Raw genomic sequence first — 72,089 nt, 5'->3', positions numbered from 1 at the left:
ATAAATAACTTAAAAAGTATTATTGTTGAATAGAAAATAATGAATACTTATATGATGATAATGATTCAAGAATATTTTTGTGCTGTGAATGTGGTCTGACTATAAATTAATTTACTCTGTGTGTGTGTCCAGCATAGAAATAAATGATACAGAGTCTTTGCTCCTCAGATTGCTATAACCTAGTAGAGGTAAGAGAGGCAGACTACACAATGGTATACACATAATAATTAGATAGGTCCTACAGGACACAGTCTTATGCTACTAGTCCATAATGAGTTCCATGAAGGCTTTTAAAGAGAATGCAGAGTCTGGAAGAATGAATAAAAATAAGATAACTCTGTCTGAATGAGTTCCAAACTTTAAGGATCACTGACATTACAATTTATCATGTTCAAAAATGTGAGTGCAAAGAGAAACATCAAAACATACCAATCATTTCAAAGGACTCATTATAAGAGTACCTAAAATGAGAGAAGTGATAAGCATACAAGATAAATTATATTGGAGAATTACATTTAATTTGGGGGCTACATTTTATGATGGTGAGTTATAAATTGCAATTATTCAAGAAAGTTGAAAATTTATGTAAAATTAATATATACCTAGTATCTACATAACTAATGGCACTAATCAATATTGGACTTATTTTATGTTACCTCAAAGGACAGAAGTACAACTAATGAGATACATTTTGTGTTGACTTCAAAATCCCTCTACTATTAAAAATGCCTGGAAGAAATAGATGTTGAAAGATGACAAAGATAATTTTCAATCTTCTGATGTGTGACAGCAAAATATGAATAATTTTTTCCGGGTAACTTTAGGAAATGTCTATAATGTCTGGGGATTAGGTGTCATGAAGGTCCTCCAGCATTCTGAGGTTGAAAGGTTCTAGGACAAATAGAATTCTGCTACTCACATTTCTTTACCTGGAAGCTTCAATCCTGGTTATATGTGAGCTACAGACCAAGTGCCCTCTGAGTGAAACAGCTGTTGATGTTGATGGTAGCAGTTCAAATAAGAACTCCTGAGCTCTTTCACCTAGGAGATCAGAATTTAGGTCTCAAGTTCTGAGAAGCTCTCATACATATTATCTATCAAATGCCACAGTTGTCCTCATAGCTTCCCAAGGCACTTACCAGAACGATGTTATGTTTATGTTAAATTTTGATATATAAGTGATGTTACAAAAATACACAAAAGGAAGTACACTCAAGATTTCTTCTCATGAGCGACGAACTGTTGGGATGTAAAAGCAATTAAATTTTCTTTTTACCTTTTTCCTGGCACTCTTTTTAGTTCCCTTGTGTATCATATTCTCTTGTTTTGGAAGAGTAATAATCATTAGAAATGAAAACCTACCAGATAAGGTTCTAGGAGGTCTTTATGACAACAACTTCCCATCTGAAAATAATCTTTGAAATATTTGAAGCCGTGATTTCAGTCCTATACTTTAGTCTTGAAAAAGAGTTAACTATTTGTAATTATTGTATAAAATTGCTTCTTATGTATATCTTTATTACTTTTTTAAATTTTTGAATTATCATACATTAAAAATTTAAGGGCATTTATTTGTTAGAATTCCATGTATTGAATAAGTTCAACCCTCCATTATATTTCTTTTCCTCCTCTCCCTCTTTTTCAACAGAGTTTGGTGGGTTTAATTATGCTGTCTTCATATGCATATGTATACCGTCTTTATTATTTTCAACACACTTCATATTACAACCTCATAGAAGGGGTTGGGAATGAAAATCCTGACCTAATTAACTTTGGAAATAGAAGAGATTTCAGGATTTACCATCAAAAGAACTGTACTGTGGTTGATAAAGTTATTGATAGAGTTGTTTCCCATAAGGCTATAGGCTGAAAATTCTGAATCCACTGCAATAGTATACTAGGAATGAAGAAATAAATAAATGAGCAGTAGATAATGGCAACCAGGTTTTCTGAAATGTAAGGTTATATAGTAGCAATGGAGGACATCAATATGAACCAATATGCACAAATTTATTTCACACTTACATAAATGCACATTTATATAAATTTATTATGCATGCATAATTAAAAATCTGTTATACATAAGATTTATAACCTGCACATGCATCTCCTAGTTCATTCTGCTGAAACATCTAGAAGCAATGACACTCCCAAGTGGCAGTGAGCAGACCCAGCTCCCATGGGTATGCTGGGGTTCTAACGCCATTCTCCAATAAAAGTAACAAGACTCCTTGTAGAAATAACTGATATTAAGTTTATGCAAGGAATGTACAAGATATGTGTATCACATTTTAGTGCCAGGAAAAAAGGAAATGTTAAAATACAATGGTGGGAGTACTTCAGATGGATCCAAATATTAAATATTAAATTGAGTGACAAGATAAATACACTAGAATGAGAACATGACCCAAAATACAAAATGAATATGATATATCACTCTTATTTCAATACATGATGAAAACAAGAGATAACAGAAAAATATACAATATAAAATAATTCCAAATTTACGCAGCTATTATCTCAAATAAGTGGACCACAATCACCCACCCCTGAAGTGGGTTGCAGATAATGACCTGTGACACAATGTGACGTGAACTGTACCTTAATTCTACGGTCGCCTTTCAAAAAAGCATAACCTCAACCTAATCATGATTAAATAGACCAACCAGATCTAGCTATAAAATATTAAGCACTATATGCTATAAAACAGTAAACACTGTCCTCAAAATTACCACAGCAGAAACGGGAAAAACTGAGACACTGTGTCAGTCTACAGGAGCCTAAAACACTGAGAACTAATATTAATCCTATATCCAACTCTGAAGGAACAAAAGGACAATGGGTAAAAAACTATGAAAATCTAAATAAAGTATGAGCTGTAGGTAATAATAATGTGCCACTAATGGTTCTTTACTTTGACGAGTGTGCCATTGTAATGTTACCAACAGGGAAAACAGGGTGCCACGTATATGAAAACTTCTGCAATAATCTTGCAAAAAATTTATAGCCATTAAAAACTATTCTGAAATTAAAAATGAATATCAAAAAATCCTTCCTGCTTTCTCAAAAAAAAGGAAAAGAAAAAAATCTTTGAAAATTTTCATGCAATTTCTTTGTCCTCCACATCTTTATATATCTATCCATATATACATATATTTATAATCTGACTTTTTACATGTCAGAATCTAGTTTATTTTCTCATATGAACCACTATTTCAGATCTTCCATCTCTTGAATTCAAGTTTTGCATCTGAACAGTGTGTGAAAACCATAACTACTTCCATGTACCTCAAGCCTGATAGGAAAATAATTAATCTATAGTGTCAGCTCAGGGGTTGAGGCTGGGATCAGTTCCCTGTTCACAGAGTGACTGTGAGACTTTTTATGCAGACATTACTTTATTAGAATCAGCTTGTAATTATAATGCAAGATATCTGTTTCCAAACATGTAAGAAGTACAAATGATTATATTTAATGAAACACAAATGAAAATAATTACTAACTTTGTTGTAGAAATCATGTTTTTAAGACTAGTTCATGGGTTATTTCATTTGTTGAAATACCCTGGCAGAATGAGTATGGGAAATCCTTAAGTAATTCTCTCACTTTACACTCCTCTACACACAAATCATATTATCATAACCATTAACACTCAATAAAATAATTGGCATTAAATCTAAGTTGAGATTTGTGTTGAAGGAAGTTGTAAGACATGTTTCATGACTTCATGGAAACCAGGTAGAAGACTGCAATAAAATAGTTCAGAAAAGAGGAAACAACGCAAGGCATTGTGCAAATGAGTCAGAATTCAAGTGGCTGTCCATACAGCATTCACTATATGCTTTAGAAGTTAAGAAAGGGTATGTGGATGAGGTTACTATCAACTAACAATAGAAATAGTACTTCCACATAAGTGGAGTGAGATGTTTATAAATACGACATGGAATGAGCAGTGTGTGTTAGGATAGTGGACTTGTTTTAAGAAGAATGAAGCATTTTTCCAGAAGATGAAGTTATTAGGTAGGGCTTTGAGTTGGATGAAATAATATTATCCTTTGAAAGCCATGTGGAGTAGTTTAGACATAAAGTTTATTAACTTGTTCTATTTTCTCAGCTTTATTTAGGTGTAAATGATAAACAAAAGACTGTAAGTAGTTTATGTATACAATTTGATAAGTCTAGGCCAGTGCATACAAGTTAATTTTACTACTCTCAAAGTAGTAAGTAGATAAATCACCTCCAGATGATTCCCCTTGGTTCTTCTATCTTTGTTTTGCTTTTTTTGTGCTGTCAGAACGCTCAACCTTAGAGCTACTCTCTTAAGTTTGTAAGTATGCCACACTATATTCTTCACTTTAGGAACACCATTGTATAGCAGGTATCTAGAAAGTATTCATTTGTGTAACTGCAGCATTACATTCATGGAACAAGTCCATATTTTCCACTGTCCTCATTCCCTGGGAGCCACCATTCTATTTTTTTGACTTTACAAGATAGATTAGATTATCTTTGACATGCCAAAAAAGTGGAATCATTAAAGTATTTGTCCTTTTGCGACTGAATTATTTCATTAAGCATAATGTCTTCTAAGTCCATCCATCTCATTGAAAATGGTAGCATTTTCCCATTTTTCAAACTGAACAAAATTTGATCATGCATACCACACTACACACTATACACACACACACACACACACACACACACACACACACACACACATACTCAGTTCCTTTATCACTGCTCTGTTGCTTGTTGTTTGATATATCATAAGGACTTACTGTGCTGAAATAAGTTCTTTATTAAGTAAGTTCTTTATTAAGGAAAAATGACTCTTAAGTTTTTATTAGTCATAAACAGTATAGACTTTAATTCTCTCAGTAAATATTTTCAAATTAGGAAAGGAGTATTTATACTGAGTGTGAATTAATCTCATTGTCTATCATTATATAGCAGTGAATTCCATTCTGTTTTTCGAAAGCTAACATCAGTTCCATTTCCCATCAACTAATTTCAACATTCAGAACAAATTCCAGCAGATCCATTCACAGATATCAGATTCTTTCTCTCTTGCTGTTGGGCCTCATGCTTCCTTACTATGAATTGAAATGGAGACTCTTTTATTGACTGCTATTCCTTGTTTCTGTTGGGAGGTCGCCAGTTGGAGTAGGCAAGAATGTGTATTTCACAGAAACTTTGGACCACAGACTGACCTCCTTCTATACATTAAGGAATTATGTTCATGTATAGGCTTATATATGAGAGTAAGGAAGAAAAGACAATCTTGACATGAAATAAATTGTACACACAGTCATGTGGTATATAATGAGGTTTTTGTCAGTGACACAATGTATACATGGCATTGGTTTCATAAGGTTATATTGCATAGTGATCTTCTACACATCTGTTCGTGTAAGTGCATTCAATAACATCCTTGTAATTACAAAATCAACTAACAAAACATTTCTCAGAATCCATCCATCATTAAGCCACAACCAACTGTGCTCTTGGGTTTTTTGGTTCTCCTTCTACCAAAAGTCTGTGCACACATGTAGGCTCTTCAGTTACTTATTTCTTTTCACTTATATAGAGATTTTATAATTATATAAATGTACTATTATATATTATCTAATTTTTGGGACTCTTTTTGAAGATGTGGTATGAATTGTGAATCTTGTTTCACAGACAAGGTATATAAAATGTATGTTAGGAATTTTTTTTCTAAAACTGGACTTTGAGTGAGAGTCTGTGGCAGGTTGCATTTTTAATTAACAAGTTAAATTTGAATTCAATAGCTATAGGTCTATTCCTATTTCCTATCTCTCATTGGGTAATTTTTGGTAATTTGTGACTTTCAAAACAATTATTCTTTTCTCATATATGTTATCACAAGATTCAGCCTGATTTGTGAGGGTGATAGTTGTAATGTCAGATTTGCTCTAGAAACATTTGCAGTATTATTTGGATGTGTCCTGTGTTGGACTAATTTGTTCAATTTGGGGACCTAGGCAGGTGACCCCATGGTTCGGTTATCAGACCTTTGATACAGTGCTTTGGATTGGATCCATGCAGCATAGGATAGAGACAAGCACAGAAGTTCATATAAAACTTTATGAGATTGCTTCTTTTCAAAATGTGTGTGCTCTCAAAGAACTTCATTTGTGTTTATCTTTTGTAACCAGAAGATAGAAAAAAAGAAAAAGAAGGAAAGGGAGAAATGAAAAAAGGAAGGAAAGAAGAAAGAAACCAATCAAAGAGAAATATTACATGACCTCATTTATATATAGAATCTAAAAAATATTGAATACATGAAACAGAAGAAAGGTAGTTATCAGGGGTTGAGAAATGGGGAGATGTAGATAAAAGGATACAAAATTGCCATTATACAAGATGAATGCATTTTCCCAAAACCTACTGTACAGAACAGGACTATGGTTAATACCCCAGTAATTTTCTAAAAGCAAGATTTCAGGTCTTTTCTTTTCACACACAGAAAAGTAACTGCAAAGAGACTGATGTATTAATTTGCTGACCGTAATAATCATCTCATCATGTGTATAAGAACATCATGGCTGAGATGGGGCCTTTGGAAATTTTTGCCTGGGTTGTCTCAACCAAAATCCTTCCCATATCTGCCTCTGAAGTAGCTGGAATTACAGGCTTCAGGAACCGTGCCTGGCAAAACTTAAGTTTTAAACAAATATAATTGATATATTAAGAGTGGAAATAAAATGAAATCACCTAAAATACTTTAAAACAGAGAAGGGAAAAGTAAAATGGAAAAAAGTCAAATAAAGAAATGTAATGCATGTAAAATAGTATACATCATTATATCACCATATCAATATATAACTATATCAATAACTAACATGAATTTATAAATAAATTATCTAAAACACAGAGCTTGTTATAATGCATAAAAAGGATACAATAAATGTGCACCAGAAACCTTCTTTAAAGACTTACATAATAAAAATATATTATGCTGACACTAATTACAGAAATCTGGAGAAGCAATGTTAATTTCAGACAAAGGCAACTTCTGAACAAAGAAAACCATAAGATACAGAAGTGAGCATTATCTAATGAGAGGAAGATACATAATTTTAAATGGACATGTATCTAACAAAGGAAGAGAATACATGGAGTTAGTTAATTACATGGGGATTTTCTTCTGGCCAGTGAGATACTCAGAAAGCAGATGGACTACTTTTAAAGAAGCAGTGGCCAAGTTGGAAGAGGAACATCAGATGCTAAGCAACTCTTAGTGAGACTGTGTTGGAGTTGGGCAAGATAGGAATAGATTACATGAAGTCTTCCTTCCTTCCTTCTTTCCTTCCTTCCTTCCTTTCTTCCTTCCTTTTTTTCTTTCTTTCTCATTCTCTCTTTCTTTTTTCTTTTTCTTTTACCCTGCATTAAGTACCCATGACCTACTCTAGTCTAGAAGCTGAAAGGTGACAAAAGGGGAGGTAAACAATATGTGCAATTGTAAATTATCTGCCTAATAAATGTAAATTATATTTTTGATGTGCAGATCATAGGTCTTTAGTTTCATGGGCCTTAAGAAACTATCTCTTTTGATAGTACATAGATAAGTGTTATTGAAATAGATGGTAGGGACCCAACTCTTTCCAGTACACTGGGTCAGAAATTACCCATTTTTAGAGCACTGTTAAAGTATTGTGAAAGCCTTTTTTGTAAACACTCCTTCCAAATTATTTTTCCTTTAACTGTGCTGAGATGCTGGGGGCTTGGGAGACTTCACTCACTAAGTAACAACTGCTAAATCCTTTTCCATGGTCCCAGATACCTTAAGCAGACTGCCAACCAGGAAGCCTGACTGCCTTCATGCCAACACCCAAAGCATAACCCTAATTTCAGAAGGTACTGCCCCATCAAGCAGCTTGTACCAGACTTCAGCCCAACAGAACACCTGTGATTGGTGCAAACACAGTCCTTCATTTGCATAACACACTGTGCCATAATTGGTACAAACATAAGGGGACTTCTGTGATTGATGCAGATACCCTTCCCCTTGTGGCTATATACACAGGCTGCTCAACTCATTTTGTGAATAGCTGAGAGTCATCTTCTTTCAAGTGATCTTGCCCACCTTTGCTGAGGAAATAATAACATAAAGAAAAAGAATAGAAGCAGCAATGGCAGGTGGAAGTGACTCTGATACTAGGACAGTAGTAAGTCCAGAAAACTTAGTGGTCCATGTAAAACTGACCACAGCAGTGGATGCAGGCAGCAGCTGGTAGTTGAGAATATCTGTGGGCAATGAGGGAAGTAAAACTGATGGCAGTTGGTCAGGAAAAGCTGGTGGAGAGACTTCTCCCACTGTAGGAACTGTAACAGTTAGGGCCCCAAGCCCTGTGTCATCACCCCCCTAGCTGTCTGAGTCATTGGGCCTGAACCCTTAGCTCTGAACTCTATGCTGCCCCTTGGGTACAAACCCTGAAGCCCAAATTCTGTGCTACCAACCTAGCAATGAAGGGCCCAGGTCTGAGTTCAGCTATCCACTGTCATTCAATCCACTGCCTGGAAATACCCACAAGGGCCTGGAATAAGTGGAGGAGCTTCTCTTTGCCTATTCACAATTTTTATCCAGGGAAAACAAAAGGAACCCAGCCAGCTAGTTTGTAACAGTATCTAGATGGCAAACTTGAATACAAGCTAACTTCATGAAAATACTGAGCAGTTACTTCTACACTTTAATGTGTATCCAAGTTACCTGGGAACTTTTTAAAATACTGAATCCAATATGCTAGTTCTTGTTGTTGCCCAAAACTCATCATTTCTCATGAGCATAAAAGTGATGTTATGAACTTATACCACAGGTCATTCTCAGCCATGGACAAACTGAGAACAAACATCTGGGGATTGGACTCTATGATGCAGTCAGTTTACACAACAGTTATAAGGAGCTCAGGACTAAACTATTCACTGACTTAGAGAATGATACTGAATTCCTGCTTAGACTTCTTGAGTATTTCAGCTGATAGTAATAAAGTTCTAGTTAAATGTCTCCATTTTAAAGATGGTGACATTAAGTTCCTAAGGGTTTAAATCATTTGCCTATCATCACGTAACTACTTACATGTATTTTCAGGATTCTTACAGTAGTTTTCTGACCAGTGTTCATTGCTTGCTTTATATAAGAGTAAATCAGCATGAAACCAAAGATATGGGGCCAGGACACAGAGTCAATGTGTGAACAGTATACATACACATCAGAAAAGTTGGGACAGAAAACAAGTGATAATAAAATCATTGCAGGTTCAATGAAGCAGCCAATGAAAGACCAGATACATCAAAGTAAGTACTGAAATACTCATTTTAGTAATGATACAGCATTGATTTTAGGGAATAATACATCACTTAGGGTCATTTCTAATAAAATAAGGTATGTTATTGGTATGAGAAGCAAACAAGGGAAATCCATTCTTCCACATGCAGTGACCAATACAAATTCAGGATCTAGAAAAGCTGTCATTAACCTTACTTTTTCTTTTATTACACTAGATCACAATGTGACTTAAGAGTCTTTATGGGTTTAAGCTAAGTGTAAGAATTCTATAATAGCCCTCTTACAAGGTCTTTAGTGATTAAGGAGAGACATCTGAAGTATAACTGAAACCAAGTTGCTTTGGCAGTGGAAAGAAATGCATGTAGTTGAGGTTGACAAATGCCAATCAGAATTAATCAGAAAAGGTCTCAACATGCCAGCAATCAGAGTGGGTGTTTTGAGCCTCTCTCCTTGTGATATTGCCTTTTCACTGTACTCTAACTCCTCCACCTACAAATGGAAGACCTAAAAGCTTACCAGTAGGATCTTGATAAGCATATAAAAACATAATGTGCACATAATACAGATTATTCTCTAATTCAGGCATTCTGCAGCATCAAATCTGCCATGCTTCATTGGGAATACCAGCTTTCTTGTCATCACTAGAAAAACTTGGAGGAACATTGCTGCATACAAAAGCTTTGAACTCTTCCAACAAAGGGGACAATTTTTGAGATTACCGTCACTTGTAGAAGTTATGCATTGGACTGTTGATCACTTTGAAAGGAACCTGGAATATAGAGGCAAGGTACTGTTGGAGTCTGTTACTTTTATGGCAAGAAACACACCTGGCAGTTAAAAAAAAATTACAGCAGAAGAGAAGGTGAAGGACAGGGCAATAGTCAAAGACAGTCTTTTCTTCTAGATGGTCTCCTCAGAAGAAAGATGGCAAGATCCACTGATGATTTCAGAAAGGTACTACCAGCTTCCACAAGTAGGTGTATGGTGGCACCTTTGAGGAGGAGAGAAAAGAATCATGGTTGAGAGACAGCATGTGAGATAGAGGCTTTTCTGTCAGTGTCCCATTTGCCCTACCTGATCATCTTTCCTGAACTCCACTTTATTTTTCCTTTCCATATTTTCTCTTCTTTCCCTGATTCTCCATTTATCGTCTCTACCCCCAGAAACACTGAGCAGCACTGAGATAATAAACACCCAAGGAGTAAGTGCTCCAAGTCCTGTTCTACTCTTAATCTGCTAAGTACTGACAGACAGAGAAAAAACAAGTGATACTTTGTGCCTGAAATTCATAGTCCCCATCCATGTCCCTTTCTCTCTCTACTCACCTTCCCCTCCTCCCCTCTCACCCCCTAGTTATACTTTTCATTCTCATGCTGACATGGAAAGGACTAGATGGGACACTAGAAAATGTCTGAACCAGGATAGAGTGTGGAGTGACTATGGGGAATCTCTCCTGCTCTCTCTCTGCCAAGCTGGGGTCACAGCACCTGAGAGACAGCTGGTTCCTAAGAGGGAAGGAAAGGGTTGTGGAATTACACTCTTACCTTCATGGTCATGAAGCCAGGCCACAGCCTTGCTTTCCAGAAGCTCCACTCACTCTTCAGCTCCTAAGCATTGGCACACAGCCAGAGCACAGCCAGGACTGTGGCCCAGCCTGAAGAATCCACACGCTGTGTAACAGACAGACTTCCCTGATGCCCAGGATGGGGCAAGAAGCTCTCAAGAGCACACAAAGAGCTTCACTGCCTCCTCCTTTGCCATCCTCCAAACTACAAGAAGCTGGCATCTCCTGGTCTCTCTATCTCCATGTACTACCTGCAATGCATAATGCCAGGTCCTGAACCTCAGAGCGACAATTCATTGAGTCTTAGTGTAAAAAGATCTTAAGTTTTAAAACCAGAGTAACTACCATGTCAAGACTGAAAACCACTAACCACCCCAGACAAGGATTGTCCAGCTATAGTTAAAAAAGAAAACATTTGCATAGTTTTTTTATATTTTATAAAGTATTTTCAATTTTTTCTTTATTTTAAACCCCAACCCTCAAACACTTGGCATGACGTATGATAGATAACCACATTTTTTTTAAAGACAAAAGTGTTTCATACAGAAGTTAAATGAATTGCCCAAAGGTAACCTTCTAGCAAATTATTGACATGGGAGTAAAAGCCACATATTCTGACTGTAGTCCTATTGCTCAAAAGAAAATCTCACTCTAGAACTAAAAACTGTTGCTCATGAGTTTTCACCCTGTGCTCCCTAAATTTTCAGGTTTTTGTATCAGCACATCAAGTGAAATTCCCTTTTTATATGCTGATTTTTTGGTGAGAATGTGGTGCTGGGATTAAAACCTGGGCCTCAGGTATGCTTGAAAGGCACTCTACCTCTAAACTACTCCCCAGCCCTGATGACTGTTTATGTTTTGAAAGAGCTATCATGTGTTCTCTCAATGATCTCATTTCAGGTCAAAATATCCAGTTTCTTCAATTTTTTTCTCTTTGGTGGGACTGTGATTTGAACTCAGGGCTTTGCACTTGTAAAGCAGGCACTGTAATACTTGAACCATAACTTTAGTCCATTTTGCTCTGGTTATTTTGGAGATGGAGTCTGGCCACCTACTACCCAGGTTGGCCTGAATGTAGTTTATCCTTGTCAGCATACATGAACCCACTTGAAACAATTAGGTGGCCCCCACTAACATTTCATCTATCCTGACTTCAGTTAACTTCTCTTAAATTCTGGAGTGAATCCTTTCATAGGAAAGAGAGCAATAATTGAGTTTTTATTGGGGTTTTGAAGACAAATTGTCATAGCACTGAACTGATCTCTGCTACTGACTGTCTCTGACACATTCTTGTACCTCTGCAATCTTCACTTTCTTCTTTTATAAACAGCAATGTGAATACGAACTCCCTTATTTAATTGAAGTCAGGAATTACTAAGATCATGAATGTTACATGCTTAGCACAGAGCCTGGCAGAGAAATGCCTTGCTAATTTTTACTTTTATAACTAAGATACCTGGCCAGGAATACAATTAAATCAGAAGAGATTTTTCAATCTTTATGTCATAATCTCCTTCTAGGTAGTCCATTAATTCCTTGTTCTTTCTGTACTAACATAATCAAACAATTTAACTTTTGCTTATTAGAAATTAATTTAGTCTATATCCTCCCTTCTCAGATGGGCCTTGATCCACTCAAATTGTTCTTATTAATTTTACTCCCTGATAAACATAAAAAATGTCTTTGATTTTCTTTGAATCTCACCTCAGCAGGGCATGCAGCCCGCATGTCTTTCAGCCTCATACCTAGGACCTTGGCCAGCTCTTCATTCAGACTCCAGGATCATTTGGCTTTTGGTGGTAAATCAGGTGCAGAAGATTATCCTTTCCGAGAGCTTTCAAGAAGGAGGGAGGGAGGGAGAAAGAGAGACAGAGAGAGAGAGAGAGAGAAAGTATATGAAAGGATGGAAAATCATGATGCTTTTAGCTCCTTTGCATATCTGACATGGCCTGCTGAATTAGAGATAAGTAAGGCTGCAGCGAGGATGATGTAGAGAGAAATTCTTTAGAAAGCCTCCAGATCAATCTTCAAAACCAACTTGTGAAAAGATGACCAGAGATCAAAACAGGATGGCAGTTGAGCAGTGATCCAAACAGAATGGCAGCAGTTTTGAAGGTCAAGGACCTGTGTGCCCTCAATGTTTGTAGGTATGGATGGCAAAAGGGTCCTTTGAAACTGCAGGTCACACCAGACTCCAGTGGAGTAGAAGGTTTCAGGGTCCTAGATTATAGACTAAGGAAACTGGGCTGGCCCTGGTAAATACAGGGACTGGACAAATCTCATCTTCAGCCTAAAGCATTTTAAATCATTTATCTCCTAGGTAGACAAAGCTACAAGACAGAAGAGCATTATAGATTAATTAGTTCTTTATTTTCCATAGATGAGGGAAACAAACTGAGGCCCATCTCACCTTTATGGCAAGTTGTTTATCTTGGTGGGAGAATGTGACTTTCCCATCTCACAAGTAGCCTTTTTTGGGAGACATGAATATTTTCCATAGGCCATGAGTTGCAGCTCGGAATCTGCATTGTCCTGTGTGTGTGACAGACAAATACTGGTGAGAAAGTGTCCTTGGAAAGATGGTCACTAGACCATAGTGGCACTGGTAATCATTGAGCTGTGGCGATTCTCACCATTTGGCTGAGATGTTATGGTGTCCTTAGGAGCTACATTCCCTCTGGATAGACACAGCCCAACCCGGTGGGAACACTGCAGAATCTTAAAAACACCAGGACACACATTGAGACTAAAGAAGTACTGCTCCCTAAATTAGGCAATGATAATAAAGTATGACCATTTAAGGCACAAACTCCTCTCTTCAGTTACCACCCACATTATTCCATTCTCTCATAAGTCCTTCTGCACATACCCTCACCCTCTCACCTCCCTTTCTATTCTGAAATCCCTGATACATACTAAAGAATCTCTCCTCTCCGTTTAGTTTCATTACAGGAGGTTCCATGCAATTAAATATTTATTTATTTATATATATGTACATATATATTTATTTCATGTCTATACACAGATAGTTTTCTCTCCGGAGAGTATTAAAAATTGATCAAACTTCAATCTATAAACAATACCTACTCTACATGATAAAAATCTCTCCTTCAAGTTTATAGTGATTTTTTAAATTCTTATTAACTTCACTTTTTTTCTTTTATTCATATGTGCATACAATGTTTGGGTCATTTCTCCCCCCTTCCCCCCATCTTGTCCCTTACCTTCCTTAGCCCTCCCTCTCCCTCCCTACACCCCTCGCTAACAGGCAGAAACTATTTTGCCCTTATCTCTAACTTTGTTGAAGAGAGAGTACAAGCAATAATAGGAAGGACCAAGGGTTTTTGCTAATTGAGATAAGGATAGCTGTACAGGGAATTGACCCGCATTGCTTTCCTGTACATGTGTATTGCCTTCTAATTTAATTCTTTTTGAACTAACCTTTCCTCTAGTTCCTGGTCCCCTTCTCCTATTGGCCTTTGTCACTTTAAAGTATCTGCATTAGTTTCTCTGCATTGAGGCAACAAATGCTATCTAGTTTTTGGGGTGTTTTACCTATCCTCATACCTCACTTGTGTGCTCTCACTTTATCATGTGATCAAAGTCCAAGCCCCGTGTTGTGTTCGCCCTTGATCTAATACTTACTCTACATGATAAAAATCTCTTCTTCAAGTTTACACTGATTTACACCCAAGGCTTTTCCCAAAATGTACAATGTGAGACAACATCATGAATTGAGGTGTAGAAGATGGGTCAGGGGAGGGTGAAGCGACACGGGGCAGCATGTATGGACACAAGCCCACATACACTCACACTTGTGTGCACTCATGCATGTGCATACATACACACGGGTAGTGAAGTCTGCAGCAGGGTGTCAGCCTACCCAGGGCCTCCCATAGGCTCTTGGCCAGTGCCCAGGCTCAGGCAGGCACAGCAGCCTTTGGGTGACACCATTGTGGAGCAGTGCAGAGGCAGCAAGGCCTCCTCTGCTCCTGGATCTGTGTAGAGCCTGCTAGGTTTGTGTAGAGCCTCTCCCATGCATCTTACTGAAAAACTCACCCTCTGGACATGCAACAATCTTGAGTCAGTTGCCCAGAAAAAAACTTGGTTCCAGAGGCCTGGAAAGTGTGAACTACAACCTAGGCTGTGACAGGCACTTTGCACCACCTGGACCCTACGAGGCCAGGGCAAGTTACACCTCTGGAAAAGCAGCACATGCACATGGAGGCAGAGGGGCCAACAGTGTCCACCCATCCAGAGAGTGAGTTCCACACAGTCAGCATCTCAAGTCCTTTGTTCAAAGAAATGGGAATTGATGGTCTCCTGCCCCAGTCCCCACAAGGAAGGTCAAAGCCCATGAGGGTACTAAAGGGAGGATCACACCATGGGAATGGATGAGGGTCTTAGAGGCCCTGGGTCCAAAGCTAGACCAAAGGCCACCTGTCTGGATGACAGCCTGAAGGGCTCTGGGAAAGCTGGGGCCTGCAGTTCCCTGTTAGTCCCCACATTCACCAGTCTTGTCTTCTGTCCTTCCTGCACTGCCACATGACAAGGGCCCAGGGCTCTCACTCTATCAGGGCATGGCCAGGCACACGTGATGCTGTATCAGGGAGTCTGAGTTGTCAACTGCAGTCTTTGCAGGGACCCGTTTTCTCCCTCTTCCCAACAGGGCTACATGACAGGAAGAGGGTCTTCCATGGAGGGGTCACAAGGTAGCTCACCCATGCCTGAGACTGCACACAGGTTTGAAAGCCTGTCATGGCTGAGTAGATGTGAGTGTTGTTGGCTGGGAGACTTAGGGCAAGAGGCCCTGACTTCCTGAAGGTCAGAGTCAACAGCAAACCTAGCTGCACTCCTTTCCTGCTGTGGCTCCTTCTTCCCTTCTTACTGCCCTCTGCAGCCTCCTGTCTTCATTTACCCAGTCTAACTGCACAAAACCCTGTACACCTTGGGCTTGGTTGACTGTGGGATCTGCTAGTCTTGGCTCCTTGTTGTGAGACAGAGCCACTCTGGGGCACTAGTGGAGTCTTGGACAAATCTAGGCTGGGCTTTGTTGCCCTACTTGACCTCGAGGATGGACGGGTTGGTTTGCATAATGGCCACAATGAACTTGTCAATGTAGTCCTGAAGGTGGAAGTTGATCTCTTCCTGCTTCTGAATTGCTTCCATGAGCTTGTCATGAGAGACAGAGCTGACCTCTGCAGCTAGAGACTTGGAGAAGACCTTGGAGAAGAGGCTCTTGGTGCCCTGGATACTGAAGGTGATGATCTGCCCATTCAGTTCATCATTCTGCTTCTTCAGGTTGTGGTAGTCCTGCTGCAGCTTGCTCTCCAGGGCACAGCTGTTGAACTCCTTCAAGCCCAAACTACCTGCGACTCTGCCTCTACTTCGCCTCCAGTCAGAGGAGATGCAAGTGCTCCAGCTGCTTGTGGAGGTCTTCAGTAGGCTACTGGGTTGCCTCCTTGTCCCTTTGGAACTGATGCTGTTTATGGCTCAGCCTGTCCCCTTATTTTCCTGCTCTTCATTGAGCCCCAGCATCAACTCTTCAATCTCATCCAGCAACTTCTGCTTTTCCTTCTCCAGGTGATTGATGTTGGCCTTCAGACATTGTGTGCAGGACTGTAGCTCTCTATTCTCCTTGTCCAGCTGCTGCAGTCTGGCCTGCAGGTTCTCAGTCTCAATGCTCTTCTCATGCTCCATCTTGCACAGGAGCTCCTTCTGCTTCCTGGCTTCTACCAGGACCATCTCCTGGGTGCTTAGCTCCTGCTCCTTCAGGGGATTGGCTCTGTGCACCATCTAGTGGTTCTCCTGCCTCAGCCTGCCATACTGCTCTCAGAGACCATGCTGTCCTTCTCCAGCTCTGACACCCACCTCTCCAGGAAGATGACCTTGTCATCAATTTCCTCCTCCTGGCCTTCCACAGGCTCCAGGGGAGGGTCCTCAAAAGCCTCCATGGTTAGGGCCCCTGAATTGTGCATGTACTTTACCATCTTCCTTCTGGAAAGCTGTTTGGCTGGACTGGGGGTGAGAAAAGAGTGGTCATTGCAGTCCAGCTCCCCACTACAGAAGGTCTCTGGGGTCAGTTCCACTTCACTGCTTTCACCATAATCCTCAAAATGCTCCTCACTGTTGATCACCATGATGACAATTTCACTGTGAGGAGATCTTCCAGAGAACATCAGCAGTGCACCATAGTCACTGCTCCTTCATGACATCCAGGCACTCAGAGAGCACAGATAAGCCACCTGCACTGTCAGCTTCCCCCTCAGACTGCAGGTCAGGGTGCACAAGGATGCTGGTGTCCTCCCCGGTGAAGGTTTCATACTCACTGTAGTTGCTCTTGGAGCCCATGTACGCACTGTCACCTCGATGGCCTCATAGGTGACTAACTCATCAAACTAATCAGCACAGGCAAGGGGTCCTCATCCTGGGCAGGTGCCACACTGTATAGCTGGCTGTCAGGATCTCCATTTCTGGTGACCATGATCCCTTGCTGGAAGTCTTCGCAACTAATCACACAGAGCCCACTGGGACACAAGTACTGAGTGAAGTCCTCACCTGGTCTGACCTTGGGCCACAACAAACTGGATGAAGTCCTATATGCGGACAAAGCTGTCCCCATCCGGGTCTAGAGCATCAAACATGGCTCGGCGACATGAGCCATCCTACTGGCCTGCCTTGCTGGGCAGCATCAGTGCTGGGCTCGGGTCCAAGGGTGGCCCTGCCTCCTTGGGCTCGCCCGTGGGTGCTCCCCAGGCACACTCTAGTTAGTGCCCTGGGAACAGGCCACGCACAAGGTCGCAAGCCTCGGGTACTTCGGGCCAGCAGCAAAGCTCCTCAGGCTCCTGGGGCCAGCTGCACCGTGAGTCTGACTCTTCCGGCCAGCAGGACAACGAATGAATTTCCTCAGGGTCCAGGGGCAGCTTCACCTTGCTTTGGGCTTTTCTGGCTGTTAGCGCGGCGCACTGGACTCCTCAGGCTGCAGGAGCCAGCTGCACCGCCGGTCGGGCTCCTCTGTCCAGCTCCACTGTGCTTCTGGCTTCTTGGCCTCTGGGGTCTTCCGGCCAGCGGCGCAGTGCATCGCGCTCCTGGGGCCCTGCGATCCCGCGTGGGCTTTGGGCACGGTTCTTTGAGGCCCGCGGGAGAAGACGGCCGGCCGAGCTCCACACCCCAGCGCCAGCCGAGCTAGGGGTGCAGCGGGCGGCAAGATCAGCAGACAATGGCGCTCAGGAAGAGGCGGCGGGCGTGTGCGGGGCGCAGGGGCTGCTCCTGCAGGATCTCAGGCCCGTTCCGCCCTCGCCCATCTTCGCGCCGCGCTTCAGCGACCCCCAGCCCGGCGGCGCAGCAGGCATGGGGCAGAGGATGAGGCAAGAGAACCGGTGTTGAGCCCATCCAATTAATTCTTAAAACGAATTTATCCTCCTCTGAAAACTGTTTTCCTCTGTCCCACTTGAATGGTTATTGACCAAGGTACTGCACTCCGAGGACACAGGTTTGAGGTGGACTTGTCAACCTCCTTGGTCCCAGATCATTATTCTTCCTACATGCACCTGGGTGACTTTTCACATGTCCTCTCTACTATGAGCTTTTGACGTCTTTGTCACTCCCGTGAAATTCTTAGGTATACCACAGACTTTCACTCCATTCCTAGGTCTGTAATCTTGAGAGACTCCAGGACCCTTGTAGACAGTTGATCCAACATCCTAAAGCAAACTTCTTACCTTCGGCTCTATTCTACTTCAACCCCACCCCAGATTGTGAGGATCTTGTTATAATGCAGAATTATTCCATTTAACCTGAAAAAAAACCTTTATATTCTGAGAGTCCTTTCACTTAAGCTTTAACCTTATGCTGACAAATTAGTCCTGATTCCTCCATTTTTTTCTGTACATCTCTTTCCTTCCATCTTCAATATATTCTCTATTCACACTATGTGTCAGATCTGACACTTTTGCACACTCTTAGCAAGATCTTAAGTCAATATCTGTAATTTGTGTTCATCACATTCATCTGACAAAAATCCCAAGACAAATTAAACCAACCCTCTGCTTGATCATTGTTATGGCAAAGCTGCTAAATTCTGCTGAAATGAATCACAGGCAGAAGTTCTCTTTAGTAGACTGCTCCTAGTAAAAAGTGAAGTTACCCGTACTGAACTGGACCTTCGGTACTCCTTGACAAATGATTTTGTTTCTCTCTGGACATTCCACTTTCCCAGAGTCCCCAGTGGCTCTTTCTAATCTTCACCTTTTCCTCAAATCCTCTCTTGTACCACTCCCAGTCTCAGGCCATTGCATTCATCAGTTGTGCCTGGTCATGAACCATCTAATCCTGATACAGATCAATAACTTTCAGATTTAAAATGTTTTAATATTCAATGTTCATATGCACTTTTTACATTTTAGTATTTCTTTGTTTTCTCCTCTCCCCATATTAAATCTCTCTGCCAATGGGACAAATTCTATTTCCTTGAGACAAAAATGTCTAGCACTAGCCAGAAATCCTAGATGTGGAAGGACAAGGAAAATAGTACAACTTAATAACATTACACATTTTCCTTTCTTTTTCCTGATTTTCTGTCTATATTTTTATTTGCATATATTAATTATAGAAAGGAGTTTCATTGTGATCTTTCCATATATGCATATAACACACTTTGATCAAATCCCTCCTCACATTTTACTTTTGATAATATGCTCAGTTAGTTAGGACACCTTATTTTACATGAGTATGAATAGGATAAAACTCACCATTTCCCTCTCCACTTGGCACTAGACACAAGGAACCACACATTGTTTTCATTGGAATATCCCTGATACCAACAGAAAAACTACCACATGCCAGTTAATGGGGCTCTTAAATGTTCAGGCTAGAAAAGAAAAAGTGAGAGGAAAGAAGTTAAGGCTTGAGTAGGTTAGAAAGAAACGAAGCCAGAGTCAAGAAAATTAATCTACCCCTAAAGATGACAGTTTGTTCTGGGGAAATCATAGGGCAGACAACAAGGAGGCAAATCCTAGTTCAGATTGATGTCTTTTACCACAGATTGTAGAGAATGCTTCAGGGACCTAAGAGTATAATGAAGGAAAGAGAACAGAACAACTATAAACATATGAATGACAATGACAGCTACTATTAACTGAATATTATGTATGAGTGGCTCTGTGTTATAATACATGTTATGCCTAATTATTAATACTGTATAGGGAGTTGACCACTAGTTTTCATATTTTATATACAATAAAGCAAATCTGAGAGATTTAAAAACAAAATTTGAGGAAAGGAAATATTTGGGACATCCCTAGTGAAGGGAATTAGATAAGAAATGGCACTGATTGGGAAAGAAGAGCTTAGAAATATAACCAGAGATGTCTTCGTTTGCATACTAATAAAATGGAAAATCAATTTGCTTCCTGTTCTAAGCTGTTACATCTGTCATGCATGCATTTTCTTACTCTTTTCATTTGTATTATTTCACAGAGGATGAGTTCTAGTACCAGAAGTGGACCTGAAGCAGAGACCTAGAGTCTCAATTGTCACAGCCAAAGCTGTTAATTTCTCAGTCTCTGTTCTTAAATACAAAAGCTACAATCTCTTTTAGCATCTCATTTCTGACTTCCAGTTGTTCCAGACAAATTGCTTTCTTCACATACTACACCAGATCCCTTTGCTGTAATGCCAAAAGTGGCCCCACTAAAATATATATCCCAAGCCAAGGGGACAAGGGAAGATATTCCTGTAAGTTAGGTTTCTGATTTCACAGTAGTGTCCTCACCCTGTCTCTTACTTGGTCTGAATTTTCCACCTTTGAACAAATTGACTCTCCCTCACCTTCAACTGCATCTTGTTCTTGCCTGTCATGAACTCTGAAGTGCCCCCTGATACCTTGGCAATGCCTTTTATTAAGCTGGTGGAGGCACCTTCTCCAACAGCAAGTGTAAAACATCTGCAATTATGAAAAGGAGTTTAGAGAATTGCTAATGACTAGAATTATCAAATTAACAAAGAACAGTGAATGAAACATGAAGGTAGTCTTTCTGACAAAGAGTTTCATGGTACCATTTATTGAACATAGTCTAGATTTTAAGAGACACAATAAATGTCTTAAATTGGTGATACAGCTTGATAAAAAGAAGTCTTATGCTTCCTTTTGTAGAAGAAGATCAGGAGCCCAGAATATGTTAGAAAATCTGCCCGTGATCATATTCTTACTAAGTGGCAGAGATGGCATTGGATCAGTGCTCAGTCTGACCACAAAATTCCTCCCCAAACTATCAATGAAAAGACAGAAATTATCACCAGTGTCATTGCCTGCTTGATACTATTCTTACACCGTCCTTATCCTGAAAGGCTGTTTTCAGGATGGAGAAATCTGTCTAGTGCTCTCCTAACTGGAAAGTCCTCATGCTGCTCAAGTATTTGTGCACCAACTAGCTTCTCAAGCACAAATTCTTTTTCTAAATAGAATTGTCTGTTCAGAGATAATTTGTCAGTAACATTCAAGCATTTTTAGAAGGTAAGACAGAAATAGTTTTCATTATAAATTCTTACACTGAAATCTTGGCTCAGGTATCATTGTCTTTTGATTTGGGGCAGTGCAACTCATCATCCCCATATCTAGTGACATCAGCATTATGATTAATGTACTGTACTTGTAAGGACAAAGACCAGAATTTAATTGCAGTGGCCTAAAAGGAGTCATTCTCCCAAAGAACAAAGTCTACCAGCATCTTGAGATAAAATTTTAAAGAATTTCCAACATGTCTTTCAACTATAGCCTATGCTATAAAATACTTGTACGTGTATTTTGAAACGATTTTTTAATGTATAAAACAAAAAATGAAAAAATTTTATTGATAGCTGATTATATGTCTAGAACTCACTAAAGCACTTCATGTGGATGATAAATAATAATTATAAGAATAACAGAATTTTATATCACACTTATGTTTGTCAAGTGCAATTCTTGGTGGTTTATGTAGCTTTATTCATATCTCTCACAATAAGCCTACAAGATAAATATTATGAGTGTAAGCATTTTCAAGTTAAGATACAAAGTCTTAGGGTGGTTAGTTGATTTTTTTCAATCATCTAGCAAGCAAAAAAATTAGAACTTATATCTATAACTTCTTAATATGTTATAACTTTAGTTTCTGTTTTAAAGTAAAACCTCCTATGTTAGTTTGGCTCACACAATGCTAAAGTGATATTTTTGTAGCCAGAGAGAACTAGAAAAGCTATATACAGGCCTTTAAGTATTTTTTTGAAAAGAGAAAAGACAACAAGACAATTGAAGCAATTCTCTATTAAGACAGTAAGAATGTATAAACTGAGACCTTGGGGGAAAGGGCAGCCAAGAGAAAATAGTTTGGCTTCTGGTGACCATTTCCTCTTTGAAGCAAGTGTTAAGCACAAAATAGATGACTGCATGGCTAAGTCATTTCACAGATGTGAGGGATGAAAGTAGTGGTCTCTGCTTTTGAAAGGCAGGTGTCTATGACAACCTGTCAGGTTTCTTGGCAGAATCTTGTATTACTACACTCAAGAAGTAGAGGTGAATTAGAAATGTACCAGCCATCACAATGATTGAATTTCATCAGATAATAATTGGATGATGACTATCAGCTTGTATTCAGTCACCATCAGAAGCAAAGAGTAAGACCTCTCTGGGGGAAGATATCATATAGAAAGTCAAAGAATTTCTATGTTTCATGTAAAATATCTAATAACTAACAGGAATATAAAATGCCACTTGTAGTTAAAAGCTTTGTGACAGGATCTTTAGACAGGTGACTGTATGTTATATAACTAGGCATATGTCCCTGGCCTCACTGGAAACAAAGAGGCTGACATTGATGTCTCAGGACCTAAGAAGGACATTGGTGTTCTTAATGTAAATTTTAAAGGCCCCACCCTAACATGGGATCCTCTCCAAAAATGGTGGCCATCCTCATGACGTACTGTTATGGCTGTCATAGCAGGCAATGCCTGCCTGCTGATTACTTGCTACAATCTATATTGTTGCTGTGGCTTGTACGTACATTGTCCTCCTCTCTTGCTGAGGGAACTTGCAGAAAATCATTTGTATAGATTGAATGAGATTACCTTAATTGGGTTGGATTGTAAGGTAAGTATTTATAAAGCTAATTGCCTGTACTACGAGGAAATTGTGTAAGATTCCTGTGAATAATCTAGGCTTAAAAAGGAAATAAACAATAATTAGGAAGTACACTTAAGTATAGATCAATGAAAAATTATGAATCCAAATTTAGGTTTAGGCTATAGATATGTTAAAAAGCACATTGGAAACAAAAGAGAAGTCTGAAAATTATCTACCTAAGCATGCATCTCAAGATGTTAGAAAAAAAAAGTGAATAAATCCAAGGACCTAAGGGGAAAAAAAGGATAAGGATAGCAGTAGATATTAACAAAAAAAAAATCATATAACAGTGAAATCCAAAAACATGACCTTTTTAAAGGTTAGTAAAATCAAAAAAGCTTTGAGATAAAGGAAAGAAATATATAAGCACAAATAATGGACGAAGATGTAATATCACTATAGATTCTACCACATTTCATGACTTTGCAAGTCAGTTTTAAATATAATTTAATGTAAGAAAATTTGAAAATTTAGGTTGCTTATCCAAACTCTTATTAAAAGTAGAATACATAAAAATAGGAGTGGTTAAAAAACTCCCCCAACACACACATAATTTTCTAGGTCCAGAGAGCCTACTTTCTACTTCTAGCAAGCAGTGAAGGAAGAAAATCTTTCAAAGAATAAGGTAAAGGGCAATTTTTCCAGCTCACTTAATGATGCCAGTATAAATCTGATATGATAGTATAAGAAAATTCATGACATTATTTTTTAGGAAAACATATTTATTAGCTAAAAAACATATTTATTAGCCAACCAAATCTAAAAATAAAGGACAAGTATTAATACATCACAACAAATTTAGATTTATTATGAAGATTCAAGGTTGTTCTGTTTTAACAATATCATTGTAATTCACACATTAAAGAATAAAGGGTAACAAGCTGGCATGCAATCCTAGCACTCAGGAGGTTGAGGTTAAAGATCATTAATTAGTTCAAGGCCAGCCTGGTTTATGTAAGGAGACTCTGCCTCAAAAAAAAAAAAGTTAAGCATAAAATCTTACACTCATCTCAAGATATTCATACAATGCATTTGATTGAAGCCAGCAACTGTTCATTTTATTCAAACAACAACAAAGAAAGAAAAATTTCAAAATTAAAATGAAAGGGGATTTCTTAATCTCATTAAGGATAACTACAGAACAACAATAAAATCACTACACTTAAGAATATAATAGTGAATATGTTCCCTTTGAAGTCCAAAATAAGAGAAGGATGCCAGTTATGACCATTTCTACTAAGGTGTGTATAAAAGAACCTCTCCAGGGCAATTCAAAAAGAAGAAAAATAAAACTAAGACCAAAACAAAAAAATTAAAACCAAGATTATTTGCAAACATGATTATCCATAGAAAATCTAAAAGAACCTAAATTATATCATTGGCATTAGAATCTATAATAAATGAAGTCATTGAATACAAAACCAATGTAGAAATAAAAACCTTTTGAAAGGTTCTGGCTAAGATAGTGGAGTAAGGGTATGTGCCTCATGCAGCTCTGGGGAAGTGACCAAGATCACCAGTACAAAAGTCAGTTTTTCATGTGGGTGATGGCAGGACAGTATCAAAGATTCAATAGTGAACAGATAGAAACTAAGCTTTAAAAAGAAAGGTACGTGTCTCCTTCCTCTTCAGAAAAAGAGCCTAGCACCTAACACAAAGTGGACAGCTTCAGAGGACAAGGCCTAGGCAAAAAGAAATACATGGGATTTTTCTTAAACAAACAAATCAGAGGGGTTTAAAAGAGAGAACCCTTCAGAAAATGGTCTGGAGGAAGTGTTAAGGCAGATGGAAGAAGTGAAGACAAAATACAGAATGTACCACTCAGAAATTACAACTAACATTGGACTCATAACAGAACAGATTTGCAGTCTAATCAGAAAGAGGTTCGGGAACCAGTATAACATATAGATATGGTAAAACTTCTCCTTTCTTTCCAGCATGTGGTCATGTGCCAAGATTTAGTACATGCAGACATTCTGTTCCATGCACTGCCTGGAAGCTACAGAATTACAGGAAACTATATTTCAAATGGACCTAACAGACAGACACCTGTGGAACATTCCACCCAACAGATGATGCACAGTACACATTCTTCTCAGGAGCCCATGAACTTTTTCCAAAATAGGTATTTAGGACATGAGGAAAATCTTAACAAGCATAAAAAAATTGAAATAATCCCTTTTATTTTTATCAGAACAGAATAAAATAAAAGCAGATATCAACTGGAGAAGAAATTAAAGAAAATGTAGAAACACATGAAAAGTGAACCATTAGGTCATTGAAGAAATAAGGGGGAAATTTAAAAAATTCCACTGGTGTAGTGGCTCAATTGGTACAGTGCCTGCCTAGCAAGTGTGAGGACCTGAATTCAATCCCCAGTACCCAGTACTGCAAATTCTTAGAAGCAAATGAAAATTAACCCAAAATTTATTTGTGGGATATAAGAAAGTGGTTCTAAACTACAAAGGCCTATAATAAAGCATTAGAGAGATGTCAAATAAATAATCCAACAATGTACCTCAAGGTCATAGAAAAACAAGGCCCATTCAAACCAAAATTCATAAAAGCATTAAATATAAAGATCAGAGCAGAAATGAACAAAATGTAAACTAAAAACAATACAAAAGATTAATGAAATAATTGGTTCTTTCAAACTATAAACAATATTGAAAAACCTTAGCCATATTAACCAAAAGAAAGAAGACATACATAAACAAAATCAGAGCTGAAGAAAGTCAACATTACAACAGATACTACTGAAATACATTGGACCACTAAGGAATATTTTGAAGACTTGAATTCCAATAATTTGGAACACATAGAAGAAATGGATAAATTTCTAGGCATATATAACCTAGAAAATTGAACAATGAACTTAAACAAATAAATAATAATTAATGAAATTGAAATACTAGTAAAAACTTCCCAGAATGAAATATCAAGACCTGACGGGTGACTGTTGAATTCTATAAGACTTTTAAAGAACTAATGCCAGCACTCCTCAAAATATTCCTCAAAACACAAAGGGAAGAAACACTTCCAATCCCATTCTATGGAGCTAGTATTATCTTGCTATCAAAAACTGTATAAGACCATAAGAATAAAAAGAAAACTATAGACCCAATTTCCTTGAAGAACAGAGATGAAAAATCCTAAATAAAAATACTTGAAAATAAAATTCAACAACACATTGATCTTACACCATGATCAAGTTGGTTTCCATCCAGGAATTCAAGGATGCTTCAATGTATGCAAATCAAAACACGTAATACAGTAGATACACAGAAGCAAAGACAAGAACCCCATAATCACCTCACAGATGCAGAAACAGTCTGGAGAAACTTAATCTCCTTTCACAATAAAAGCCTTAAAGAAACTAGAAATAAAACATTCATTTCTGAACACTTTATATGTGATAGATGACAGACATGTAGACCTATATATCAAATGGAGAAAAACTTAAAGCACTTCCTTTAAAAGCAGCAAGGAGAAAATTGTGTCTCCTATACCCCCTTTTATTCAACGTGGTGCTTCAGTTACTAGTCAGAGCAATAAGATAAGAGAAGGAAATAAAAAGGGATTCAAACAGGGAAGAAGCAAAATTATCCCTGTTTGCAGATGATATGATTCTATATTTAAAAGTCTCTAAAGACTCCATGAGAAAACTCTTAGAGTTTTAAACACTTAAAGCAAAGTGGCAGGATATTAAATCAACTCACAAAAATCAGTAGCTTTCCTTTACACTGAGAATGAACTCACTGAAAAATAAGTCAAGAAAGCAATTCCATTCACAATACCTTTAAAAAAATACCATAGCATAAATATAACAAAGGTGCTAAAGAACTTTATAATGAAAACTCTAATATGTTAAAAACAGAAATAGTAGAAGACATTAGATGATGGAAAGACCTCCCATGTTCATGCATTGGCAGAACCAATATTGTTTAAAAAACAGTATCAATGAAAATGGTGTACACATTCAATACAATTCTCACTAAAATTTTAATGACCTTCACACAAATTGGAAAAAACATCATGATATTTATTGGGAGACACAAATAATAGCTAATGCTATCCTGAAGAAGAAGAATGCTAATGGTATCACAAAATCTGACTTCAAACTTCACTAGAGAGCAATAGTAATATAAGCAGCTTAGTGCTGACACAAAATCAGACAAGGAGACCAATGGAATAGAATAGAAGACCCAGAAATTAGCCCAAATAGGTACAGCTGTCTAATTTTTGACAAAGACATAAAAAAAATACACATTGGAAAAAAAAGAGAGCTTCTTTACCAAATGGTGTCAAGATAACTGTATATCCACATAAAGAAGACTGAAACCAGATCCCTGTCTCTAATAATGTATACAAATGAACTCAAAATGGACCAAATATCTTAATGTAAGACCTTAAAGTCTGATAATACTAGAGGAAAACATTGGAGAAACACTTGGAAATACAGACAAAGATATTCTGAATAGGATTCTAATAGCTCAAAATGTAAGACTCAAAGAGTTGACAAATGGGTTGTACCAAATCAAAAAACTTCTGCACAGCAAAAGAAAGTAAATATATTTCATCCAACTTCTGCACAGCAGCTCCTGGAACTTTCTCAAAAATTGATTATATCTTAGGACACAAAGCATGCCTCAGCAAATATAAGAAAATAGAAATAATCCCATGTGTTCTACCTGATCACAATGCATTAAAAGTAGAACTGAACAACAAAAACAACAGCAGAAAACATGCAAACAATTGGAAGCTGAACAACACATTGCTCAATGATCAGTGGACCATTGATGAAATAAAAGAGGAAATTAAAAGTTTCCTGGAAGTTAATGAAGATGAAAATATGACCTACCCAAACCTATGGACACAGCAAAGGCACTCCTAAGAGGAAAGTTTATAGCCATGAGTACATATATTCAAAGGAAAGAAAGATCTCAAATCAGTGACCTAATGCTACATCTCAAACTCCTAGAAAAACAAGAACAAGCAAATCCCAAAACAAGCAAAAGGAGAGAAATAATAAAAATAAGGACCAAAATGAATGACGTAGAAACAAACAAACAAACAAAAAAACACACAAAGAATCAACAAAACAAAAACTTGGTTCTTTGAAAAAATAAACAAGATTGACAGACCCCCTTGTAAATCTTACTAAAATGAGGAGAGAAAAAAACAAAATTAGTTAAATCAGAAATGCAAAAGGGGAGATAACAACAAATGCCAGGGAAATCCACAAAATCATCAGAGACTACTTAGAGAACCTTAATTCCAATAAATTTGAAAATCTTGAAGAAATGGAAAAATTTCTAGATACTTAAGATCATCCAAAATTGAACCAAGAGGATATTAATCACCGGAAAAGATCTCTAACACAAAATGAAATTGAAGCAGCAGTAAAGAGTCTCCCAGAAAAGAAAAGTCCAGGACCTGACAGATTCTCAGCTGAATTCTATCAGACCTTTAATGAAGAACCAATACCAACTCTCCTTAAACTTTTCCATGTAACAGAAAGGGAAGGAACACTGTCTAAATCATTCTATGAAGCCAGTATTACACTCATCCCCAAACCAGACAAAGCCACCTCCAAAAAGGAGAACTAAAGGCCAATCTCCTTAATGAACATCAGTGCAAAAACCCTCAATAAAATAATGGCAAACCGAATCCAACAATGAATCAGAAAGATCATTCACTACTGCCAAGTTGGCTTCATCCCAGGGATGCAGCAGTGGCTCAACATATGCAAATCTATAAATGTAATACAGCGCATTAATAGAAGCAAAGACAAAAACCATTTGATCATCTCAATAGATGCAAAAAAAGCCTTCGACAAGATTCAACACCACTTCATGATAAAAGCTTTAAGAAAACTAGGAATAGAAGGAATGTACCTCAACATTGTAAAAGCTATATATGACAAACACATAGCCAGCATCATACTTAGTACAGAAAAACTGAAACCATTTCCCCTAAAATTGGGAATGAGACAAGGGTGCGTACAATCCCCACTCCTACTCAACATGGTCCTGGAGTTCCTAGCCAGAGCAATGAGACAAGAAGAAGAAATAAAGGAATACATATAGGAAAAGAAACTGTCAAAATATCTGTATTTGCAAAGTACATGATCCTGTATCTTAAAGACCCAAAAAAACCCAACACAAAAACTCCTAGATGCCATAAACAGCTTCAGCAATGTGGCAGGATACAAAATCAGTCTACAAAAATCATTACCTTTTCTATACACTAATAATGAACAAACTGAAAAAGAATATATAGATACAAGTCCATTTACAATAGCCTCAAAAAAATCAAATACCTAGGACTAAACTTAACAAAGGATGTGAATGATCTCTATAAGGAGAACTACAAACCCTTGAAGAAGGAGGAAGACTACAGAACGTGGAGAGATTTCCCATGCTCATGGATTGGTAGAATCAACATAATAGTAAAAATGGCTATACTACCAAAAGCAATCTACATATTTAATGCAATTCCCATCAAAACCAATCACATTCATCACAGAGATTGAAAAATCTACCTTAAAGTTCATTTGTAAATACAAGAGACTGTGAATAGCCAAGGCAATACTCAGCAAAAACAGCAATGCTAGAGGTATCACAATACCCGACTATGTTACAAAACAATAGCAATAAAAACAGCATGGTACTGGCACAAAAACAGACATGAAGACCAGTAGAACAGAATGGAGAACTCAGATATGAATCCACATAGCTATGCCCACCTTATTTTTGACAAGGGTGCCAAAAATATACAGTGGAGAAAAGATAGCCTCTTCAAGAAATGTTGCTGGTAAAAGTGGTTAGCTGCCTGCAAAATCTGAAACTAGATCCATGTCTATCACCCTGTACTGGTATCAACTCAAAATGGATCAAGGACCTTAATATCAGACCTGAAACTCTGAAGTTAGTACAGGAAAGAGCTAGGCATATTCTGGAAGTAATAGGTATAGGCAAGGATTGCCTCAATAGAACCCCAGCGGCTCAACAACTAAGAGAAGGGATGGACAAGTGGAACTACATAAAATTAAAAAGTTTCTTTACAACAAAACAAATGGTCTCTAATCTGAAGAGACCACCCACAGAGTGGTATAAAATACTTTCCAGCTACACATCAGACAAAGGACTGATAACCAGAATACACAGGGAGCTCAAAAAACTAAACTCCCTGAAAAGCAATGAACCAATAAAGAAATGGGCAACTGAACTAAACAGAAATTTTTCAAAAGAAAAAATTCAAATGGCCAAAAAACACATGAAAAAATGCTCACCATCTCTGGCCATAGAGGAAATGTAAATCAAAACCACACTAAGATTCCACCTCACCCCTGTTAGAATAGCTATCATCAGAAATATCACAACAACAGGTGCTGGCGAGGATTTGGGGAAAAAGGAACACTTGTACACTGCTGGTGGGAATGTATGCTAGTGCAACCACTCTGGAAAACAATATAGAGGCTTCTTAAATATCTAAACATAGATCTGCCAAATGATCCAGCAATCCCACTCCTAGGGATATACCCAAAGGAATGTGACTCAAGTTATTCCAGAGGCACCTGCACACCCATGTTTATTGCAACACTATTCACAATAACCAAGTTATGGAAGTAGCCAAGATGCCTTACTACTGATGAATGGAATAAGAAAATGTGGTATTTATATATAATGGAAACTTATTCAGCCATTTGCAGGTAAATACATGGAACTGGAGAACATCATCTTCAGTGAACTTAGCCAGATTCAGAAGGCCAAAAGCTGCATGCTTTTTTTCATATGTGGAGGAATATAGTTAGTCCTAATACAAATACAAATACAAAAGTTCTTACAAATACAGCAATACTATGAAGAACTAATATTGTAATAACTTTTTTAAGTGTCCCAATGTACCACCACCCAGCACAACTATAAAAAAAAAAAAGAAAAAAATCAGCCAGCTGATAAAACTAAAAATTTTCAATCATCTGTCTTCTGTAAGCAATGTAAACCCTGCTATCACATGCCAAGGTGACTGGGGTCCAGTCACCACACTTGAAATAATACTCTCTTCATACCTCTGTTTATTGCTGTTTAACTTAACTTCATCAGTTACAGGCAATGTATCACATACTTCTCCATCTGTGAATACATAAACCTGTTTAAGGAAAGAAAACTCTCATTGATCCTCTCTTGTTCCTTGTAAGGTACCAGAATTCACCTTTGAAGAGTCCAACTGTTTCATCACAGAAACTCTGATACATCTTGAAACAGGAGTCAGATCACTCACGTTCCACCCTCACTGGTACCATATTGTCATGGGTCTGTTCAGATCCCTGAGAATTTTTAGCCACTCCCCACACTTGCTTCATCTAAGGGTTTTGTAACATCTCACTGAAGAATTTTCATTGTCTGCCTCATGGAATTAAGGAAGGAGATATTTCTCCAATTCCACAGTGAAAATCAGAAGCACAGACTACGGAACAGAGATTTCACTCTCTCTGGACCTTCTCTTAGCTCTGTTGCAATTCTTATGGTACTGGGATTTGAACTCAAGGCCTGTTTTGGCTTGGTTATTCTTGTCATATTTATGTCTACATTAGCTCAGATAGCTATCCACCTATTTCCATTTCCTGAATAACTGGTACGACAGTTGCACACCACCATGCCCAGCTTTTATTGGTTGAGGTGGGGTCCACTAACTTTTTTACCTGGGATGTCCTTGAACCACAATCTACACCTGCTGAGTAGCTAGGATTATAGTTTGAATCACTGTGCCCAGCACTGTTGCAGTTCTTACCTGAAGGGTGTGGCCTGGGATGGAAGCTCCCCTATAAATGTTCCAGAGTGATTTCAAAATTTTGGTACCTCCTCAATCTGAAGACATAAATGTAACTCTCTCCACTCCCTTCTTCATTGTTTTCTGACTGTACTTCACATTCTCCACGAGAGAAAAAGCACCCCTGGTTACATGAGGGTAGCTCCATATTCCCCATTCTTATAATTATTCTCATTTAATCTAACTGACATGCTCAATTCCCAGGTCAATGCTGCACTAAACTCTTTAACAATGTGGTCCCATTTTAAAAATGAATCTTTTTGAACTTTTCATGGCCTTTTTAGAAACTTATAGAAAGAATGCCTCATAGGAAGATCGAAATGCACAGATGTTGAAATAACAGCCTACAGGCAAACTCTTCAGCAGCAGAGTTAGTGGTTCCTGAAAGTGAGATTGGATGAGACAGAGTGGGAGGACTCTCAGGGACACACAGACACCAAACCTAACTCTTGAACCTGTGGCCCATCACCCTGCTTTATGCCATGTTTATTTCCAAGGCTAGCTTTAGAGTGATCACACGTGTTGTTGCTTAGATGGAAACAGCCCTATGGCTCCAAATGGACCCTAATTTGCCCCTCAGATTCATATGCATGGAAGCATGTGGCTCATGAAAAGGAAAAAAGCTGGTTTTACCTTGGCAGCCTCTATTCGTACCTGAGCCATACCCTGGCAGCTCAGGATCTACTGCATACTATAAGAGCAGTCCATGAGGAAGACAAATTCTCCACAGTTCATTGATGTTTCCACTTCTGGAATATCTGGATAGAAACTCACCATTGAAGATGGAGCTCCCATCAAACTACCTACATGGAAAGGACAAAATCAATTGTAGTGAACTTGAGTAGTGAATAGGTCACTACTGAGCTGGGAAAACTCAAATAAAAAATTTTGTGTTTGATCCTCATTGACTATCTGCTCACAAAGAGCTGGAAGTGAGTTATAAACATAAGAGACAGAAGTAGAACAGACAGACATGAAAGAGAAGAAAGAGAGTAGGGGTTAGCAGCAATGAGTAATAATGACAGTAGTGTCTCTGGATGTTAATTTTCTGGAAGCCCAGCAAATGAGTGAGACACATCAGGTGAACATTTTCCAGCATTTGCCAAAACAAACACATAAGCTTATGTGCACAGTTAAACTTTCTTTTCAAGACAAGTCAATGAGAAATTTATCACATGGCTAACTTTTAAGTCTTTAATTCCACCTTTGAAAAAAAATGTTCACACACATAATTCTTTTTTTTTTGTGGCACTGGGGCTTGAACTCAGGGCCTCACACTTGCTAAGCATTACTCTTAGCACTTGAGCCACTGCAGAGACTTTCATGTAGCTCAGGCTGGCCTAGAACTCATTGTATACCCCAGACTGGCATCAAACCATGATCTGCCTGCCTCATCCTCTGAGTGCTGGCATTGTAAGTGTGATCTGCCATTCAGGGTTCGTGTAAATAAATCCTAAACTGACAAATCACAGGAGCATTTATAAGCATTTGTACACACATTGTAATTCCAACTTCTCCAAAGCAGTTACCCACAACCCCCAAAAAAGGGAGACCCTGGGATTCATGTTGAACCTCAAAACCCTTATTCAAATGATGGGGTGAGGGAGATAAGAAACCTGTTGTATGTGGACAATTTGTCATAATTGTGATGTTATTTTAAGGAGGAAGTGAAAATAGATGTGGGAATTGATGCACTGATACTGAAATTGTAATAAAATGAAAGTTGTAATTTTACAATTCAGAGAATATGATAGAGCACATTAAATTCAATTATCCTATTTTTACAAAGAAGTGATTTCACAATGATTGTTTTAAATTCTGTATAGCCCTGGGATTCAGTATGACTGCTGAATAAAGCTCAGGTTAATCACTTATCCATTGGATAGTCCCCAAATCAACCATCTACTTAAAAAAGTAACACTCCCACAGCAAATATGATAGCATAATAATGAAAAATAATGTTCATACAATTCAGTAATCTTGATGTACAGTGGAAAGGAAGCATTTTTTAATGTTGTAGGTAGATTTCTTTCATGTTGAAAGACAGCTGTTTATACGTGACTGGCACTGTACTAAGTAGTGAGAAAACCCACCATGAGAATGGCAAGTGAGATTACATGTAGGTGTGATGAATTAATTGGTAAAAGTTACTGAATGAAAAGAAATTAATTATCTAAACTTTGTCTTAGCCTAATCACAATTATTACCAGCATACATTTTGTGCTTTAAAAGTTTTCCTAATGCATAAATTATTTTGTAGTGTTGGTCTCCTTGTATAATTTAATTTTCTCTCAATTACCATTCTTTGGTGGCCTTTTCCCAAAATTATTTAAATCTGTAAAAATACACTATTTTTGTAGCTGCATAATAAATCATCAAGTAACTGATGTCACAGTGAATTTTGTCCCTTTAAGACATTTTAATTGTTTACTAATACTTGATATTATTGAGATATCAGGAGATATCCAGTCCACATTTTTACTTATATTTAGGCTTATGTCCTTATTAAGAATCAAAAAAATCAAATTAACAGAAACACACACTTATTTTGGCACATATACCCAAATGTCTCATCTAAAGATTGATAGCATAAATATTTTTTGGTTTTTTTTTTTTTGTGTGGAACAATCTATGAGAGTTCCACATTTACTCTGCTATTTAATCCATGAGGGGTCATCAATTTAGAACTCTTTGATTTCTTTTGAAGGTAAAAATGAAACATGATCATTCTCATTTGCATTTCTGTTAAGACTGATCATTGATACATTTGTGTAACAGGTTTTATTTTCCCTTATGAATTATTTGTTCATGTTCTTTTCCCCAATTATTTAATAATCAACTTAATGTCATTAAGTGTAACCATTTTTATATGCTGAAATATAGGCTATTTTAGTATTTCATTTCAGGATGTTTTATCTCTTACTAGGAGGGAAAGAAAAGTAACAATATTTGACAGAGAATTGCCTCCTAGGAAGTGACTACAAAGCAAGAAACAATACCTGACTTCATGTCAGGCATCTCCATCTCCACAGCTACACTGGGGCTGTGCACCTCACCATAGTAAATCAGGAGTTCCATATCCCAATCAAATTTGTGTCCTTCAGCCAAGGAAACCTGATTGGGGACCAGGAAAGGAGCTATATTACAACTGTCACTGTTTGATTACTGAGTCTGAGGTTAGAGCTGAAGCCTGCAGGCTTCTTCCACAATAAGCATAATCAGGAACAAAGAGGAGATAGAAGAGTGTACCTTAAACAGGGTGGGGAAGAAACATGGTACAACTCCCTCTGGGTTAGCAAGAAAAGTGAGAAGAAGCTGGGAAGGGTTGGATGAGTACCAGGTCAAGACCCAAGGAACAGGGGAACTGGAAATAACAATACCTCTTATTGATTACCTGAGCAGACGTCTTATCATTTCCGTGGTACACAGTAAGATGCAAGGGACAGTTGGATTGGACCTTCTCAATACCATGCTGGAAGTTGATCTTGGCATCCATGCTAAATGTGTAAGGCAAGTCCACCAAAGGAACTGTAGGTGAATTCATATTCAGGAAGCTGTCCCAAGATGGTTCTACAAGAATTTACCTTAGTTCTGTTCTACTTGTCAACATTTTTTAGCACATCCATAGACTAAAGAGGATTTCCAACATTATGCTACCATCAGTAAGCATTAAAGAGAGGCACTCACAAGAGAGACGGTATCTAGGATGCAAGATAGCTTGGAGCACATAACACAGTGCCTCATCCTCTTCCAGTGGCAGCTCCTGCACATACCTCAGTGTGAATGCCATCTTTGACCCAGGCTGAAGGTTCCCCACATTGCAATGGAGGATATCCACAGAGCAGTCATCCTCATCCAAGAAGTAGGCCTGATAGCCCTGGGAGAGGGAATATTCGTAGTTTCTGTAGACCTAACAAGAACAGAATGAGGTGTTAGAAAGAAGTATAACATTAAGAGAAGAGACAAGTAGTACAGAAAGAAAGAACTGATGAGGAAGAATAGTGATGGGTCTTTATCAAGTTCACAGCTCTAATTTGAATGACTAATTCATCCTCCTCATTCCAAATTATTCTAGACAAATAGCAGTTAGAAGGAGTGGAGGGAAGGTACTTATCATTAGTTCCTTCATCCTTTCCTGCAATTCTACCACAATGTTCTTTCCATCCATTAAGGCCTCAAAGCTATAGATAGCAGGGTCTTCATCTTTGGAGAAAACAAAGACCTCCAAAGGGACTTTCTCCTCATTTCTCATAGTTCTAAGTTGCAGACATGCTAGCCACAAACTCATGGATGGACAAGGTTACAGAGATGCTTTTCAGTGCCACAGGGGCTAGATCAGCAGAAGAACAAACTTTAATAATTGCCATCTCTATCCCAGGAATTATACTACGTACCAATGATGCCATGTGGTGATTCAGGGTCATGAGTCAGTTTTACCTGACTCCTCTTGGCCAGTGAGTAAGCCAGAGGAGTACTCCATGCTGACATAGGGTTTCTGTGGAAAAGACACAACATGAGCAGAGGGACATATTCATAGTCACCCACTCAAACATCAGTACGTCTCTCTGGCATCAGAAAACATTCTTACCCTTCTGAACCTCAGCATTCTCTTTCTAAAGTGAGAACAATAATACCTGCATAGCACATGCAAATTAATATGTGTAGAGTCTTAGATGAGGACCTCACCAATAGCATTCATTTAGTCAATGAAGACAGATATTGGTATTGTTCCTTCTGTTTTAATTATACCATAAGCCTTTGTTGTTAATCACTTTGATCATGATATTCACAGAATCACAAGTGAGAAGTTGTGTGATCTTCTCATTCCCTTGTGACTTTTCTTTTGGGGCTCAGAATTGAAATATAGCACTATTTGTTGTCTCTGTCCAAGATATTCCAATATTAATAATCTGATCTCTGTTTAAAATGGTCTATTCTAAACATATCTCACAGATTTTATCATAATATTGAACATACATTGTACAAAAGATGCATTTATATATAATGCATAATATAACCTATTTATAATTACAGATTATGATTTACCTGATGATTCTTTTATCTAGAAATTCTTCAGGCGAGTTTTATCCTAGTGATGGGACCTAATGCATTCGAAACAGCTCTGGACCATTGTGAAGTGTACCCTGCACAGCACAAGCTGAACATAATCACATTCATGTGCCTACTCATATGCCCAGGACTAGATGAGTCCTTGACAACCACAACCTTCCTTATGTAGCTATAGATATAGACCAACACATTTTATTTATGTGTTTATTCATATTTTGCTTAAGCAGAGAATAATTTCACTATTTTTATGTGAAATATTTAATGACACAAAGGACTAAACTATTGAAAAAGAAATATGCAATTCATTCTTTTAGTTAAATTATATTTATTGGACTTCCAAAATTGGCTTTGTATCAGTAAGCAAGACAGACAAAAACTATTACCCCCGAGAGCCCACATTGTAAGGGAAGGAAATATTCAATAAACAAACAACTGTGTTTAAAAAAGTTAAAATACTACCATGTGTTGCTTAATCACTGGACCTATTATGAAAAATGTTTTGTTAGGTAATTTCTTCATGGTGAGAACATCAGACAGTGTACTTATAGAGACCCAGGGAGTATATACCAGTCACTCCACCTGGGTTCTTGTTGCAATCAAGAGACACAGCAACACTACATGTGTAAGGTAGTGCTGGCACAACATGGAAGGAAGAAACTGCCAATAAGTTTCTTATTTTATAAGTAGAAGGAATATGCCCTAAAGTAGCAATATAAGTATACTATAGTAAGTACATGAACCAATAACAGTGGCTTGTTTTCACTATCAAGAATTATGTACCTTACATAATTGTGTATGGTATACTTACAAATAACTGGCAGTGTAGTAGGTTTATTTTATTTTTTTTCTTTTTTTTTTCATTTTTCTTTTATTATTCATATGTGCATACAAGGCTTGGTTCATTTCTCCCCTTTACCCCCTTATCTCCCCCTTTCCCCAGAAGTATGCATTTCTAAGAAGCTGTGCATCATCCTAATGACCCAACAGATGGCTAATCCATTGATGGGAGATGTGGTTATCAAAATATGGACCCTAACCAGCAGCATCAGCATTAGAAGGGAAACCAAAGCACATTATGTGCATGTATGGAAATATCACAGTGAAAGACATAAAATTGTATAACTAGTGTGATTGGATAATTGCTACTTAAAAATCTTTGAAAAGAGAAAAGAAAATGTTACAGTGAAGACAAATGACACAGTAAAAGAAATAAATGCAAATTATTGGATCCACCACAAGCCTCCTGAATCAGAAACTGTGAAAATAGGGCCCAACAGGCAACCTGAGCTACCTACAAGGCCTGCAGATGAATCTGATACATCTATAATTTGAGAACCATTGACCAAGAGAATTTATGTAAAGCATGGGCCAAACAAACAAACCCACAAATGAAATAGGATTTCATCCTTATCTGGTGCATTTGCAATTTAGAGGAAACATAAAAGCAAACAATATTACCTTCTAGTGATTCCAGGAACAATTTATAGACAGAACAGGGTGTAGGACTGAACTAGATACAACTGTAGGAAAGAGGGGTCTCTTTTTCAAAAAATTAGCATATATTAATTATTCAAAAGACTCCAACATAATATTTCCATACATGCACATAGTGTATTTTGACCAAGTTCACCCCTCTATTACTCCCTCTTATTCCTTTTAATTTTTTTTACATTTTAATGAGTTTCATTATTTTATTTTCATATATACATATAGAGTATTTTGATCATATTCATCCAACATCACACTCATTCACTGCTTCAACCTCCCAAACAATCCACCTCTTATGTTCTTGTCATTTTGTCAAAGGCCTAGATATCAGATATGAGAAAAAATATGTGATATTTCTCTCCCTTAGTATGGTTTATTTATCTTAGTATGATGATCTTCATTTCCATATATTTTCCTAAAAAAATGACATAATTTCATTCTTCTTTATGACTGAATAATCATTACACAGAGACACACACACACATACACACATATTCATTCATTGGTTGATGGGCAGCTAAGCTGATTCTATTGCTTGGCTATTATTAACTGTGCTGCTATAAACATGGATGCAGAGGTAGCTTTATTGCATTCTGAGTTACTTTCCTTAAGATATATGTCCAGTTGTGACATGGCAGAATCATTTGGTAGCTCTATTTTTAGTTTTTTGAGGAACTTTCACACTAATTCCTATTTTCAATTGTATTTTTCTACTTATTTGATATTGATTACCAACAGCTAACTACATCTCTTTTCATCTATTTCTCATATTTTTATAGTTTAAAAATCATGTATTATTTTCCAATCTTTTCTGTATCTTATCATTAACATCTTTTCTTAGAAATATGCTGAAATACCTTTATGACAGTTATGTATTATTCTCTCTGTTCAAGGAAACTAAGTGAAATTGTCCATAAACTTCTATGAACTTCTATACAGAGATGGCTAATCCAGAGCATGGAAGTCACCCAGTGTCCATGAACTCTCTTTAGTAGTCCAGCGCAGACACAAACTAGCTTCAAGTCCAGATGACGTTTGCTGGAAAATAGACAACAGGATTTTGAAAAAAAAAGTGAAGGGCATTGGTTTTCTTCCAACAAGAAATCTTAAATGACCCAAGACTCAAACAGTCCAATACAGTAAAAAGACTCTGTATACCCTTGAAGCCATGGCACTAATAAAACAACTCAATATCATTGATATATTGTGATAATGTTACCAGACCAAGGTCTTGAAGCTAATCTCAAGGAGATAAAAAAACAATGTCAGAGAGACCTGTACTGAAGATAAAGAAAGTCTTACTTGGTGGACAAAGAATAGAGAATAGGGATAATCCTGTGTAACAATTCAAGACAAAATATTTCTCAAATGATCAACACTAACCCCAAAGGTTAAGACAACAATGAAAGACACAATATGAAGACAAAGATGACAAGCAATTTCATCCTATTTTGTTACCCACTGGATACATGCAGGCCCAAGTTTTTGAAAGTGGCCTTCAAGTTCTTGAAAATCAACCTAAGAAAATATTCTTACAACCCACCAGGCAGAGGTATTAACAACAGCAAAGCTAGTGGGATACTAATAATGTATTGCCCATCTGTGTGACCTCTAAGACTAGTAATTTTTAACTCAACCAAAACCATGTGAAGCCAGAGGGTTTATTTAGGTTTTTTCTGGCAGCAATAATATTCTATACATAATTATCACATGACTGAAGATTCATAATTTAAAAGTATCTTAAGCAACTTAATATATGAAATTTTTGTTCAATTTCAGATATTTTTACACCAATTCCTTTTTTGCATTCTTTTCTTTTTATTACAGAACTTACCACTAATCATGACTTCATCATTTTCTTTCCACTCTGGGAAGTTAATTGTCTTTTTTTCACTCTATGCCCTACCTACCATTTTCATTTTTTCCTCCAGCAATAGACAATTATCACATACCAGCAATTATGAAGATGTACAATGCTTACTTTCTCTCTCCTGGCTTAGGAATTAGATTACATTTTGATGAATATCTGAGTTCCTATTATTAGGCATGGAATCTAGAGCCAAAAGCAGAATCACTGTCAGTGACTGCATTCTGAGATTAATAACATAGGACCTAATCTTAGGAGGAAAAGCAATCATATTATAGCATTTGAGAATTTGATTCCACTAATAAGTAAATAATAGATGGTGATGTCCAATAAATATATAATACAAAACTATATTAAATACATTATTTTATTTATACAGTGTTGAACAAGAATAGACATGGACTCTTCATGGAACTTATAGACAAAGCATATCCATAAATTAATTTATGACGTTTTATTCATTCTCTCCATCATTCATTCCTTCATTTATCTAGCATATATTTATATGCAATAGGGAGTATGCTAACTGCCACAGATTCAAGGTAAAACTGTAGATTTTACTCTCAGAGACTTTGTAGTTTAATAGACCCTCAACTCAATTCTATCAGAATTTCCTGTGTATATACAGATCCTATTGATTTATCAATTCCAATATTTGAGAAAGTAAAATTATCAATAAGTAGCTATTAATTATAAAGGAGGGTCAGAAAAATTGACCAAAATTTAAAATAACAAATTAGAGAAACTATAATTAGAAAGTTTCATATACTTTTCATTTCTAAAAATCATACCATAGAAGTCAAACTGAAAGTGGATGATTCACAAAATCCTTTAAATGCAAGCATTGCAACAGGTAGCTGACACAGTTCACCCCAGAGTGAGTTTTTGGTTCCTAGCTTATTCACTTACTTTTTCCCATCAAAATAAGTAAGTAGCAAAAAGCAGCTATTACAGGACATAGTGGTGCATGCCTGTTATACCAGCTTCCAGAAGTGAGGCAGGAGGATCAATGAGTGGGAGGCCAGCTTGGGTTACATATTGAGACTCTTCTCAAGACAAAGCAAATAGAAAAAAAATGCAGTATGTTGGTTGTTAGTCACAGAGAAGATGAACTATAAGTATTAGCCAATGAGCAAGTGAAACATTTAAGTATAGAAAAATGAAAATATTCTAGAGGTCTGTTGTACAATATTATACCTATATTTAACAATATAATATTTTGCATCCATGAACCTGTTAAAATTTAATATATTATATATATTTATAACTGTTTTTTCAATAATGATTTTACCAAGCAGAAAATACACAAAAAGTTGAAGAACTGAAAGACTTGAGTTTCATTATTCTAAGGGTTCAAATGTTATATCTGCTAACAATGCAAAAATATCATGTATTTATATCTTTACATATGATGTGAATTCATTAAACATACAGGCTACACAATATAAATAAACGCAAACCTCTAAACAGTGTAAGACCACAGATAGTAATGAAATTTGTCACTCTTAGCTTATTTTCAATCAAATAAGCATTGTGAAATAAGAAAATGTTCAAACTAAGGAATATATATAATCAGAATTATATTAACAGGCACCAAATCCTATTGCTCAGTGCACTGTATGACATTCCACTGTTTCAACATGTTTCTGGGTTCTTAAGCTGACCTTTAGTGGATATATAGTATATTTGGGGACCTCTTTGAGTAACTATAAATGCTCTGAAAAGGAAATGAGAATAAACTTCCAGACTGGATGATTATATGGACTTCATGTGATATATTGAGTTATGGATATTAATTAAATGATGCTCCTGTTTGGTATTGAAATTTTTGTTCTCTTAGCTTATTCACTTCTTTGCCATGTTAAGTTTCATTTTCCTTTGTATTCACATTTGTAAAAGGATTTACTTCAGATATGAAGTCATAGGTATGCTTTGCTACCACCTAAATATCACTGAAAGCATTCTCACTTGGTATTTTCAATATTACCTTCATGTTAAAACAAAAATTGGCAGTAACAAATGTATTAGTACTGAGTATGTAAAAAACCAGCCTCTGTATGCATATATTCACTACCTTTGTAAAGACTCAGACCACCCTTTGAATAAAATGATAAAATAGACATTATTGAATGAGTTCATTCTATTTGGAATACCCCAGAAAGAGGACTGGAAACTGTGTTCTTTGTCATCTTCTCACTATTCTACTTTGTCACACTGCTTGGAAATTTTCTTATCCATAAGGCAATAATTTCTTCCTCTACATTTCAAACACCATGTTGTTCTTCTTGGGTTGTCTATCCATTTTTAATCATGTTGTTCCCATCAGCAACCTGTTTTTAGAGGGTATTTTATTTCTCTGGCATGAACTAATCTCCTCTCATAAAGGATGAGGGACACAGCTCTTCTTTTGTCATTTTCTGATTTCCAGTGATGGATACTGCTATTCTGTGATGGCTTGTGATCATTTGCCATCTGTCACCCCACCGAGACACATGCTTATCATGAGACCTGGAGTTTGTGTGAGCTTGGTTATGATGGCTTTGGTATCTTCAGGTCTCCATTCTCACCTCATTAGTAAGTTAACTTACTTTGTCTCAGTCAGGTGGACTACTTCTGTGACATTCCTGTGATTTTTACTGCTGACATGTACTGAGAGTTCATTGGTCCAGAGAGTCTGCTCCATTAATGTTGCTCTCTGGCTCTAATGCTTTTTTTTTCCTTCAGTATTTGTGTTTCCTGCACTCACACTGTGACTGCCATCCATTCTGCATAGGTCAGGCGGAAAGCTATCTCCATATGTAATGCCCTCCTCACTGCAATCCTCTGTGCCTATGGAACTCTGGTCATCATCTATTTGTGACCCACACCCATCCCCTGCTTGGTGCTGTGGTAGATGTATTAAATATATTGTCTCACCCATGCTGGACTCATTAACTTATTACTAAAGGAACATGCAAGTGAAAAGGTCCCTGAAAAAGGTTTGACATAGTGTATTCCTTTCTGCTTGGGAATGGATTATTTAGCTTGCAATGAATTTTAAAAACTTTTTTATTTCTAAAAGTCAATCTCCTTATTCATTCTCTTTCATATATAAGTGCCTAATGTAAATAAACTTAATTTCTTTGAAAGCAATATATATTTTCCCTATAAGATTTTCTATGTTGGTATGCCTCTATATGTGTTGAAGTGTCATAATTAACTCTATTAATCTCTACATCTTAATCCTGAGTGAGGAATACAGGAGGTATAGCAAAGCGCTGGAGAGAGATTTCTTAACCCTTATTGAATAGTGAATCTACCCTGGTTGAAGATAGAAGGAGCTATGACCATTCACTAGCCACTACACTTTGTGGCAAATCTTTTATTCCATCCTTCTGTTCTACTTAGAATATAATTATTCTCCTTTTCTGCCTACAAGTATTTCAGTTTTACAATTTCACAAAAGAGAGTGTTAACTAACATTTATAAGCATGATCTGTGTTCATTGCTGTGATGAACTCTTCAGTTGTCATCTTATTTACCTTCACATCATCCTCATCCAAAAAAGTAGACTTTACATTTTCGGTGAAAGAGCCTTGAGGATTAGAGACCTCAGAAAACAGAAATGAAGTTGCAAATTAATCAACATATTATTCAAGTTTTTAAAAACTACCTTGTAAATTTATTAACTCTTTGGATTACCTCCTTTAAAGAGAAGAGTGAATAACACAAATGAGGTTCATATTCTTTTGGAACTTTCCATTGCCTTAAAAAAAGAAATGTGCTGAACAAAAATGTAAGTGCAGGTGTCTAATGACACCCTCCAGGAAACTGTAATAATTAATTTCTCTCTCTTCTCTCTGTCTCTCCCCACTTTTTTATATTTCTAAGCTCTAATTATACCAAGTGGTAAATTATACCCTTACACAAGAAGATCTCTGACTTGTAGGATTAATATCCAAAGAAAAACCAAGATTATTTTTTAACTCCTTGTGTATGTGAATTATTGCAGTTCTTGGGGTCAAGCAAGAAATTGCTGCAATGAAGGTGCAGCATACTTAGTCAATTTCTGCTTGAAATTGACTGAAAAAGAGAGGAATTCTGGCCATCTACTAGCACATTATAGGTTTATGGGTACCTAAGACAGAGGAGACTCCTTTCTTCTGCTGGTGAAGGAAAGGTAAGCAATGCTCAATAGCACCAGCCAGTATGCTCCCTGTTGGCCATGTGGTGTCCAAGTCTTTCCTTCACTTTTATCTTGGTGTTCACTTTCTCTGTCTCTTCACAATCATCAGGAAAAAGTATAATAAAAGAAGAGAGAGATAGAATAACAAATAAATATATAGATGATAGACAAATAAGTAGATACAGAAATAGATAGACATGGTAGATATTGGCATATTCTAAGGCAATAAAATCCATGAGTTGATGAATAATTTTAAAATATCACTGTGTTAGAAAACTTGAAAGAAGTAGGAAAAGATCACAGTTTTTCAAACTTTTACTCCTATTTCTCAGATTTTACTGTTACAAAATTAGGATTGCTGAACTTAGATCTGGTGGGGAATTGCAGATTTTGGAGCCTGAAGTGGAAGTTGCCTGTTGCTCATCTACTAAATTCAAGGTACTCCACTGATGAGGGCCTCATTAATGGAATTTTCTGTTCATTCAAAGATAAGACACCTGTCTAGGTGTTGAACCTCATACTCAAGGAGACATTGTGGGAAGACACTATCTCTTATATGTTTGACTTCCATAACCATAAATAGAGTATAAGGGAAAAAATGAAGTTAGGTGAATATAAGAAATTGAATGTAGCTTTATTTGTTATAAAGTAATTAAGTTTACATTTATCCTTTCAGAATCACAAAAGAACATTTGGAATTACTTCAATTTAATAGTGTGTATAAAGAAGAGAAAGTAGGAGACTAGCTAAGGAATGGTTCCAGATGAGAATGTTATTGAATGCCATCTCCAATTAGAAACTGCACTGCAGAGAGATATCCAACCCAGAGGAAAGCAGGCAAATCAAGAGAATTTTCTCAGGAAACACTATTCTATAAATATCTAGATCTTTATCTTCCTTTCCATCCCACTGATCTAAACACACATAATTTACATATATGTTAAACTCAGCCACAAAATAACTTTCCCAGGCACCCAAAAATGTGTTCTTCCATAAAAATAAGAAATCACACCATGGTGACTGAATTACTCTTTTTGGGCATCTCTGAGACACATCCCTGAGACATTTCTGGGCCTGGAGACAACCTTGTTCTACCAGTCCTTATCAACCTATTTAAGTAGGCTCTTAAAACACATGTTCATTCTTTCTGCTATCATCTCTTCCCCATGGGTCCATGCTCCCATGTATATTTTCCTGGAAATCTCTGTGTCTTTGACTTGAATTTCTCTTTGACAACCACTCCCAAGATGTTGTCATATTCTTCAGGGAAGAGTTGAGGTATTTCTTTTCAGAGCTGTGCTGCTTTTTTTCTACCACCATCTGAGATGCACCTAGTCTTTCCTATACACAGTTATGGCCTAACTTATGATTGCTGTTGCTATATACTTTCGTACTCTACAACCTGTGAGCACAGTCATCATCATCTTAAACTATATATAAGTGAGTGATTGATAATTTTGATTACAGGCTGTTTTTCAGATGTTGTTTATTAGAGTTCCTATTGTTGAATCTACAATGGTGATTTTTCATGTCATTAGTCATGATTAGAGTTCATGTTGAAATTATGTATATTCTTTGATTTAGACTTTGTGGGGTTTCCTCAAAATTTTTCCTATTTATTGGGAGATTAATTTATTTGGGATTAATTGTTAGTGTTGGTGTTGGATGTGCTATTGTGTTAAATTTTGATGGATATTTTTATAGTTTTAATAATGTTTTTGGTTTGTTTTAGGGGATAATAGTTGTTTTTGGTTATACTACTGCAATTGCCACAGTGGAGTATGCTGAAATGTGCAGTTCAAATGTGGTTATTTGAAGTATATTATTATTAGGTTTTCTAATAGAATTAGTGTGAATAGTAGTATTAATAAATAATAGTATTAATAAATAATGATGATGTAAAAATTATTGGTTTTTAAAACACAGGGAATGAGTAATTTATGAAAGAAGAGTTGATTTTTTTTTGAAAGAAGATTTTATTTTCACGTTTGTCTACAATTAGAATAAATGCATTTCCTGCAATAAGGACAGAGCCTTTGGATTTAAAATACCCACTATAAGATTGCATACATAAAACTCCATTTTTTTCATAGTGGATTAAATAATCAAATTAGAATTGTTATACAATCTAGAATAAATGATAATAAAATGTATCACATAAATAAAATAAATTCATATTTAATTTATATATATGTATAAAATAGTATCTTGTGTGTTATAATTCAATTAAGCTTCAATTTCACATAAAGTATAATGACTAAATAACAATAGTTAATTTAAACTGAAAATGAAAGAGAGTCAAAATACCTTAAAAAGAGATATCACTTTCACATTGGTCTACAATACATTAAACAGATTTTTTGGCATAAAGGCACATACTTTGGAGTTTAAACTATCCCCACTACAAGATTACATCCATAAAACTCCAATTATTATTTCTGCAACAGTGGATTAAATAAGCAAGTTAAAATAGTTATACTATCCAAATTAAATGAAAATAAAGTAGAATTGAAATAAAAAAATTCTTACATATTTTAGAAAGCATTTACAGAATCATGACTTTATTCATACTGATTTGCTTCATCATATGCAAAAAGATTTGTATTTAAATCATAAATTTATAAAATACCATCTTGACAATTATAACTCTATTAACCTTCAGTTTGAGGTGAAGTGTTTTTTTTTTTGAGGTAAAATGTAATGACTAAAAACAGTAGTAATTTAAACTAAAACTGAGACAGAAGTCAAAAATATTTTCAAAAGAGATCTTCCTTTTTCTCTGGTCTACAACTATACTAAATATAATTCTTGGCATGAAGGCAAAGCTGCTGGGGTTTAAAATATCCCCACTACAAGTTAAATACATAACACTGCAATTAATGTTTATGTAATAGAGGATTAAATAATCAAATTAAAATATTTATACTATATAGATTTAAATGAAAATAAAATATACCATCTAAATAAAATATAATGGAAATAATGTAATAGGATTCATAGTTAAATCATCTACACAATACTATTCTGAGAATTATAATTCTATTAATCTTCAATTAAAGGTAAAGAATAACGAGTAGGTAATCACAGGAATTTAAATTGAAAATGAGAGAGCAGTCCGAAGTACTTTGGAAGAAGATCCTAATGTTGCCAGGTTTCTTCTCTTGGTTTTAGAAGTTCAGTAACAGGATCATTTGAAGGTGGAATCAGTCTGCAGAATACTCACTTCCACTTTGACAATGTGGATACAGTGGGGGGACATCCAACTCTTGGGGGGAAGATGACTGGGGAAACCACTCAGTCAACAGACATTTCTCACTGGGTACAAGGGACCTCTGACTGGAGGAACAAAACCAGGGCCCACTGCTTTGCTTTCCACAGGCACAGATAAATCAGGCACATTTGAATTCTGTGCAGGAGGAGCTGGGTCAGTAAGTGGTTGTCCCGATGGAGGGATCATCACCCTTCCCTCCTGTTTGCATGGAGGACACAGGGACCCATTCTCAGGAGGTGCTCCGTGATGGCCAGTCAACCATCATAGCTCGAGTCCGCTCTTTCCTTGCTAGTGTGATGCTCCAGTGGATTATCGGGGCTTCTTAAGTCTTTTCCTCCTCCCTGGTGAAGCAAAGGTGGAGGTCTGAGTGGACCTTCCAACACAATAGGAGAGAGGAACGCTCTCCTTTCAGATGAAGGTTGAGGGACCATGTGGAAAATGCTCCCTGCCACATGCTGCATTTGAAATCTCAAATGCATTTGCATCTTTTTCTAAAAGTTTCCATTTCACCTCCATTTCCATTAACTTTTGTCTGTTGTTGGTGTTGACTTGCCTAAGATATTGAAGCTGTTCTTCAGCATCCTGGGCCTCCAAAACAATTAAAGTGAGCTTTCTCCTCATAGGAAATAATCTCCCTTTGGTGATAAAGTTTGGTTCTCTCCAATTTTTCTTCAAGCTCACTGGGTACCTTTTTATAGGTCTTCAGCTCTGCAGTTTTGTGGCTGATGATTTCTTTTACTTAGGGAAGTTTCTCCTCTGTGTCTCACTGGCAGTGATCCTCTACCATTAATTTCCTGTAGAATTTCATTCCTTCTTCAAACAGTTCAGGAATTATTTTAGCTTTCTGCCAAAGCTTCTCATTCTCAATTTCAGACAGTGCATGTTCAGACTGTAAAATGACTTGTTCGCTCTGGACATTTTTAGTATGTTCTGTCAGGTCTTTGCTTGCTCTCTCAACTTCACGCAGCTGAGTGTAAACTTGGTCTCTTTCTCGTTCCAAGGATTTTAAAGAAGAATTTAACTTCACAGCATTCATCAGGTGCTGCAGAGCTCCTTTGGTCTGAGTATCTAAGTGAGCAGGATTTTCTTGGACAAGGTTCATCACTGTTTCCAAGTTACCATCATGTGTTACGTGTTCTTCCAGAACAAAGGCCCAGACTTTCAGCTTTTGAATGCCTTCAGTTAGCCACCTGATGTGATCATCTTTGTCTTTTAGAATTCGTGCTGCAGGTGTCGCAGGCTCTTCAAGTGTTACTTTGTATTTATTAAGTTGACTCACTTGTTCCTTCCACACTTCAGCTTCTTGGAGCAGCTGTTTGCAGCTTTCCTAAGCTGAAAAATTTCACTCAAAGCCTGTGCTGTTGAGTTCTTAAGATTCGCTTCACTGACTTGAAGTGTTCTTAAGGTTGTTTTGGATGTAGCTACTTTGGGTTTGAGAGATTTTAGTTCATCTTCTAGGAACTGTATCATTTTTGACATTTCCACATTTAATTCAACTTGTGTATAATGCTTACATTTCTCTTCTATCAGCTCTGTTTCCAGCAGGAGTACTTCCTCCAGTTTAGACTTGGAGATGTCCAGCTTTCCACAGTCTGCTTCTTGCTGTTTGTGAACAAGGCTAAGTTTTTCAAGTAGCTCACATTTTTCTTCAATCAGTGTAGAAAGCTTTAGAGCAAGCTGTTTTTCTCTTCGAGCATAAAGCCAGCTTCTAACTGATAATTACACATATCACTAGTTCCCATGGGAAATCATGGGGCTTTTGCCTCAGTTCTGCAGGGTCTGTTGTCATAACCCTGCCAAATTCCTGTAGGACCACCCCAAGTGCTTTGGAGGGACAGCTTTGGACACATTCATAGCTTCAAGGTTGCTTTGGCAGTTGCCAAGGCCAGGCTGAGCCTTGAAAGACAACAAACACTCAAAGTTCTGCCTAGAACACTGACACCAGAGCAGACCATTGTGGAGCTGGAGGAGGGCAGTTGGTTAATGTGCAGTTTACCCAGCCCACAGGGGAGATTTATATGGTACTGGCTAGACCTTGGCCAGGACTAGGCACTGTCTTTCATAAAATGGACAGGGACATCTCAGATATCCTAAAGCTCACCTAGGAACCCTTACAGATAGAGCCTAAGAAAAATACTATTGGAGGGGGAAGAAGTTACCATTCTTTATTACTGAATCTGCACATAGATTTCATTGCAGACAAGTCAGTTTATTCACACCTATCATGCCAGTTTTAATTCCCCTTGCACCACAACACAATTCATCTGCTGCCATCAGACTGGTTCCATTGGTACTTCCTCGAAATGCTGAAGAGAGACTTTCCTTTTCATTATTCTACCTTTCATATGTTCATCGTGTTTTCACTTTATTAGGATATATCATTGTACAGAAGGGATTCATTGTGCTAATTCCCAACAACCTTACATTTTACATTGCTTAGAGCATTCTCACCATCTCCCCCACCCTCTCTCCCCACTCAAATCACTTGCAAGAGGTTTTATCGTTCTATTTCATGTACGTATATGAAGTCCATCAACCATATTCCCTCACCTTCACCTCCTTCATTCACTCTCCCCTATCCCACAAGTATCTACCCCACACTGTATCTATTTTACAATCCTATATTTAATTTTGAATTCCAAAGTCAATGTTCAAAGGGATTTCCTGATGTACCCAGCTGTGAGTATACTTTACTTTATTCAATTCAACCCAGTCTGTATGGTTTTTTTCTTCCAAATGTATTTAGATTTATTTTATGATCCAGAATTTGACTCTAGATTAACAATCATCACGAATGATCTCTGAGACCTTTAAAAGAATTTTCCACCCCACCATTGGGTGGACTGTTCTCTAAGTTGGTTAAACAGCATTGTCAAGTTTAGAGAATTACCAATTTCTACTTAAAAATTCTAAGAAAGGAGTATGAAAAATCTCCAACTGCAACTGTGTATTTGTCTATTTTTCCTTTCACTTCTACTAGTTTTTAGTTTGTGTGCTGTGAAGCCCTGCAAATGGGTCCATTTGCATTTAGTTTATTGCAGTCATGTGACAAACTGATCTTTTCAGTGTTGTCAAGTGTCCCTCTTTATCTCATATAATCTGACTGTTTTTTCCTCTGCCATTTACTCTGTGTGATAGTAATATAGCCATTCCAGGTTACCTTTGCATGGGACATCTTTTCTAGCCTTTTACATTTAACCTATCTGTGACTTTATACATGAAGTGGGTTCTTGAAGAGAGGCTGTAGCTGTCTCACTTGTTTTTCAATATGAACATATCTGCTGTTCAACTATTGTGTTTAGATCATGCATATATTTGTTGTGTCGTCACATTTAAATATTCCATCTTTTCATCTGATTTTTGCCTTATCCACCTGTTATATATTCTCTTTGCCATTTTTGGATTCAGTATTTTTAATCATCCCATTTTATATTCATTTTGGCTTATTTATATATGCTCCTCTCCCTTTTTTCTGCTTGGTCTGTAGGTTACAATGTACACCATAAACTATTTGTGTATCTTCAAATAACATTAAATCATCTCACATACAACTTAAGAATGATACAATTGTATATTTCTATCACTTTCATTTTTCATTCTTTATCCTATTTTTGTCATATATTCTATAATATATTGCTTTTCCTTTAACCAATCATCATTAAAGAAATTTAAAGCATGGAGGGAAAGTCTTCTATAGTTTACTCTGGATAGCCTGTTTTGTTCCTGTGCAGATCTGAATTGCCATGTGTTGTTTTCCTCCTCCCTGATGAAGTTCCTTTAATCCTTCTCATAGTGCAGATGTGCTGACAATGAATTCTTGGTGAAACATTGGCAGCATTCCTCTTTAAGTCAGTATGATGAGAAGGATATTTACAACTCCTATCTTTACAACTCCTATGTAATATTCATCTTCAAGCTCTTATTCTGTCCTATCTGGTCTTTGGCCTTTGATCTTGAAATCCATACATTACATGGAATAGCTTGGCTTGGTATTGGTCTTTTCTGGAACGAAGTCTTGCAATGTCTCATATGTGTTAACAAGAACTATACTTTCCAAGGTTGGAATGTTGACATCATTCAAACCAAAGTGTCTATTTTGTTCATGTTCCTTGTATCTTTTTTCTTCCCAAGATAGTGATTTTCTATGAGCAATATTGCTTCTAATCATTTCGGTACTTATATCCTTCCTGCAATGACTAGCAAAATGTGATGAAGACATTCTGGTCCAGATGTCCAGAATGGATCTCCGTTTCACTCCACCAGTCTGAGGGCCTGGTCCAGGGCTCCGAAGCCTCCTTCAGTCATCTACCTGGTGAACCTTCTTGCGTGAAGCCTCAGTAAAAGTAAAGGTAAGTGGAATTCTCTGGACCCAGACAACCTGTGTCACTTGAGTTATCTTCATAAGGATCCCACATACGTGGCTGCATATTATACAGTTATGGAAATTGATTAATGGAAGTGGCTACTTGATCCTTATTAGTAAGTATTTTTGTTGCAATTGAGATTACTCATGGGAAATTAAATGATGAGTTATAGAAAAAAGGATGGAGAGAAGAAGTGAAAGTATAACTCATTTACTACATCTTGATGTGATGTAATTGTTGAAACAGTAATTTGTAGAGATGGTTTCAGGATAGATTTTTCTAGTCAAATTAGGTATACATTATGTTTTTTTGGTGATTGATAATTTGTGAAATGGTAGGTTTTGATACAGAACACTTGAGAAATATACGTATATACTGGAGAAATTGAATGGATGGGAGTTAAATTTATTTTTTTAGATTAAAATTTAATAAATTAAGTTCTATGGTGAGGGTAAAACATAAAATATTAATCCATGTAAAATAGTAATAGTCATGAAGGTAGATCTATCTTTAGTTTTTTGAGGAACCTTCACACTAATTCATGTTTTCAATGATTTTTTTATGTTCATTTGATCTAGATTACCAACATCTAACTGCATCTCTTTTCATTTATTTCTCATATTTTTATACTTTAAAAGTGAGGTATTATTTTCCAATCTTTTCTATATTTTGTTATTAAACACCTTTTCATAGGAAAATGCTGAAGTACCTTCATGACTATTATTCATTATGCGCTCTCTGTTCAAGGAACCTAAGTGAAATTTTTCATAAACTTCAATATAGAGATGGATAATCCATGGGATGGAAGTCACCCAGTGGCCAATCCATCTTTTTAGCAATCCAGTGCAAATACAAACTAGCTTCAAGTCCAGATGATGTTTTGATGGAAATAGACAGTAGTAGTTTGGAAAAAAAATTGAAGGACACTAGCTTTCTTCCAACAAGAAATTCTAAATGGCCTGTGACTGAAAGAGTCCAATACAGTAAAAAGACTCTCTATAGCCTTAATGCCATGGCACTAATAAAAACAACTCAATGGCATTGATATATTGTGACAATGCTAGCAGACAAGGTCTTGAAGCTCATCTCAAAAAAAAGTTAGACAGACATGTACTGAAGATAAAGAAAGACTAATTTGGTGCACAAAGAATGGAGAAGAGAGATAACCCTGTGTAACAATTCAGGACAAAATATTTCTCAAGTGATCAACATGTCTACATGCAAGTCGAGTACACTAAACCCAAAGGTTCAGACAACAACAAAAGAGACAATATGAGACAAAGATGACAAGCTATTTCATCCTATTCTGTTACCCACAGGATATGTGCAGTTCCAAGTGCTTCAGTCAAAGTGGCCTTCAAGTCCCTGAAAATTAACCTAGGAAAGTGTTATGCTCAAAATCCACCAGGCAGAAGTATTAACAACAGCAAAGCTAGTGGGATACTAATAATGTATTGCCCATCTGTGTGACCTCTAAGACTAGTAATTTTTAACTCACCAAAAACATGTGAAGGCAGAGGGTTTATTTAGGTTTTTCCCTGGCAGAAATAATATTTTGTACATAATTATCACATGAATGAAGATTCATAATTTAAATGTATATTAAGCAATCTAATACATGAATAATTTTTGTGCAATTTCAGATATTTTTACACTAATTCCTTTTTGTATCCTTTCCTTTTTATTACAGAACTTACCACTAATTATGACTTTCTCATTTTCCCTACACTCTGGGAAGTTCATTATATTTTTTTAACTCTATGATTCACCTACCATTTCCATTTTTCCTCCACCAATAGACAATTATCACTTACCAGCAATTATGAAGATGTACAATGCTCATTCTTTCTCTCTTGGCTTAGGAATGAGATCATATTTTGATGAATATCTGAGTTCCCATCATTAGGCATGGAATCTAGAGCAAAAAGCAGAATCACTGTCAGTGACTGCATTCTGGGATTAATAAAATAGGACTTAATCTTAGGAGAATAAGCAATCATTTTATAACATTTGAGAATTTGATTCCATTAACAAGTAATTAATAGTGACACCCAATAATTGTTTTATTCTAGAAATACAGTGATGAACATGGATAGACATGGTCTCTTGATGGAACTTACAGTTAAAGCACATCTATAAATTACTTTATGACTTTTTATTCATTCTCTCCATCATTCATTCCTTTATTTATTTAGCATACAATTATGTGCCAGCTACTCAATAGGGAGTATGCTAGTTGCTACGGATTCAAGGTAAAATTATAGACTTTACTGTCAGAGAGTTTGTAGTTTAATAGATCCTCAACTCAACTCTACCAGAATTTCCTGTGTATGTATGGATACTACTGAATTATCACTTCCAATATTTGTGATGGTAAAATTATCAATAAGTAGCTATTAATTTTAAGGAAGGATCAGAAAATCTGACTAGGATTTAAAACAACAAATTAGAGAGTTAATTAGAAAATTTCATACACTTTTCATCTCTAAAAATCTTATAAAAGTAAAACTGAAAGTGATTAATTCACAAAAAACTTGCATGATTCACAAAAGCTTTCAAATGCAAGCACTGCAACAGGCAGCTGACACAATCCAACCCAGAGTTAGTTTTTGGTTCCTGGCATATTCACTTACCTTTTCCCATCAAAATAACTAGCAAAGAGCAGCTATTGCAGGACATGGTATGCATGGCTGTTATACCATCTTCCAAAAGTGAAACATTTAAGTATAGCAACATGTAAATGTTCTAGAGTTCTGCTGTACAATATTATACCTATATTTAGCAATATTACATTTTGCACTCATGAACCTGTTAAAATTAGATTTATATTATATATTTTTATCATAAATGCTTTTTAATAATTATTTTACCAAGCAGAAAATACACAAAAAGTTGAAGAACTGAAAAACTTTAGTTTCATTATTGTAAGGATTCAAAGGTTATATCTGCTAATGATGCAAAAGTATCACATATTTACATCTTTACATGTGATGTGAATTCATTAAACATACAGGCTATACTATATATATATATACAATATTATACCTATTATACATATATATATATATATATATATATATATAAACATAAACCTCTAAACAATGCAAGACCACAGATAGTAATAATATTTGCCATTCTTAGTTTGTTTTCATCCAAATAAACATTTTGAAATAAGAAAATGTTAAAACTAAGGAATACATCTAATTAGAATTGTATTAATAGAAACTAAATCCTATTGATCAGTGTACTGTATGGCATTCCCCTGTTTGATTCAGATTCTGCGTTCTTAAGTTGACCTTTAGTGGACATCTTTGAGTAACTGAAAAGGAAATGAGAAACTTCCAGACTGGATGATTACTGGCCTTCATGTGATACACTGAGTTATGAATATTAACTAAATGGTGCTTCTGTTTGGTATTGAGATCTTTGTTCTCTTAGCTAATTCATTTCTTTTGCCATGTTAGGCTTCATTTTGCTTTGTATTCATATTTGTAAAAGGATTTACTCCAGATATGAAGTCATAGGTATGCTTTACTACCACCTAAATATCACTGAAAACGTTCTCATTTGGTATTTTCAATATCATCTTCATGTTAAAACAAAAATTGGCAGTAACAAATGTATTGCTACTGTGTATGTCAAAAATCATCTTCTGCATGAATATATTCACTTCCTTTGTGAAAACTACCTTCTGAATAACATGATAAAATAGGCTTTACTGAATCAATCATTATACTTGAATATCCTAGAAAGAAGGACTGGAAACCGTGTTCTTTGTCATCTTCACATTATTCTACTTTATCACATTGCTTGGAAGTTTACTTATCCTTAAGGCAATTTCTTCCTCTACATTTCAAACACCCATGTTTTTCTTCTTGGATCATCTACCCATTTTTGATATGTTGTTCCCATTGATAACCTGTTTTTAGAGGGTATTTTATTTCTCTGGCATGAGCTAATCCCCTCTTATAAAGGATGAAGGGTACAGCTTTTATCATTTTCTGGTTTCTAGTGATGGATGCCTCAATTCTCTGATGGCTTGTGATCACTTGCCATCTGTTACCCCACTGAGATACATGCTCATCATGAAACCTGGAGTCTGTGTGAGCTTTGTTATGATGGCTTTGTTGGTGAGTGTCTTCAGGTTACTATTCTGACCTCATTAATCAGTAAGTTAACTTACTTTGTCTCAGCCACGTGAACTACTTCTGTGACACTCCTGTGATTTTACTGCTGACCTTTTCCGAGTGCTCCTTGGCCCAGAAAGTAGACTCCATTAATCTTGGCCTGTGAGTATAATGCTTTTTTTTAGTATTTGTGTTTTCTATATTCACATTTTGATTGCCATCCTGAAAATCTATTCAGTAGAGGGCAGGCAGAAAACTATCTCCATCTGCAGAGCTTGCTTTACTGTAATCCTCTGTGCCTATGGACTTGTGTTTATCATCTATCTGTAGCCCACCCCCACCCCCTGCTTGGTACTGTGGTGCATGTATTAAATAATATTGCCTTACCCATGCTGTACTCATTAATTTATTACTGAAGGAACATGAAAGTGAAAAGGTCCCTGAAAAGGATACAACACAGCTACTTGGGAATGGATTATTTAGCTTGTAATGGATTTTAAATTTTTCTTATCTTTAAAAATCAATCTCCTTATTCATTCTCTTTCATATGTAAGTACCTAATATAAACATAATTACTTTGAAAGAAATATATATTTTCCCTATAAGATTTTCTATGTTGGTATGCCTGTGTATCTAATGAAATCTCATAATTAACAATTAACTCTATTAATCTCCATGCCTTAATCCTGAGTAAGGAATACAAGAAGCATAGCAAAGATCTAGAGACTGATTTCTTATCCCTTAATGAATAGTGTATGTGCCCTCATTAAAGATAGAGGATCTATGACCATTCAATTGCCACTGTTTGTGCCAAATCATCTTTTATTCCATCCTTCTGTTCTGTTAGGAATATAATTGTTCTCCATTTCTGCCTACAAGATTTTCAGTTTCACTATTTCACAAAGGAGAGTTTTAACGAACATTCATACAGCACAATCTGTGTTCTAGTTGATGTGATGAACTCTTCAGTTATCATTTTATTTAACCTTCACATCAACCACCCCAAAAAAGTACACTGCATTTTTCTGTGAAAGAGCTTTGAGGATTAGAAACATCAAAAACAGAGAAACAAAGTTGCAAATTAGTTTTCAAATAAAAAAAAACTTACCTTGGATGCTTATTAAGTCTTTGGATTGCATCTTTTAAATATGAATGGAAATTTCCATTGCCTAAAAAAGAAATGTTCTGAACAAAGATGAAGTGATGAATCTCTGTCTACCAAAACCTCCAGGAAATTGTAATGATTTCTTTTCTCTCTGCCTCTTTCTCTCTCTCACATTTCTAAGCTCTAATTATACCAAGTAGTAAATTATACTCCTGCACAAGAAGGTCCCTGACTTGTAGGATTAATACCCAAACATTGACCAATATTATTTTAACTTTCCTGTGTGTGTGAGTTACTGCAGTTCCTAAAGTCAAGCAGAAAATTGCTCCAATTGAGGTGCAGCATACTTATTCAATTTCTGCTTGAAATTGACTGAAAAAGGGAGTAATATTGGCCATCTACTTGCACATTATAGGATTATGACAATCTAGGCAAGGGAGACCTTCCTTCTGCAAGTGAAGGAAAGGTAAGCAATGCTCAATAGCACCAGCCAGTATGCTCCCTGTTGGCCATGTGTGTCCAAATTCATTCCTTCGCTTTTATCTTGGTGTTCACTTTCTCCCTCTCTTCACAATCACCAGAAAAAAAGAGAGATAAAAAAGAGAGAGATAGAATTACAGATAAATATATAGATGATAGATAGGTAAGTAGATAGTGAAATAGATAGACGTGGTAGATATTGACATGTTCTAAAGCAATAAAATCCATGGGTTGATGCATAATTTAAAAATATTACTGTGTTAGAAAACTTGAAAGAAGAAGGAAAAGATCACAAGTTTTCAACATATGAAACTAAGAAAGGACCCTTTATTCCTACTTCTCAGTTTTTACTGCTACAAAATTAGTATTGCTGAACATTGATCTGGTGGGGAATTACAGACTTTGGAGCCTGAAGTGGAGGCTGCGAGTTGCTCATCTACTAAATTTAAGGTACTCCTCTGATGAAGACCTCATTAATGGAATTTTCTGCTCATGTAAAGATAAGACACGTCTCTAGGCTAGTTTCTCATTGTTGAACCTCATACTCAAGGAGACATTGTGGGAAGACACTGTATCTCTTATATGTGTGGCTTCCATAACCATAAATAGCGTATAAGGGAAAAAATGATGTTAGGTGAATATAAGAAATTGAATGTAGCTTTATTTGTTATAAAGTAATTAAGTTTACATTTGCCCTTTCAGAATCATAAGAGAACATTTGGAATCACTGCAATTTAATAGTGTGTATAAAGAACAGAAAGTAGAAGACTAGTTAAGGAACGCTTCTGGATGAGTGTGTTATTGAATGTCATCTCCAATTAGAAACTGCACTGCACAGAGATATCTAGCCCAGCGTAAGGCAGGCAGACCAAGATAATTTTTTTAGGAAACACTACTTTGTAAATATCTAGATCTTTATCTTCCTTTCAATTCCACTAATCTAAACACAGAAAACTTACATACATGCTAAACATAGCCGCAAAATACTTTTCCCAGGCACCCAAGAATTGATTCTTCCATAAAAATGAGAACTCACACCATGGTGACTGGATTCATCTTTCTGGGCATCTCTGAGACACAGGGCCTAGAGACAGCCCTGTTCTTCCTGTCTTCATCAACATATTTACGTAGCTTCCTAAAAAACATGTTCATTCTTCATGCTATCATTTCTCCTTGGCTCCACGCTCCCATGTATTTTTTCCTGGAAATCTCTGCATCTTTGACTTGAATTTCTCTTTAACAACCACTCCTAAAATGTTTCAGGGCAGAGCTGAGCTATCTCTTATTAGAGCTGTGCTGCTCAGCTCTTCTATCACATTCTGAGATGCACCTAGTGTGTCCTATACACAGTGATGGCCTAACCTATGATTGCTGTTGCTATGTACTGTCTCTTGGGACACATTGTCATCCTGAAACACAGGTTATGTTCTGTCCTGGCCATGGGCACATGGGCATGCAGCTGTGTCCACACCATTTTCCTAACCTCCTTCACTTTCCAGTTTCCTACTATGATTCCAGCCAGGTGGGCTATTACTCCTTTGATATGCCTGCAGCATTAAGTCTACAACCTGTGAGCACAGTCATCATCATCTTTACAACTATATATAAATGAGTGAGTGAGTGATGATTTTGATTAGAGGCTCTTTGTTTATCAGATGTTGTTTATTAGAGTTTCTATTGTTGAATCTACAATGGTGATTTTTCACGTCATTAGTCATGGTTAGAGTCCATTTCGAAATTATGTATATTCTTTGATTTAGATTTTGTGGGGTTTCTTCAAACTCTTCTCCTATTTATTGGATTTGGGGTTAATTATTAGTATTGGAGTTGAATGTGAAATATGTTAAATTTTGATGGATTTTTTTACAGTTTTAATAATGTTTTTATTTTTGGGGGGGATAATAGTTGGTTTAGGTTATACTACTGCAATTGTCACAGAAGAGTATACTGAAATGTGAGATTCAAATGTGGTAATTTGAAGTATTTTAAGTTTTCTAGTAGAATTAATGTTAGTAGTGTTAATAAATTATGATGATGTAAAAATTATTGGTTTTTATAATACAGGGAATGAGTAATCTATGAGAGACTAGTTGGGTTATCTTCATGAATATCCTACATGTGTGGCTGCATATTATACAGTTATGGAAGGTGATTAATGGAAATGGCTACTTGATCCTTATTTGTAAGTATTTTTATTGCAATTGAGATTACTTATGGGAAATTACATGATGAGTTATAAAAAAAGGATGAAGAGAAGAAATAAAGTATAACAAATTTACTACATCTTGATTTGATGAAATTGTTGAAACAGTAATTCGTATTTAAGAGATGGTTTTGGGCTACCCAAATTAGGCATAGAAGGGCAGATAATGTTTTTTAAGTAACTGATGATTTATGGAATGGTGGGTTTTGATACAGAATAATTGAACACTATCCATGTAGATTGGAAAATTGAAAGTTAAATTAATTTTTAGAATAGGACTTAATAAATTAAGTTCTATGGTGAGGGTGAAACAAAATATTAATTCATGTAAAATAGGTGTAGTAATTTGAGGAATATTTATGGGAATAATATTGTTGGAGATTAAGAATCTTTCAAATATACTACCTAATATCAAGTGTTTACTTGAATTTATTAATAGATGTTTGTTTTCATTGTTATTGGTTAAGAGTTAAAAATTAGGGCCATCCAAGTAATGCAAAGAAAGTAATTCCTTTTGTATAGCTAGCACTAAGTGAAATGGTGATGACTGTGATTGACAGGTCTCAGGGAGTGGTATATGATGTGTTTACAATGATTAGCTCTTTAGAATAAAATTCTATGAGGAATGGTATGCCTGTGAATGCTATGCATCCAGTAGTAAAAGATAGAGTAGTAAATTGATGGCTTTGGCTAATCTTTCTATTTTTGAATGCATTGTTCATTATTAAGATTGTGTGGAATGGATCCTAAGCATATGAGTAACATAAGTTTAAAGAATGTATGCATGGGGCTGGGGTATTGCTTAAGTGGCAGAGGGCCTGCCTAGCAAGTGCAAGGCTCTGCATTCAAAACCCAAGTACCACAAAAAAGAATACATGCATGTAAATATATGGAAAATAGAAGCTAACTCTCATGAGTCCTAGTTGGTTTGTAGGATTTTGCGTTACTGTGCAGATAGTTTTAAAGAGTTTGGGAAGAGCTCCTGAGCATAATATAGTAGTTCATACTATAGAGTTATTTTACATTAATGCGCAGAAACTAAAGTATTAGAGTGAAGGATGGCTGATACTGGTGTAAGTCTTTCTATGACTGAAGGGAGTTATGGGTGGAGGTAAAATGGGCTGATTTACTTGTGACTTGTAGAAGGCCCATAAAAGCAACAATATGAGGGCTTTGATTTAGTATAAATACTAGAGGACATTATATGAGTTTGAGTATATTAGGAATCAGGCTATGCATAGGATAAATCCAGTGTCTTTAGTATGATTATATAAAATTGCTTGAAGTGCTATTGTGTTTGCATCTGTTCTGTTAATCATCATTTGATTAGTAAGATGGTATGATCCTTACTCCTTCTCATCCAGTAAAGAAGGAATAGATTATTAGTAGTTACTAAAATTCATGTGGTAATGAGAAAATAGAGAGGTTTTTAAAAACTGATAATTGTTTGCATCTTAGGCTATATATTCTCTGATTGATCTTGTGATAAATAATGCTACCAAGATAAATATTGCTGAGAATAAATCTAACTTAATCTCATTTAAAGTTAAATTTTATAGTTCAATATTAGTGCAGTGTCAGTTTAGGATAACTGTCTCAGTCCATGAACAAATAATCATTAATATAGGGGTAATACAGAGGGCAAATACTCATACTCACTTAATTGAAGTTTTTATGTATTGAGAGTATTTACTGTTTTGTAAGTGTTGATAATATTTCAATTGGAAGACAATAGGTAGTGATAATAATGCTTATAGATGACATTATTAAATTTATTACTTTGATTTTGATTTGCATCAACTTTTGGCTTTCTGAATAATGGATGACTACTATCTTTTTAAAAACCAAGAAAGTTATATAAAAATATGGTTGCTTGAATAAGCAGTTCTTGCATGCTTTCTTGGTAAATAAGAAATCTCACGTTGCCAGTTTTAGATTCATGATATGTTTTGGTTAAACTATTTCTACAGAAGAAATTCCCAAGAATAATTTTGGGGTTCAGAAATGGAACTAATAATAAATAGATTAATACTATATTACTTTCTCATATGAAATATCGATGAATATTGTTCATAAGATATGTACATTTTCCTCAGTATGTTTTAGAAAATATGTAGAGTGTGTAAAGCTATAATGTTTATTAAACCCCATTATACCTATTGTATAAGATCACGAAAATGACATAATTACCAATAATTCTCCAATAAGATTAATAGATGATATAAGAGCTAAATTACTGAGAATAGCTACAATTCATCATTAATTATTAGTGGAAGTATTATTTGCAACCCTCTACCTAGAACTATGATTCACGTGTGAGTTTGTTCATACTTTGTGTTTATAAGTCAGAATATGGATGATAATCCACATGCTATTATTAGTTCTGTGGTCCCTATAAGTTCCTACCATTTGAATAAGGCTAACAACAACCACTAATGCTACGTGGCTGAGAAATGAATAAGCAGTTAGAGATATTAAATCAGTTTGATGTAAGCAGATGGAGTTTATTATTATACCTCATAAAAATAATAGTATAAATGTAACTATTTAGTATTCATTCTGTAAAGGAGCTAGTAGGATAGTAATTTGCATTATTTGTATTATTTTGTATCCTCTTGGTTTTAGTAATAAAGCTGGAAGGACTACAGATTCAATGATAAGAGCTTCTACATGTGCTTTAGGGAGTGATAGGTGAAGACCATATAAGAGTATATTTACATAAAAGATAGTATACATGCTAATCATAGTAGATTATTAAATGAAGATATACTTACTGGTGTTGGATTTCTCAGGGACCTGGGCACTCTGCCTACAGGTGTTAGTGCTTTCAGACACTGCCCAGCAGTTCACAACCCATGGGACAGAGGAGGCTTGGGAATAGGTTATATGCTCAGAACTTACAGCCCCACCTGGTAGCTGACACCCAGAACAGCTGACATCACTTAGAACTTGAGCACTCTCCAAGATATATGCTTGGTTCTGTTTCTGCAGGCAATGGGACTTGCTCTTACCACAGGGGGTGAGGCCACTCAGCACCATGTCTTTCACAGCCCAAGCTCCTGTATGTTTAAACTTCCCAATGGATCCACATCATACACTATCCCTCTCTATGATCAACTCACATGACTGTCTTCCTCCCAGACACTGTGGCTGAGTGTCTTAAGACTTCCTTAGTGGTGATAGTTCCTTGTTTTTAAGTACCCAGAGCAGCTCAGTCTCAAATAGTAGACACTTTCTCAAGATGACACCTCACTATGTCTATGTGAGATTTGACATAGGGAGTAAAAAAATTGTCTTTCTTCTCTGATACTAGCCTTTCATACAGGGGAGACACTATTTCACCAAATCACTGTGCTGGATTTAAGGTTTTCAGGAAGTGTGGGCTTGTCTTACAGCTAGGAATGTAAGTCTGTCACCAAGGCCACCTAGCTTGTCTTGTGGTGAAGTCTTCTGATTTCCATTTCCCCTGTGTAGCTGGTAATGGAGCTGCTACTGTTTCCTAATTTACTGGGTTTCCTTTCTATTTCTCTGTGATTTTCAGTTGTCCCATTTTGTGGTTCCTGGTGATCTTCCTTTCTTCCAAATATAGTCTCCCCTTTGTGACCTTAATTCTTCTTCTTCATGGAGTCAAATGGAGAAAGCTTCTATTCTGCTATCTTCCCAAACTTCCATTTCTTTAAACTCTAGATTGAATGATTCTTACTATACTTACTAATTGACTTGCCACTATAAGGAGAACTTTCATTTTCCCTTTATTCACTTATATCAGAATGATATCAGTTAATATCAGAATGTTGAATAATCTGAATAAAGCATATGATACCTATCTTATTTAGGTGTCAGATGGAATCATGGAATGAATTGAGATTGTAGGCCCTTATTTATCATGGTGGGAGGAGCAGACCTTCTTAGGAAATGAGGTGTAAAAGTTATCAAAGAAAGAGCTTTCACCTGGGATAGGTGATATTTTGTTCCCTCCAAACTCTAAAATACTAACTCTATGATTTTATATGGCTATGTCATAATTATAGATGAAATCATGTGGCTGGGGAAATGGATAGAGGAAGGAATGGCCAATGGCAGATCAGAATGGGATAGAAAGAAATATTTGCTTTTCTTGGTATGAAATATTTTTCTCTTGTCATGAAATCTTAGCAAACAAATAATAAAACAATTTCTCTTTTTCCAAACTAGTTTTTATTCTGTTGTAAATATTATAGAATATTTACAACTAGGCAAGGATGCCAGTTACACAAATAACAGGTTTTAGTTGTTTTAAGGTCATAGGAGATCTACTTTCTCTCTTGTCATCTTTGTCTACATTCCTACCTCCCAAAACCACAAGGTCTCTCACATTCTTTGTGTACTAATAACTGAGATAAAATCTTATCATGTAATAGGTGCTGTACATATTGTGAATATTAGTTTGCTTAGAAAATTCTTATACTGCTAGGAATTTTGTTGACCTCTTAAGAGGAATTTTAGCCACTGTTCTAAGCTATGTACAGCTACCTGCCATGCTGGCTCGCATCACCTTTATGAAACACCATCTGATTACATTGCTTGCCAATATCCCTCCCCAGCCTCAAGTATGAAATGCAAATGGTATAGAAAGGTAGGCCACAGTGTGTTCAACACTTCACAGCCTGGCTCTTGTAGGCCTTTCACATGCCTGTGTGTGAAATGGACTTGAGGTTTCTTAAGCACTCTGTGGATGTGTCTGACAATGTTTGATAAACTGCTACTAAACACATCAATCTATTATTCTCTCACATGGGGTCTCATGCATGATCCCAAGCCTGTTCACATCTCCCTAGTTTGTGTGCATTGTTACTGATGGAGCTTCTGCAGCAGCTATCAGACTTTCAAGATGGTGAGAAATACAGAAATTAGTTGAACTGCTAGACTAACTACTTACTCATTGTTCCTTCAACTTCTTGGGGCTCAGTTTCCTCCCCTTCAGATCCTAACAATAATACCTTCTTTCATGTAGATATTGGCAGGGTTAAGCAATATTTATTAAGCTGCTATCATAATGTTGGCTCATGGAGCTAACATAGTAACTTTTAGCATTTCTTTCCTGCCCCACTCTTTCCCAGCTAAAGTGAAAACTTCAGTGGATTGAAAACCTTAAGCACCTAGCACAATGCCTCCAAATGATGAAAACTCAAGAAATATTCAATAAATGAGTGAAATATGCCACAAATAAGCACAATCATATGCCCCCAAATCAATTAACAATCAGTTAACTATGATATTCAAGGAATTAATCTGTGTGCTTTCACAGATACAAAGCAACTTAATGTTAGCATCTGAGAGACAAGAAGGGTCAGATAATATCATCACAACCACCACACAGGGCAGCTAATGGTTCTTTAAGTAGTCAGGGTCTCCACTTAAAATTGATTTTACAAGGAGACCATTACCAGGTTTCATCCTGGAATTAAGTGTTTTATTATTAACAAAATTTATGATAATAGTTATTTAGTCAATCTTTCTATAGCAAGAACTATGGCTATAGGAAAGAATTTTAAGAGAGCAAATATTTATTATTTATTTGAAATCCCAGACACTCGAAGGATATGTTTTATTTCAAGCGAAAGGAGTCAGAAACTTGGAATATTTATCAAAATTTAAATGAGTTCTTTGGTGAGGTAGTTTTCTACTTTGTCTATTCTAACATTGGCCCTTTTTAGATGGCACATATGTTCCCTGAAAGTTTTCTGGTTATCTCCATAATCTTCTAAAAATTTATTTTAAATTGATGAACAGTATTTATATATAAGATAAAAGATGATGCTACAATGTATGTATACATCTTAGGATGAATAAATCAAGCTTTAACATATTCATCACCTCCCAAACTTAACATTTCTTTGCTGTAAAAACATTTAAAATCTATTCTTTCAGCAATTTTTCAAACATGTAACAATATATTCACCATGTTGTACAATAAAGTAGTAAAACATATTCTCCTTTTTAACAAAAGTTTTCTGTCTTCAAAATACTATCTGTTTCTACATATTCAAATTTTATGCTCCACATAAAGGAAGATTATGCAGTATTTATCTTTCTGTGTCTATCTTATTTCATTTGGTATAATCTCCTCCAGATTTACTCATGTTGTTTGAAATGATAGGATTTTCTTCTTTTCACTACAGAGTAATGTACACATACCACATTTTATTTATCTAAATACTTATCTCAAGAAATATAATTTTTGTTTTTATTGTATTTCATTTCAACTCAGCAAAACCATGTATTGGAGGTTTTTTTTGAACCAATGAAAGATACACTAAAGAAATTGTACAAAAAAGCCTTTTACCCTGTCAGTGATTTAGTTTATGTAAACTAGCATTTATTTACAAAGGCTTGCAGTGTATATAGCACTGTTCTTGATAGTCAAGGTCATATAGAAAGATAAATGATAGAACGGTGTATTTGATTTTATTATGGAACAGAGAAAGGGTAGGAGTGAACTAAGAAAGCATTCTCCCTTTCTCTCTTGTGTTGACTTCTTCTTGTGACATGATCCAGAAATAAGGTGAGTCTTCCTCTCTCTTCTTCAATCAAGAAGGACGAGTTCCCACTGGTTCAGTTTAAGCGTATTTCCTCCTCATCTTCCTAGAAAACCCTACAATCAGGAATATTGAGAACTTGCTGAACATTTTGTCCTCCATTTACAGGTAATTCCTGTTTTCATTCTTTGAAAGTTAGGACACAGGAGTAGAGTACAAGTTTTTTTTTATTTCTTTTATTCATATGTGGATACAATGTTTGGGTCATTACTCCCACCTTCCTCCCCTCCCTCTATCCCCTGGCTTCCAAGCAAAAACTGTTCTGCCCTTATCTCTAATTCTGTTGAAGAGAGAGAATAAACATTAATAAGGAGGACCAAGGGTTTTTGCTAGTTGAGGTAAGTATAGGTATACAGGGAGAGTCCTAGCATTACTTCCATGTACATATGTGTTACATTCTAAATTGATTCTTCTCGAGATAACTTTTTCTCTAGTTTCTAGTCCCCTTCTCCTATTGGCCTCTGTTGCTTTAAAATTTCTGCATTAGTTCCTTTGCATTGAGGACATCAAATGCTATCTTGTTTTTTTAAGTTACCTACCTATCCTCATACCTCCCTTGTGTGCACTCACCTTACCATGTAATCAAAGTCCAATCCCCTTGCTGGGTTTGCCCTTGTTCTAAAGTCTGAGTATAAGTTTTAGATCCTAGCCCATACCAACAGTTATTCCCATTGAGATTAGGAGAAATTTCACTAAAAAGTAAAAGAATGGTTAGCAGACCCAAGAGGTACCTGGTCTGAGTTACAGTGTGTTGACAGTTTGCTTTTTAAGTTTCTATACATGAATGTAACACTGAGGACCACACTGTAATTTTACATTTCAGGAGAGGGCTCCTTATAGATAATCCTCTGGAAAACCCAGATGATTGGAACCAACAGAGAGGAAAAATGTGAATGATTAGGACATCTTATTGTGAGTGAATTTAGGGATAATGTGCAATTTAGTAACTGTTACACCATTGGGTTTAGAAATGACTGTTTTTTTCTCCCTGATTTCTGCCCTTCAACATTTCATTTCACAAAATCAGCTTCACTTGAGCCCCTTCTGACATTCCAAGTCTTCCTCTTGAAAAGAGTGGCTGAAAAAAGATAAATCTTAAAAATTCATTGTCAAATAATAAAATACAGAAAATATACTTAAAATAGTGAAAGTCTTTCCCAATGTGATTATTTTTTTTAACATTTAGGTGAAAAATATTTTAATCACTCATTTATATGTGGACACATTTATATAGAGATAAAAATGACTCATAAGCATTCACAATATTTTATTCCTTTTACTTGCTGTGATTAATGTGTATTTATATCTTTTGCCTGTTTCTCTGTCTAGTCATTGGATTTTTTGTTGTTTTTGTTTATGATGATAACAGGGTAAAATTTTAAGAATAATATGTGTAAATGCTTATGTGCACATATGTTTTAAAAATTTTGTTAGGCACTATATATATTGGAAAGATTTATTGTGTTCTATGTTTTTTTCTTAGTGGCAAATGGTCAACGCAGCACTGATTTAAAAAGGGTCAAAAATGTCATGCTTCTGATTTATGTTTTCACATCTTTAGTCTTACTTAACTATGAGTATATATTTGAATTAGGTTATGATGTTGTGTATACTAGTCATTTATTCATGCTCCTATTTCAATGACAATAAATATGTAATTCTGTCATAATTTGAATGTTTAAGTGGTATCCATCATTCAAGAAAGTTACATTGGAAGGTTATTAAGTCATTAGATTCTGTCCTTTGAATACAACAATAAATAAGACAAACATGATCCTTATTCTTTTAGAAATGTCTACTGTCAAGAAAAAATCTGCTTAATAAGAAAAGAAACAAGTGGACAGTATCTGTATACCAACACTCTCCAGAATTACCAGATATCATGACATGTGGGTTTTTCTCCCAATATCCAGCATTCCTACAACAGCAAACTAATTCCTAAATTGTGTGGATTCAGTCTATCATCTAGAGTAGGTGTCTCCACTGTGAGGCTGTAAGATTTAACTATAGTTGCATAGGCTTCATTTTGTACTTTTTATTTCATTCATGCTTTAAAAGTAAACCATAGGCTTCATGTGAGATTTTCATATTTTTTGTTTTGCTTTTTGCCATTCAAGTTTCTCTGACAGAATATTCAGTGAGTGCCATACTTCAGTTCTCATAATGATGAGATGGCCTCACTGCTATTCTCTGGGAATAGTCAGAACATTGGAACTAACAGAGGAAAGCAGCAAATGAAAATGAATATAACAGAACTCCATTCTGTGAGATTAGAGCATCTTTCTATAAATGAGTTCAGGCATAATGTACAAACAAAATAACCACTCACCACTGGGCTTAGAAATAGCTATCAATTTGTTTTCCCACAGTTAATTATTCTAAATGTTTTCCCTTATTAATTAGTGGTTCTTATAATCAGCCTCACTTCATCTCATTCTAAGATATCTTTTTTTTTTTCTCTCTTGAAAACAGCTTTACAAAAAAGAAATTCTGCTGTGTGTGGTGGCACACACCTACAAGCCCAGCTACTTGGGGAGTTGAGCAGACAGACCAAAAGTTCCCAACCACACTATAAGACTTTAGGTGAAAAGAGCAATAAAACGTTAAAAAAATGAATGTTAGAAACTCATTATAAAACAGTAAAATTAACACAGAAAACGTTGGTAAAGTAGTAAAAAAATCCCACAAACAAGACTACTAGTTGTAACATTTGGGTGAACAGTCATTCAATCATCTATTTATATATAGACACATTTATAGGGAGATTAAAGAAAATAATGTATATTATGAATGATAATTTTAATCCTTTGTCTTCTATTGAAAATTCTGTCTATGTCATATTCTTGAAGCCTTATTTTATAAAATTGGGGTATTGAGAAAGGAGAAAATGGACATGGTAGGAAGGAAATATTTTAAAAGTAGAAAAGGGAAACAGTGACTTGTAAAATAAAAGAAATAGTTACAGGACAGAACTGATGAGTAAAAAACTAAAGCCTACTTTGGTTAAGAGAAGTTACCTTGTAGGGCTTAAAAACAGGTTTGTGCAGTAATGTGGCATTGTTTTTGTGATTCAGAGAGATTGAAAAGGGAAAAAAGGGTGGGTATGATGTTTGGTGGTAAAAGGTTGGAAGTTCAAACATTTCTTTATAGAGTTGTAGCAAATTTCCTCTGTTGTGCATAGCTAGGTGAACATCTGAGATGGAATCTTGTTTGTAGACACAAACTAATTGTGTGACTTAATGAAAATTATCTAACATCCCTGAATCTCATTTTGTCATCTGTAAAATGATATCTCAGGGCTCTTATGTAGATCAAATTAGATTACACATGCAAAGAAAATGCACTGTGCCTGGGAAAGGAGTAAGGATTCACTTTTCTCAAGTGCCTTTGTGCCACACTAAACTTAGGTAGTAAAGAATTAAGAAAAGTGACTTAACATGCTTCAATTATAGATAGAGTAATAAGAAAAAGGAGAAACTACAGACATGAAAACTATAATGTAATGCTATTTACTTGTGGAACCTGGGTGACTGAAGCTGTAAAAAGATGAGGGGACTACTGAGTCCTGCTCAATAGCCACTTTAATGAAGCATCCTTTGTTTTTTATAAACTCCTTTTACACAGAGAGCATTTGGTCAGAAAAAGCATGCCAAGTATTACATGTCAAGGTTACATTAGTACAGGGAAGCACAGTTAAAATTAACTCTTTGTTATGTCTCCTTTAAAATGGGATCAGAGAACCAGGAGAAGCACATGGTCAACATAACTTTCTTATTTACATCTGAAGGACACAAAGCCCTCTGGGAACCTTGAATACTGTTTTTCTGGACGTCCCGCTTTCTCACAAGGCCAGATACCAAATCACACAGGCACAATTTGGTCTGAGACTTTTGCCTCAGTTCCTTGGAGCTTTCTCACAAGGCCAGATGTTGACTCACACAGGCAAGCTCCCACTGCTGGCTCTGACACATAAGACATGTGGAAACTGAGTAAGTAGTGATTTTAAAAGTGTGGTAAAATGCACATAGCACAACAGTAGCATTTTAGCCATTTTGTACTCAGTGTATTTACATTATGGTTCAATCTCCAAGACTGTCATCTTGAGGAACTTAAATTCTGTGGCCATTAAGCAGTGACTGCCTATACTACCGATCCCCAAAAAAACCAAGTCTGTCTGTCAGTCATAAATTCTACTTCCTCTTACTATGAAAAGGACTATTCATGATAATCTCATGTGACTAGATTCATCTTTTTGTAACTGGCCTATTATTTCACTTGGGATACTGTCTTCAAGCTCATCTGTGTTGTGTGTGTCAGAACTACTTTCATTTTTAAGTCTCAATAGTATTCCATTATATGTATACATTAGTTGTATTTTTGTTTATTCATTCACAAAGTTTCTTCCATCTCTTAGTTATTGTGAATAATACTTCAGTGAACATATGCCTACAAATAGCTCTTCAAGACTCTGAAGATTATTTTTTTATGTATACTCAGAAGTGGAATGACTTTATAACATTGTAATTGTATTTTTAATTTTTTGAGGAAATAAAATACTATTGTCATGCCAGCTAACTGATTTTTATTTCCACATTAGTGTACAAAGTTTTCATTTTCCACATATCATAACCAACAATAGTTATTGTTGTCACTATTATTTTCAAAGGTAGTCATCTTAATGGGTAAAATGTGGCATCTTACTGTTGTTTTGATTCGCATTTCCTGAGTGATTCATGACATTAAGTATTTTTCCATATGCTTGTTGAGCTTTTATATATCTTCTTTAGGAAAATGACCATTGACATCCTTTTTTCATCTTTTATTCCTGGCATTTCTTTTTTGTTGTTGATGAGGAAAACTTTTAGAAGTGGTACTTGTATGTGTATGTGTGAGTATATTTTAAAGAAAGTGTCATGTTGGGTTTGATTAGGTATTGAAATGAGTTAAACTGCTGAAAGATCTTTTTCAAGACAAAATAGTCATTGTAACACTGATTTTGAATGGGCCAAAAAAGGTGGTTATTCATATTTTGGCTCTCATGTATTTTCAATTTAACCTATATATGGATATGTACTTAAATTAGGGCATGCTATTTTTCTGTGCCAATAAACATGCAATTAATCATAATTTGAATGGAGTCTTCATTTTTTATCTTTCACTTAACAAAATACCTGAGATTTGGGGATATTACCAAGGGGAGGGATTATCTAGCACTCTAAAGGGATTCAGCCTGCAAAGAGCACTTTCTCCTCTAACCTGTTTGGGCTTCAGCGAGAAACAAACACAGGACCATCCACAAAGTAAACTGTAAAAGGAAGGCTGAAGTAGGAGCAGTTACTTCCTCCTCAGCAAAGAAAAAACATTCTCTAGTGTTTTTATTGTTGCTGCTCTATCAGGTCATTTTGTTATTGTGCTGTTTTTCCTGTTTTAGCTTTCACTACAGTAATTTTATTGTGCTCTCTCTCACTCTTATTTCTTATACTTTCATCTCATGCATTTCTCTGC

At 36.2% G+C, this 72,089-nt stretch overlaps 4 pseudogenes; 1 reads left to right on the top strand and 3 right to left on the bottom strand.

Annotated features, from left to right (window-relative positions):
* Positions 1 to 15,932: 15,932 nt before the first annotated feature.
* On the bottom strand, positions 15,933 to 17,240 carry LOC109678196 (rab11 family-interacting protein 3 pseudogene; annotated as a pseudogene).
* Positions 17,241 to 19,772: 2,532 nt separating this feature from the next.
* On the bottom strand, positions 19,773 to 36,346 carry LOC109678195 (von Willebrand factor A domain-containing protein 5A-like; annotated as a pseudogene).
* A 9,090-nt stretch (positions 36,347 to 45,436) lies between these two features.
* Positions 45,437 to 56,718, top strand: LOC141418539 (olfactory receptor 10N1-like; annotated as a pseudogene).
* On the bottom strand, positions 46,983 to 47,049 carry LOC141421098 (small nucleolar RNA Z39; annotated as a pseudogene).
* Positions 56,719 to 72,089: the final 15,371 nt, after the last annotated feature.

The sequence above is a fragment of the Castor canadensis genome, chromosome 2 (genome assembly GCF_047511655.1).
Source record: "Castor canadensis chromosome 2, mCasCan1.hap1v2, whole genome shotgun sequence".
NCBI lineage: Eukaryota > Metazoa > Chordata > Mammalia > Rodentia > Castoridae > Castor > Castor canadensis.
The sequence above is the reverse complement of the archived record's forward strand: the minus strand, read 5'-3'. Positions and strand labels throughout refer to the sequence as shown.